Source organism: Vicugna pacos, chromosome 6 (genome assembly GCF_048564905.1).
Source record: "Vicugna pacos chromosome 6, VicPac4, whole genome shotgun sequence".
NCBI classification, from domain to species: domain Eukaryota; kingdom Metazoa; phylum Chordata; class Mammalia; order Artiodactyla; family Camelidae; genus Vicugna; species Vicugna pacos.
Genome location: NC_132992.1, coordinates 26,626,270 through 26,698,358, shown reverse-complemented (window position 1 = coordinate 26,698,358; position 72,089 = coordinate 26,626,270). Strand labels below are relative to the sequence as shown.

Here is a 72,089-nt window from a genome sequence, read left to right as displayed (position 1 = left end):
CACTGAAAAGGATTTGTTCTGTTTGTGTGAAGGGCCTCCGTGCTCTGGGTCTCTAAGATGTTATGCTAAGCTTTTCAGCACATGCACTCTTTCTTGATCTTGGGCCTGACATGACCAAGACCCAGGGCTCAGGCTCTCTGGGACTGACCCACATTGTCACTCGAATCTGGCATCAAGGAGGCTGCTACCCAAATAATTGGCTTCCTGCAATTCACACGTTTATTTTAAAATATGAATTTGGAAAATTGTTTCTGCATATTCTTTTATTTCAAGGGACCATTTTGTTTACTGAATGTTTCCACTTATCAAATTAACTGTTACTGAAAGATCTGAAATCTCCCAGGAGGATGAAGATCTTTAATCACATAATGTGAACTAAACAATCAATTATTAGAGTCATTGACAATATTAACAGCCCTAGGGGGAGTTCCAACCCACAGGGCTGCATTCTCCAGTTACAAGTTGCCAGTCATAGACCTGGGCTCCATTTCTTGATTCCATCACTCCCCAGTGTTCTATGACTGGGAATTCCATACAACTCCATTTCACTATTTGCTATGATGAGTAGACCAAAGGGCTGAGACATATTTCATCAACCTAGAAAGAATGCAACACTGAGAAAATATGTAGGCACATGTACACGTGTGCATGTGTGTATATATTAAACAGGCTAGACTTGATGGGGTACAATAAAGAATTAGTTTTCTTCTTCTCTACTATTTTAAGAAATTCTCTGTTAGATCTCCTTTCTACCCTCTTGGGAAACATCTCAGGAAGCTCCCTTTGGTTTTTGTGGTCACTTTTGGGTATCAGAACAGTATTATTTGCAGGTGTAAAAATATCCAATCCAATCTAAATCAAAACTTGAATCATTTCAAAACTTTCTCCCCTTCCCCAGCACATGCTGGACTTGCAACCTGAGTACAAGAAATGGAAAAGTGAGGGGAGGGAACAGCGTGAGGAGGGGGATAGATGGAAAAGACAAAGATTTTCTTGATCAGTGCTTAAGTAATGTGGTCCTTTCTCTTCCGACTCTATTTCATGGACTGCTTTGGGAAGTCTTTGGAGATCCCCAGACTGGGACATAGGTACTGACCCTGTCACTGTCCAAGCAATACACACTCAGGAGAACTCCTTCTGATGATGCCTCAGCTTTTAATTTCGTTCTACATCCCTATGACTCCTGCTCCTGTGTCTCAGTCATTCGGGCTGCTAAAACAGCATCACAGACTGGGTGGCTTATGAACAACAGAAACATTTCTTACAGCTCTGGAGGCTGAGAAGTCCAAGATCATGGTGCCAGCATGGTTGAGTGAGGGCCCTCTTCTGGGCTGCAGACTTCTCATTGTATCCTAATATGATGAAAGGGGCAAGGGAACTTTCCTGACCTCTTTTACAAGGGGACTAATCTCATCCATGACCAAATCACCTCCCAAAGGCCCTCCTAATACTATCACATTGTGCATTAGGATTTTCAACATATGAGTTTTGGGAAGATAAAATCATTTAGACCATAACATCCTGGAAGGCAACACTCATGTGCACAGTCCTTTCTAAACGGCTCTAACCATTAACAATACAGGTATCCAGGTGGCCTGTAGGAAAACGCAGCCTCAATGCCCCTCAAACTCTGGAAGTAAAAGCCACTGCCATCACAGCTCGCTCGCTCTCTCTCTCTCTCTCCAAGCTCTTTTAGAACTCAGTGGCAGTTCTGGACCTGTAAGTTTCAGAAGCTGGGGAACAATACGTCAGCCTTTTCTTCTGGCAGACACCTCCAATGTCTGTGTATTATTCTTTTGAAACTGTCTCACATGGCTGGGGGAAACTCAAAACAATGCAAACATTATTTTACTACAAAATGACAATTGATTGAAAAATGGGCAAGAAATCTGAATAGACAGTTCTCCAAAGAAGATATATAAATGGCTCATAAGCACATGAAAAGATACTCAACATCATTTGCCATCTTGGAAATGTATATCAAAACCAAAATGAGATATGACTTCATACCCACTAGGATGGCTGTTACCAACAGGGCAGATAATAACAAGTGTTGACAAGGAGATGGAAGAATGAGAACCCTCAAACACTGCTAGTAACAGTATAAAATGGTTCAATCACTTTGGAAAACAGTCTGGCAGTTCCTCAAAAGGTTAAATAGAGAGTTACCATACTAAGCAACAATTCCACTCCTAGGTATATACTGCAGAGAAATAAAAACATATGTGCAAACAAAAATTTACATACAAGTATTTATAACAGCACTAGTCATAGTAACCAAAAGTAAAACCAACCCAAAGGTCCATTAACTAATGAATGGATAAATAAAATGCAATAAATCTATACAATGAAATATTATTAGGCAATAAAAAATGAGACACTGATACATGCTACAACATGGATGAAACTTGAAAACATTATACTAAGTGAATAGTCACAAATGACCACAAATTGTATTGTATGATTCCATTCATATGAAATTTCCAAAACAGGCAAGAGGCAGAAAGTAGGTTAGTGGCTGTCTAGTTTTGGGAGATGCGGAGGAGTGAGGATTGAAGGGTTATTGCTAAAGGGTGAGAAGTTTCTTTGGAGGTAATAAAAATGTTTTAAAATTGATTCTTGTAACGATTTCTCAACTCTGGGAATATATTAAAAGCCACTGAAGTTTGCACTTTACACTGATGAATTGTATGTTATGTGAATTACACTTCAAACATAGAGCTATGATAAAAAACATATTCTCACTCTCTTTCTTCAAAAGTCTATAGAATTCTCTTCAACAGACTAGAAGAGAAAGGTTAGTCCTACACAGACAAGCCTCACACCTTTCTTTAGAATGTGCAACATTGCAGACTGATTTCCTCAGCATTTAGGTCACAACCAAGACACCAAGATAGAAAGAAAATCCCATTTAACAATCTATTAAATTAATAAAAATCTAAAGCATTATGTATAGCATTTCATTTGTCTTTTCTTCATTATTATTATTCAATTTCAGAATAATGATTAAACTTCCAAACTTTGCAGAATGGTACATTTATTTTATAGGCTGCATAGCCCTCCCAAGTGATTCGGTTTCCCACAACTCTGCTGGTTATGTATTTCAATTAAAGGATTAAGTGCTATTCTTACAATAAGCTCAATAAACATTTGAGGACTGCAGACTCTTCTAATAATATAGTATATTGTTTAATGAATTCCTATATTCTAATCCTTAAATAACCCTATAAGGTAAGTGTTATTAATCATTTCACAGATAAGGAAACTGAAGCTCAGAATGGTTAAAAAAATGTATGCAAAACAAAGCAGTTAGCATGACTGAGCCAGGACTCAAATTCACAGCCTCTGTTCCTCACACAAAGCCTTTGATATTCTCTCTCTTTTTGGCTCTCCTGTAAGAGAAACCTTAACATAATTTGTAAAGAAAATGCCTAGTTCCTGCTTCTAAGGATAACACTTGAAAACATCCAAGAGTGTGCACCATAAATCTGAAAACACTTGGCCCTTTGCCATAAGTAATTTATTTTTATGTTTTAGAAATTGGGAAATAGATGGTCATAGGTCAGGCTCTGTCCATTTCTGAGAGTGTTCTTTCTTAGACACCAACGTCTCTTAAATTTTATTTTGGAAATGCCCTCTTACAAATACAGTGGAGAATATGGCAGAGATCAACATTAGAGTAAAAACAGAGACTAATTCTGAGAAAGTGAATGAAGCTATGTGAGAGATGTCAGTGGCCAGGTGAGAGAGCCACATCACCACTCAGAGTGCTTTGTGCCATCGCAGCATTACCTTCCATAAAGACCAAATCAATGTGGTGGCAAAGAAATTTAAAAGGCGCTTCCTTTATAAATGTAATTATTGGTGCAAAAGAAAAATCGTAATTGCTGTTTTTGACAAATCACTTACCCTGCTGCCTAGTCGTCATTTGTAGAATGGAGTGTTCTGGCTGTGGCTCCCCATCTGCTCCAGTCCTAGGAATCTGTGTCTGCTGCAAAGCTTGTCCCTGGAGATGGGCTGCCTTCTCTTTGTATCCTCCGTCCTCCCATTCTGTTTCCTCCTGGACTTTACTAAAGAAAGTACAACCAAATCATAATATTAAATTGTGTTTACACTTTACAACTGCAGAGTAAATGGAATTGAATTAGTTTACATCAATTAAATTAGACTATGATTCACAAATATGAACTGACAGTTAGGGAGCAGTGGCCATTTGGGGAAAGGCAACAGCATGAAAGAGAGAGATGAAAATGAACCAAAAAAATGTGACCTTTGCAGAAACAGGGAAATACTTTTTAAAAATTCTAATTACTCTCCTCAAAGAGACTAAACAAGCCAATATAACCAGAAAATTAGACTAGGCCACCATAAGAACAATATGAGACAGTAAATTTATTATAGACAGCAAGGAGATATTAGAAATATGAATGACGAAATTAAATTGAGTGTATAAACTAAATAATATTAGAAAAGGGATGCAATAACCAAGCTGGTGATCAAGAGTACAGAGTTGAGAGAATTTTCTAGGACTAAGAAAAACAAAAAAGAGTGAGTAAAATATTAAAAGATGCAGCTTTCTAACATCCACCCAGCAAGAAATTGAGAGGCAGAGAAGAGCAAAAGGGTAAAGGAGGTAACTTTGTAGAAAGTGAGACAATTCTATGAACTGAAGCAGACTAAAACAAAAACAAAAACAGGATTAGCACAAAAGAATGATAGTTCAAATTATCTTTGAATGCTGCAAAACAATGGAGCCATTCCTCTAACGGTCTGAGAAGAAATCATTGTGAACCCATAATTTTCTTCTCCAGCTTAAAAGCAGGACAGAAAAACTGTCAGTCAGGCAAGGACTAGGAAAACTTACTTCCCAAGCCAATCCCATAAAAACCATTTACTGAGAAGGCTATCCCAGGAAAATGAAAAAGAATACAAACCAGCTGATGATCGAAGATAAAAAGAAACATGAGCAACGGAGCATGAATGAGAAGTGAAGAAAACTCAAAAACATTAAAAGAGAGTCTGCCATCCCTTGACGTATTATGCTAAGAATATTTTCCTTCACAGGGGTTTAGTGACTTACTGCTCATTGTATTTCTTCCTCTGTGCATCCATTTACACTATTTGATTTTACAATGAGTAACATTCACGTAATCACAATATTAAAAAGGCTATTTTATTCATTTTAAAGTTTTGGTCTCAACTTATATAAACAAATCATGACGTTTTAGTAATAGTTAATTATAGCTATATAAGGGAATGTAAATGTTACAAACCTTGAAAAGGTAAATATAATAATATAGCCCAGAAAATCTACAAAATCACATTTCCTTAGACACTGCCCAAAGTCAGTTAATCACAAAATATTTAAAGTTATAAATACAGCATTATAATGCAAATAAGCTGAAGTCAAGCATAGAGGTAGAATGAACTGATGAATAACTGGGTATTTTTAAAGTCCATAAATCAAAAAAGAAGTTGACGAAATACATGATTTAACATTTGTAGTGGTGACTATCAAAATAACTGAAAAATGGAAACTGTTCAAAATTTATTTTAACTTGGAGGATGAAGAGGATCTGCCCTTCCCATTGTAAACTTTTCTACGTGGGCTGGATTTTTATTAAACAGCCTAGATAGTACTTTAAATTTTTTATAGAGTTTAACATATTTCAGGGCATAAAAAGCATAGCAGAAATACACCAAAATATTGATAGTAACTTTTTTTCTGGATGGGAGAAATTCTGGGTGGTTTTTCATATTATTTTTTCACATTTTGCTAATTTCCAAATGTCCTATGCACAACACATTCCTCTTCAGAAAACATAAACTAAATTTAATTTTTAAGTCTTTGATAAAGCCACCTAAAACATGATTTTGAAAATGCAAAATCATTAACATTTTTTCTTTGAAGGTCATGACAGCATGAAATCAGGATAAACTATACCAAGTTTCTCCAGGAATGTACTTGTTTACCCATTCCCCAACTCTGCAGCAAGACAAAGTGACTCTGTCCACCATAAAAGTAATAGCACTAATCCCCAGTAATAGCCCTGTCCACTCAGGTGTTGCATTAAATGTCTACCCTTGTGGTCCCCACCAGTCCCAAGTTCTTGTCCTTCCCTTTACATATTCAGGAATCCCAGCTCACTCAGGAGCAACAGGATTCTAAGTAGCCAATTCTCATTAGCCTAGCAACAGCAGGCTCGATTATTGAAAACAATAGTACTTTTCAAAAAACGGAACTGCCAAAGTTTCCATCAGCAGTAACGAATATCCTCTCCCTGAACAGCTCTGTAGTAATAAAGGTTAGTGTTTGTTGCGTGCCCCATTTGCCTGAATTCTAGGCATTAGACTTTTCTTTGCCTTTTTTTTAAACTCCACCCTTCATATGCCCTTTCCATCTATTACTTCCCTTCCATTTTATCAGTATTACTTCCTTGACAACATATTTAAATATAATTATCTCATTTATTTTACTTTAGTCCTCATTACAATCAGTGCCTCCTTGCTAGGTCCCAGGGAAGTTGTGGGGGTTTGGGGGAGGTAGGTGGAACACACAAACAATTAAGACTTAAGATCCTTCAGCACCACGGTATACAATGGTGTGTGCTCCTCAAGCAAATCCATAGTCACTTCCATCACACAGAGAAGTAATTTCAAATCTTGCCCTAAGATTCTAAGTGTTCCTTCAACCTAGAGCTCAGAGTGCTCTACACAGGGGCTGGGAAAAACAATCAGTGGATTTCCTGCCCTTGATATCAGAATGGATGTTTGAAAAGTTTAAGTGCTGTCCATCTGCAAAGGTATTCTTGTTATTGTTGTTGTCATGTCCGATAGACTATGATGGGAGAATCTGGTTCATTATTAAAAGCAGAAAAGAATCACATGTGTAACTGCAGATAGATCTGACAGCTGAAAGCAATGTGTAGTAGCCATTTCTTTAGGGAGACTGACAGTAACTTCAGAAACTTACACTCAATTATCTAATCAGGTTTTTCTGCCCTTAAATTCTATGAAAAGACATTAAATATCATTAATTCATTAACGAAATGCCTTGTGGTTTTTTATGAATGCTCATGAATATTTCATAAAGTGATTAAAATTGTTAATCCTGCTCCCAATTAATTTTAAGTAATTCTTAGACCACATATGTAAATAACAGGTAATTATAATGTTTTATTATGTGTCATTTATATAACTTAGGCCATTAAAACTGCATTTCTGACATGATACATTTCTTAGGGACCTATGTCACTTTTTTTTAAAGCAACAATTCATTTTCACTTTATTTGAGCCTGCATTAATTTTGAGGGGACTCTGAGGGGGAAATTTTGAGGGGCTTTAAAAGAAGAAAAATAGGTTCTAAGAATGTAAAAACTAGCCCATCTGTGAAGTACGGTTACCGAAGTTCTAGGATTTTCTCCTCCATCAATCTGCTCAGGAGGAATTCAGCATATCAACTCTAATTGAGAAAGCTATCATCTGTGGAATATGACACAAAGCTGATTCTACTCTTGTTTTTTCTTTATTCCTTTCTTCATGCTTTAGCTTGCCATTATGTTTGGTTACTACATGGGAAGAAAAAGGAACTTAAATCTGGAGGCAATTTAGAATGGTGGAAAGTTCACAGAGTCAAAAAGAGCTAACTGTAAGGGATCATGACTTCCTAACTATGTGGTCTTGGGCAAATTATTTTCCTCTCTGAATTTCAGTTCCTTTACCTGTAATGTTTTGAAGATAATACTTTTCCTACCTGCCTTGTTAAGATTTTTCTGAGAATTAATTAAAACACATATTCAAGGCACTTTGTAAAATGCTCTGCTATTTACCCGAACCAACCAAATAAATAGGTAATTTGAGCAAGTTACTTCACCACTTCCCTTTCTCTAGGCCTCAGTCTCCTAATGTCAAATGAAGGAATTGAAAATTCCTCACTTAAAACAAATTCATTTTTTTAGTAGTTTGTTTCCATGTTACTGACTTTAACTTTCACTTTATGGATAGTTTTTTTTTTTTTTTGCAAGTTCAGATGGTCCCGGACTTTGAGAGATACAGGGGATGAGATGCTCCAAAGGTGGTCCAAGTATCCTGGTGAGTTCTGTGGTCCTTGGGTCTCATGACATCTGGTAGAGATTTGTGTGCTTGGACATCTCCCCAGACACATTCTGAGCTCATACTCTTTATCCTCAGGGCTTACATCCTGAATACCCATCACTTCCAAAGCAATGCTTTTGTCAGTAGCTTGACTTACTCTGGGGCAGATTGTTTCCACCATAAGTAGCCAAGAGAAGTTCTGTTTTGCCTTTGCCTGTTGTGTTCTGTGAGAACTAATTCCAGTCTTTGACACAGGGAGGCATATTTATGACATTTGGCTTCTTCGTTCCAACAGATTTTTCCTTTCAGTGTTTATGAGAGGTAGCATTAAATATTAGTGCTCCATCCTACTGGGCTCCTTTTGTTTAAAAGCATCTGTGTCCTTTGCACTTACTTTGGCCGTTATTATGAGGAGTTAGAAGTGTAGAGGCACAGCTCCAGAGTTGCTTGACTGCTTTTATGTCCTTTTATAAAAGGTTTCCAAATCAAGAGGATCATGTATTTGTTATTTCTGGGTCCATTAAATGCCCAAGTAATTAACATTAGCCATTTTGCCACTAACAAAGCATGGAAACCACACTGTTTTTGTGATGTATAGTCATTTCTATGTCAGCTTACAGTTGCACAAGCCCATCTAATCACCTGAATGGCAATACAATGAGACAGGCGCCAAGATTATATGGCCTGGCAACCAAATGACTCTTAACATTATTTGGAGATGTACAGACTCCAGCCAACCAATACTGTGTTATTTTAAAGTTTTTGAAGTTGTGAAGAGAAACTCTTAAAACAAGGATAACAGTGGTAAGCATCAGAAAAATTGACCTGTACCCAGCGTCAACATAAACACAAAAGAAAGTACGTTTCAGATATATTCATAACATAATCAGAAACCAGGCTCTGACAGTGCATACTCTCCATTTGCAAGCACATTCCTTTCTAAAAAGCTGCAATTAATTACAAACTAGTTTTGATGCCGTTTTTGCTTTCCTTAAATATGGAGTGAATTCACCCCATAAACTAATGAACCAAACTGAAGCCAAATAGAGACCAGCTGGCTGGATGGCTCAGTAATTTTATCCACATGATTGATTTTATGATCCTTTCACTGAAGTAACTAGTCTTTATTCTTGCAATCAGCACCAATGACAATTTGGGAGCGGTGGAGAATTATTAAAATCTGGGGAAAGAAGAGACGCAGTTTGTTTGATGTGGAACAACACATTCTTCCACACACTTCTCTGGTATTATAGGTGCTGAATTCTGAGCCTCTCTGGCTTCCAAAGAAACACACTGATTAGTTGCCACAGAGACATAATAAGCAACCAATGCCTAAATAATCATTACAGATACTCCATTAACAGCATCTAACTGTGTGGCTTTTAACCATACAAATTGTTTTTTGACAGCTTGTAACCTTTTCAAATAGTTTCCTTTGGGCATTATACCACACTCAGATCTAATTTTAACTTTCACTTAGTTTATAATTTATGAGTTTCTTTGGAGATGCATAATGTACTCGAGGAGAAAGGATACATTCAAATAAAAGCTAAAAACAAAATCAATTGCTGTTTTAATCCACGAAACCTTTGCTCACCAGGAGATAACTACAATAGGATGAAACAAAAAGAGAGGAGGGAAGGACCTAAATGATCTAGAATTCCCATAGAACCTGCTTTAAAACAAGTAAGTTTAATGCATTTAAACAGGATCATAGCTGTACAGAAATGAAGCAGTTCACTGGTGCATACAAAAGTTTGTCTTAAGATCCATAAAATTCCACAACATAAAAATTAAAAATTATAAAATGGCTTAAAAGGGCTGTCAGTGAAGAGCTAAAATATATGACACTCCTTTAGCACAGAAAATCCCCAGGTTTACAATTTCCAGACACTGGAATGCATCCACTCAAGGAGGAGGAAGAGTGTCGTTCCAAACTCTGGTCAAAAATGGATTCCACTTAAAAATCATAGATCACAAGTTGTTGGAGCTAAAGAGAATTTTAGAAATCATCTGGTCAGGCTCCAAATGAAGGCGGGTGCCTTCATTTTTAAGACTTTTCCCTTTCCTCACTCCCAATAGCCAGACTATCAGCAAGTCCAGCCAGCTCTATCATGGGAACCATATTCCTCCCACTGCTGCACCTCCAGCTTCTGAGCACCACCTCCTCTCCGTTGGGGTATTGCCAAAAAGCCCTGACCGGGGAGTCAGCAAACTCCAGCTCAGTTTCATTTGCTGCCTCTTTTTGTACATCCTACAAGCTAAGAGTAGTTTTTGACATTCTTAAATGATTATAAAAAATAAAAAGGGTGATAATACTTTATGACATGAAATTACATGAAATTCAAATTCCAGCGTCCATCAATAAAGTTTTATTGGAACACCATCATGCTCATTCTTTTATGTATTGCTTATGGCTGCTTTGGCTTTACAATGGCAGTTACACAACTCTCTCAGAGAGACCATACGGCCCACAAAGCCTAAAATTTTTACTATCTGGCCCCCTTTTACTTTCTAGCCCTTTACAGAAAAAGTTTGCTGACCTCCATGTAATTGGTTCCTTATACCCATGCTTTCTCTGTCACAATCGGTTCTTCACACAGCAACTGGAGTGATCCTTTTAAAGCAAATCAAATCCTGTCACTCCCTGCTTAAAACTCTCGAATGCTGAGCTGTCCAATATGGCAGCCACTGGCCACATGTGTCTATTAATCACTTGTGTCTAGTGCAACTGAAGAACTGAATTTTTAATTTTATGTAAGTTCAATTATTCTAAATTTAAACACTGGTACTTGACTCAGTTATTGGAAAGCATTTAAGTATGTTTGGAACAACTTGGATATGCAAATCTACTATTCCAATTGTAACTTTTATAAAATCTCAACGCAGATCAATTACTTCCAATGAAAATTTCGCATCCAAACTGAGATGTGCTATAAATGTAAAATACATACTGGATTTCAAAGATTTAATCCAAAGAGAGCGTGTAAAGTATCTCATTAATAATTTTTAATATTGACTACATGTTGAAATGATAATCTTTCTTATATATTGTGTTCAATAACATATTATTGAATCTATTTCTTTTTACTTTTTTAATGTGGCTACTAGATAATTTAAAATTACATGCGTCTTGAACCGTATTTCTATTGGACAACACTGCTTCAATGGATTCTGATAAGAATTAATTCAAACCCTTAATAATGCCAAAAAGGCCATTGTGGCCCCTGCCTACCTCTTTAATCCTGCTTCTTGTCACTCTCCATTCTCTTCACACTTGTACTTTGTCAGTCCCTCAAAGACACTAACCTAACTTTTGCCTTCAAGTCTTTCTTTACACCAACTTGCCTGCTCTCTGGGAACTGTTTCCTTATATCATAACTCATTCTCATCATTCAAGTACAGATTAAATGCTGGTCTCTACAGAGACATCTTCCTTAATCCATCCCCAGTCACATCTATCACTCCACCAGTTTTCTTCTCTCCACAGCTACAATCCGTGGCTGAAGTTTTCTTCTGTATCAATCTAGGGGTCTCTTGACTGTCCCCATTCCCTGCATACTCCCCAACCCTGCACACCGAGAGAAGGAATCTTGTCAGTTTGGTTCGCTGCCACATCCCCAGCTTTTAAAACCATGCTTATTGCTCAATAAATATTTTAACGAATGACCATTCATTTTACAGATGAAAAACTAAGATGCAGAGCAGCATAAAGACTTAATGACAGGGCTCAGAATGGAAACCAGGTCTCCTCCCTCCAGCTCAGCGTTTTGCAAAGAGCAGCATAGGTCAGTGTCTCCCCTGATCAGAACATAAAGACTTTCTGTTCAGCTCTGTGACACTTTGTTGGGATGCCAACTTCAGAAGCAAAAGGTCAGCTAAGCCAACCATTTCATTCACCCGTAGGCTCTTAAAACCTTCTCCATAGCTTCATCTGCTCTCTTGAGTGCCCTGCCAGATTGTTAGCAGCTTTTAGGATTGCTTATCAGAAGATTTTTTTCTGCTCTGGGCGTGGAAATAATCACCAAAATTAAAGAAGGAAATCAATGGCATTTAGCTGCTCTCTCACACCAAAGCTATAGTCACAAAGCAGAAAGAACTAGGTCGGAAGGATGCGGGGATAAAAAGCCCAATTAAATAGTCTGAAGTAGCAGTGTGACCACCACCAGTGAAGATGAGCAGAAAAATAAACACTAGGGGTCGGGCTGCCCTTCCCCTTTCATCTTTTACATTTTCCTCTTTCATTAATTAACATTCAAACTACGCTCATGTTCCTGCAAATTAAGCAATAGCCCAAAGGGTGATATTTGAAAGCAACGTGGAAAAAAATTACACACTCTACTCCTCAGTTACAGCCTAAAATGTCACTCTTTGTAACATCATATATTTTAGGCTTAAAATCTTGTATCTCAGGGAGAGACACTGGTACCTGAATTTAAGTGAAAGCATTAGGAGAAAGGAACTGGAGGAGGTGTCTGCCTTGTAGTTTCACTTACAAGTAGACATACTACGGTGAGCATATTGCATTCTTAGGTAGTAAGTGTCCCAATAGAAGCCTTTTATTTAAATTCTCATTTACTACCAGCTGAAGAAATGAATTTCCCTTTTCTTCCTTCATTTTTTCACTCATCACTGGGAGAGGTAATTTTTTTCTTTGACCTTCACATGCATTTATCAAATGCCTTTTGAGAATGAATCGTGTGAACTGTACTATCAGGTGTGTTCAGCAACATTGAGAGGAGACGTAAGAGTTGCGGCTAAGATGAGGCTGTCCATGAGCAAACCATTGTGGCTGATGCGGAGGCTTTATCCTGTCAGAGAGGGGACGGGACTGAATGGATGTGGCGAGCAGACTTTAAATGTCAGGTAGAGGTGTTGGATCTTTATTCTGTCAGCAACATGAAACTACTAGAAATTTTACTGTGTGAATAAAATATTGTCATTTATTGCACAAACTGACATATTTAGGAGAATATTAGTGACTCGCATTTATTGAGCACTACGTGCTAGACAATGTTTCTAAGCACTTTACATGCTTCTGTGTCACGCAGTCCTCACAATGACCCCATAAAGTAAGTAGAACCTTCATTATTCCTATTTTACAGATGAGGAAAAGGAGATACAGAGAGATTAAATAACTTGCCCACCATCACACAGCTAGTGTGTGGCAGAGACAGGATTCAAACCTAGGCAGCCTGCCTCCTGAGCTGTCCAAAAGAACAGCTGACTGATTTGGCAGAGGGGCCAAGAGACTCTTCAACACAGGCAGAGCTGCTGCTAGCCTATATGAGGCCTTGTAGAAAGTTGGGAAAGGTGCTACCTGCAGGTAAGCTCAGTAAGAGTGCTGCTAAGAAGATTGTGTGGCGTTTTGGTGTGTTTTGAAAGGTGACCCTTCCTATGGGCAGGCACAGCCCCGTGTCCGAATGTATGGCTTGGTTCATGGAGCAAAAAGACTAGATTCAACCCTCATTGGTCTCCACAACAGACTTTTGAACATTTCACTTTCAACTGAGTTGCTAAAATATGTTAAAACTTCGTATCCCTAAGCCATAAGTAAAGTTAGCTCTACACCACAAAACCTTGTTTCAAAGATGAATGTACAACTGTGAATGTGTACACATTTGCCTGTGAAGTAAGAGGTGAAGTCCCACATTTGGGCTGATGCCAGAACAAGATGGAAAAGCAGCCACAAAGTCGTGGAGCTGAGAACATGAAACCCTGATGAACTCTCTGAGGAATTCACAAACCCTTCTTCAAAGATGAAGGCCATCAAAGGGCATCAGGAATTCTACTGGGGATTCAAACTAATCTTTCTCAGTCACAGGACTAATAATTCTGATCAGGGAGAGAGGAGTGTGATCTGGAAGACTTCCACCACAGAGAATGTAACATGAGATCATGCTAGAATTTGCCTACTAAGATTGATGAGTTCATTTCGATACATACAGACTATGGAGAGAAATGCTCATGCTTTTCCAAAAGAATTCCCCATGCTTGGGGCCCGCATTAGCACTGCTCTTCTACCTTTACCGGATTTGCAGGCTTCTTCCCACTTGTGAGCTCAATCCAGCCTGCCTTCTGTCCAATTTTAGCGAAAAACACGTGAAAACTGCCTCCCTCCAAAGACCAAGGTTCAAGATCAGGTTGGCCACAGTGCCTTTCGCTTACTCTCTCCCCACCCCCTCCTCTTAATCAATCACTCTCTAAAGCCACCGCCTGGTCCTTCAGTGCCCAGATTCTCAAGACCTCCTCCTCTGGAACCCCCGCCAGATCTTCTGTACATGCAACCCCGCCAGCCTGGATGACAAAGCAATAAATACCCCTGGGTGCACCTCTTATTCCTTCCTGCCTACTTCAAATTTCACTCATAAATCTGGTTGGGAAATGATGGTTTCATAGGTTTCACATAAATATACACTGTGAAATGGTCAACACATTCCAGGTAATTAGCATTCATTACTACACAGAGTCACCTTTTTTTTTTTCTTTTCACCTCCCCCACCCCACCCCTCCTGAAGTCTCTTGGGAAACTGAAGTTCAAGTTGACTGTATTAGTGTAATCCAGACAAGAATGTCACAATGTTTTTAAAGAACAGCAGGTTCTTAGCCTTGGAAAGCGCATGAGTGGACTTCATGGGCTCGATAAACTATCCGAGATAGTATAATATACAAAATTGGGGAGAGGGAAAGAGTGATATTTTCCTAAGGAAGAGTACCAAAGATTTCATCGAAATTTCACAGGAGTGAGTGAGTCACAAAATTTCAAGATACATTCCCTCCAGATAGTCAGTGCCCCTAGCTGCCTATGTTTGCCTATACAGAAAAGCTAAAATACTTGGCAAATTTTCTTAATTTATAATTTGTAATCTTAAAAAGTACTTTAAAATATTAACATATGCCAAATCACCATTGTTGATGGTCTTGACACATTTTCTTAAATATAACTTTGAAAAGCTTGAAAACTATTTTATTTTTGAAAATGCACCTCTAAAAGTCTGATATTATGAATCTATTGTGAAGCTACCATAAGAAAAATATTTAGCTATATTCACACACATAATGAATTAATGACTTTAAAAAAATCAGAAAAAATTTAAATGACCATGTTTTTCAGCAACCTTACAGTTTTACATTAGATTCCACTCATAAACTATACAATGAGACATTGTTATCATACAAGCAAACAGCAAGACAGGACTATCACCTGCAGCAGGATTTTACACTATGCATTTGATATATTTGAATCCAGATGATAACATGCTGGTTTTTTTTTTTTTTCCACAGATCTTCCTTACCATGATGTCAGAAAATCCTGCTGTGCCTTCAAAAATAATTTATTCTGGTATAGATAATGTCAATATGTTAAGCACACATAGAAGCACTATTTATTCTATTAAATTGGAAAGGTTATTGGTCATGCAAACCCAGTCAAATCTCAACTTTATCTGACTTTACTTTCCCACTGGGGTTACCTAAATCACATTCAGTCAGAACAAATACAAGCTTTTTGACAGCAAAACTATTCCTCAACCGATACTGCATAATTGAGTCTTTTTTCACTAAGATTGACTGGATTAGGATATTAATTGACAAATCTTCTGAGAAGTGTTTATTTCTCTTTCCCTCTCCCTCTCTGTCTCTCCCTACCTCTCTCTCTCCCCTCCCCCACTATGTTTACATAGCTAACAATAAAATGAGAACTTGCTGGTCTTGGAAATGAATTGTTTTTACTCGCCCATTAGCCAGCCAAAATGGGACAAAATTGCTTAAAGTTAAAATACAGTTTTTGATAATTCACTTAGTCCCTACCATTTGGTGTAAGTAGAACTACTAAATGTAGTTCCAAAAGCTATTAAGAAATTGGATGTGCAGCTCAATCTTATGAGCATGTAGCTAAAGAACTAGTCACATAAATCTCACAGACATGTTCACCAACTCTGAATGTCCCTGTGCTAAGAATGTGCTGATTACTGGAGGGGTGAAGGTGAACACCAGCATCCTTGCCTTTGGCTAAATCACAATCCACTGATATCACACCTGAGAGAAATGAATCAGCAAAGTCAGTCTGGATATGAGTATAACACCTTGTTTGTGTTTTCTTTTGTCGCAGTAAGAAATTATCCTGAACAATGCATAAAACAACACAAATTTATTATCTTACAGTTCTACAGGTCAGAAGTTTGAAATGGGTCCAAATGGGCTAAACTCTATGTCAGGAGAGCTCTGCTTCTTTCTAGAGGCTCTAGGGGAGAATTCATTTCCTTTAGAGGAGAATCTGTTTCCTTGCTTTTTCCAGCTTCTAGATGCTGCCTGCATTCCTTGGCTTATGGCCCCTTCCTTCACCTTCAAAGCTAGCAATGGTGGGTCAAGTTCTCACATTATGTCGCTATGATCTCCTCTTCTGCCTCCTTTTCTACTTTTAAGGACTGTTTTGATTACATTGGACCCACCTAGATAACTTAGGCAAATTCCCCTCTTTGAAAGCCAGCTGATTAATAACCTTACTTTCATTTGCAACCTTAATTCACCTATGCAGCATAAAGTAACACTTTCACAGTTTGTAGAGATGAGGACAGAAACATCTTTGGGGACCATGACTTTACCTACTACACCTCCTGAGGCATCATCATATATTCCAATATTTCTATTTTCTCTTCAAAAGGAGATAACAAATTTTTGCTTAAACCACACCCCCTAAAAGAAATACATGCTATTTCACCTCAGAACCAATGCCCTGTACAGGGTGACCATAATTATTTCATTTTCCACCTGATTTTTTATTTAAGAATGTTTCAGAATCAAAAGTAGCTTTGGAGAAAGAAGAGAAAGTGATCATCTAGAAGCAGAGTAAGGTATATTTTCATAAAACATAAGGCAGACTTGAAGAATAGTTCCAAATGTACAAGGCCCAAAAGAGGAAATTAATTTGTCATAACTTTCCTTTGCTCCAAAACAAATCCATTGGTGTTGTGAGGACAAGAGAAGTTAGTATTATTGTGGGTTGTATCATATGGTTAGGATGTATATACACACCAAGCACCTACAGAACTAGACTGGACATTTACTTAGCATCTACTTTCTTTCAAGTACATAGGTGATCTTTATGAGTATCATCTCCGGCAGGGTCACCATTTATAGAAGTTTTTTTCTTACAAATTGGAGATAGTCACTGAAGAAATACATCATTGCTCAAATGAGCAAACTAAGTGAAGTGCGGTTGAGTTCCTACAAAAACGTCTACTGGAGCAGAGGCTATACAAGCAGAAGTTCTGTTCAGGAAAGACTTATTGAGGGAGCACAATTTTCCCACAGACTATTTTCCCATTATATAATAATCACAAATGTGTTCTGTTGGAAAAAAAATTTTGGCTCCTCAAAGTAATACAATTATACCTAAGCATGTAGCAAATCTTTTAAAATCACAAATTTAAAGGGAAAATTATGTAACTTTCATTAAACATTAATACCAACCCTCAAGCATTAATCACAACAATTTGCTAAGAAAATCAAAATACTGGAAGTGGAATATACAGTTCTGAATCTTTGGCTACATTATCCACTTGCTTTATTTTTGTTTCCATTAAAGAGGGAGGCTTCCCTAACACTTTATCAATTTCTAAATTTGTCAAAAACATCAAACCATCTCAGTGTTCTACCTTTATTTCTGTGGTGATAGTTTATAATTTTTAAAACTTTCTCTAATCATTAAGTCTAAGAGTCACTTTCCAGACTCATTCACCTCCTAATAACTCTACAGTTAGTTTAAGGTGACTCACTTAATATACCAAATTAAACACTCATACTCAAGGGTGCATGGACATACACACACACGTGTATATATATACACATAGTAACTCCCTTTAGAACATGTGGCTTGGAATGAACCAAGACTGGAATTGTAAAGAGACAGATTTACGGTGGTGATCATTTTGAAATGCAGAGAAATACTGAATCACTACGTTGTGTAACAGAAACTAACATAGGGCTGTAGGTCAATTATACTTCAAAACCAACAAACTCATGGAAAAATATCAGATTTGTGGTTACCAGAGCTGGGCGGTGTGGAGGTGGGGTGAGAATTGGATGAAGGTGGTCAAAATGTACAAACTTCCAGTTACAAGATAAGTAAGTGTTGGGGATGTAATATATAACATGATAAATATAATTAACTAACACTGCTGTTTGTTATATATGAAAGTTGTTAAGAGAATAAATCCTAAGAGGTCTTATCACAAGAAAAAATTTTTTTTCTTTTTTTAAATTTTGAATCTATATGAGATGGTAGAGGTTCATGAAACTCACTGTGATAATCATTTCATAATGCATGTAAGTCAAAACCATTATGCTGTACACCTTAAACTTACACAGTGCTGTATGTCAATTCTATCTCAATGAAACTGGAAGAAAAATAAATAAATAAAGGAAGGAGACAGATGATCTTTGGCATTCAAAATGCTCTACTGTCTGAGTTACTGCCTGCACTCCTTCCTAGAGGGTTCTAAGTCAGAGACAGCATTGAGGTTCTTTTTTCTTCTTCTTCTCCTTCTCCTTCTCCTTCTTCTTCTTTTTTGCAATAAATACATACCTCTCTAGACAGCTATGTAAACTTCTATCAATATATACTTCCGGTAATGGAATGGTTTGAACTTATACGTGTGTGATATTTTTAGAAAAAGTGAAAATTTAAATTATTTTGTTGGGACAAATTCTTAGAAAACTTGAAAAACCGCTACTATAACCACTGCCCAGAAGATTATTAATGTGCATAATAACTCAACAGTAGACATTCAACACAAAGTCGGATGGATTGTGCCCTTGTTGATTTCGTCATTCCCACAGACCTATAGGCTTGGTTATTTTGCTGAGATATTAGCTTAATGACACTGTCCTCAGCAGGGACTTTGAATATATCCAGAGGGTGGGAGTTGAGTTTGGAAAGTGCTGATTGCTCACTTGTGGCTAAAGTGTGTGCAAAGATTAGAAGATGCCTGGTCATCCAGACAATAACACAAAGCAAAGACTGTCCCTAAGTAGTTCAAGTAACCCTAAATGCATTTCATTCAGTGTTCTTCCTTATAGTAAGTAACGCATTGTAAGATTGATCAGAATGCAGTAGATAGTGTCAACTCTTTTTCCAGGTTGTCGTCCCAATGTGGAAATATTTTTGCAATCATGGAACATAAATCAATAAGTTACTTTACTGGTAGCTAAGATGAATTTTTCTCTTAGACTAACACACTGTCTAGAATAATCCTCTTTAACAACCGGTCGTAAATATTTTCAAAAAAGCTAGTCATGACATATGTAGATGTGACCCAAGAACACAGTGAGGTCAACTGGCTTGCATGGGAACTCATATCAAAAAGTATTTTGATTAAGTGTAGAGAAAGAAAACTCTTTCACGTAAAGGGACATAATTCACCCAAGCTAAAGGAGAACACTATCTTTGGGCCACTTTGCTCTGGAATAGAGGAGAGAATCCCTCCAGCAGAGTTCAAAACTCCTTTCTTGACTCAGAGCCACACAGTGGGGCCACTTGTGAACAACTGGAAAGCCGGGAGCAGACTAGGGAGACATTCCTCACACACACAGAAAGCCACCCAAACCAAGTGCGAGCAGATACAGGAGTTGGAAACTAAGTACAATCTATCCAAAAGTGCTCTGATTTGAGTGGCCCCATGGAAATTACAAAATACAGTTGAATTTTATATCAATGTTACATTACTCACAACTTTTAGCTCAATCTCTACCCTTCCCCTTTACCCAAGAACTTGATTTTAAATGACAATTTCAGTTTGGATTTCACTTCTTTCCAGTGGACTTTCCCTTGATGGAAATTAAATGATTAAAAGCAAACAGACTCACAGTCACTAGCCCACGTCCTTCTGATGGCATTTTGTGCTGTAGGTATGTCCATTTTTCTGAAATCAATGAAGAGACCCATAACATCCTGATTTTCTCTTTGCTTTAAAAAAAAAACAAACAAAAAAATCAATGTATGTTTCTCAAACACAAATTACTGATCTTGGAATGTGCAGCTATTAGAAAACTACATACTAACTAAACCTTAGAACTGCCTTTAGTATTTTCTTGACCGACTAATTTAACTGATAAAAGATGACCCTAACCATAACTAGCTAGAGAAAAAAAAAAGTTTTATTGTAAATGAAGTGTACTATTATTTTAAAAATGTATAGAACTTACAATCTTTGATTTAAGGTTTTTCCCAGAAACTGATTTTACCCTGAACATCTGCACTATTGGTCTCTCCTTTCATTTTGTTAAAATCTACTCATTCTTTTATAATCCACAGGAAATTCCTATTCCTTCTTTGCATACACTGACCTAAGTATAATTCTTGCCTTTCCCATCATTTCAAAAACAAAAAAACAAAACCTCACATGCAAAACTATTTAATTGCAACTAAGAGAAGAATATGAAAAAAACCAACTCATATACATAATGAAAAAAGACCTTATACATCTAAAGCAAATTAATAATACCAAATGTTAATCCTTTAGAACTAATGCATTTTGTTAAATTGGGAGCATGTCAAAATGTATGGTATGACTTTAAAGGAAGTAAAATATCCTGATATATGGTGCACACATTTCTAAAACATATTTCTCAAGAGAATTCTTGAAAACTAAGGCTTAATTTCCCTTACAGTGCATTCTGACCCAAGTTTCTTCATAAAAGCAGTCCTCCATACTTTCAGAATGAAATGTAAGATGTTTTCTTTGTTTCAATTCTCCTCTAACCACAGAAAATATAAAGCATTGACTATTCCTTCAAAAGAAAAAAAATGGAAGAAGAATTATGCTTTCGAGCAAGGCAAAATAAATTACAAGCAACTTTCAGAGATTTTCTGTAACTCAGGCCTCAGTCTTACAAAGCGGCACCTAAGGTGAATTTTCTCTGAATGCCTTCATAGGACACCAAAGTTCTAGAAACACAGCCAGGAACAGCATCACTTCTCCTTTTCATAGACTTCCTTCAAAAGACTGCTGAGAGGCCAGACTCCAACCTAGGTCAGGTTCTCCAAACTTGGCTCCACGTCAGTATTATCTGGGGAGATTTTGAAAAAATGCAGATGCTCTGGGCACATCCCCTAGCAACTTTTATTCAATGTAACTAGAAGGAGGTACAGAAATCTGATTTTTTTTTTTTTACACTTCTGAAATCAACAAGGGAAACCATCAACAGTACTAGGTAAGTGCTACTCCACTTACTGACAAACTAGCCATGGCCAGGTTGATACTAATGGATCGTGTCCACATCTTTAGCCTCTCTCTTTGATAATGATCAGTTGATAAGGTTGTAATATGCACTACCTGCTTATATTCATACCTTTTTAGAAAATGTTGTAGTAAAAAAACCAGAAATCAGATGTTTTACAATATTCTCCAGATTTCAAGATAGTGTCTATTTATCTTTTCCAAAGAGAACTTTTGAACTTTTAAATTATCCAATTTTCAAGAGGCTACTTTATAAAAATGAATAGCATGGATCTGATGTTAGTGACCCTTCCCCACAAATCGCCCCTAAATCCTACAGGTCCTCCAAGGTTTTGTTTGGGGTCTGGAGCTAAATTTAAACTTGTTCTATTGCCTTGTCGAAAGATTAGGAAAATAAATCACATTTCCATGTTATTACTTAACATTTAACTTAATGAATTTGAATGTGTAAATCTAAAGTCAAATCCAAAATGTAAACGTAAACAAAATGTTACCTAATTATCCAACAAAGCTGGGTATGTCCAGGCATCCGACTGGTGAGGTAGAAAGAACTGAATTGCAATAATTAGGTTGATTAAGGAATGAACGTTGTCTGTCTTGCTCCACATCTCTCATGTCACTCTTAGTAGGTTTCTGAATTTTTTAAGCTACAATTCCTCTATCTGCACAGTGGGAATGACGATAGCAGCTTTACAGTGTCATTCTGAAGATTAAATAGGGTAATGTGCAGAAACTGCTGTGTACTTAATAAGAGTTCAACAATTATGAAGAGTCAGGCTTTGGTATCAGAGAGATTTGAGCTCTCATTCCAGCTCTATCTCTTGTGGCATTAGGAAATGCCATAAATATTCTAAGTCTCAATTTCATCCCCTATAATCTGAACATATTAATATTACCTACTTCCTTTAACAGTTGCAATGAGCAATACACATAGAGCAGTTCATGCATTCTCCCATGCCGCTGGCACTTAGTAGGCATCACTGAAGGACAGCTATTTATTTTTACTTTCCTCCTCAGCTTGTAATCTGAAGATTCAGGGAGCAGACTGGGTTTGCAGAAATAGAGAGGGTTTCAATTCTCCTTTCTCAGATGAGAACACTGAGGTCAAACACAAGGTGACTTGAGTCACTTCAGTGTTTAAAGTCACACAGCTAGTTAGTGACAGAGCTGTGTCTCTAACCCTTACTCCAGCCCTGTCCTGACTATATGGCATTGTTCTTACTATACTGGCCTCCCTCAACAGAGATGAATGCTATGTATGATAAAACCAAACCACTCAGAAAACTGCTATTTAATTACCCACATAGCTAGAGAGTGAGTTTTGATTGTTTATTAAAATAAAAGCAACCAGATCACTGTTAGTGGTAAAATACTATTATCAAACTACAACAACACCCAACTAACTAATATATATAAAATAGATAAACAACAAGTTTATACTGTATAGCACAGGGAACTATATTCAATATCTTGTAGTAACTTATGGTGAAAAAGAATATGAAAATGAATATATGTGTGTTCCTTTATGACTGAAGCATTGTGCTGTACACCAGAAACTGACACAACGTCGTAAACTGACTTCAATAAAAATATATTTTAAAAAACACAAAAACATAAAATCAAAGTATAATTTTAAAAAAAATACAACAGAACTCAATGGAATCTTTATTACTAAGTAAAAGCCAAAGAATGACTAAATTTGGTCAAGAATCAAAAAGTGGCATTTTTGTATTTTTTGCCTAAATTTATACGAACATGGGCTCTCTGGAGTGGCCTACTCCTTCTTCGGATAGTGGCTGTATAGAAACAGAAAATAAACTCTGCTTGTCTACCAACAACTGGGAAACAAATCCCCAAGGAGCAGAGTGAGCACTCTCAGGGTGATCGATGACAGATGTACAGTCGGGAGCCACTTTCCATGCTCGAAGCAGAGGAAAGGTCCACAGAGATGTGAGCCAAAAAAAGCTATGCATAAAACTTGAAAAGAGGGCCATGCATATTCCAGAGTTCCTTTGGACTTTCTCTTTCACTAACAGAGGATTGCAACCTAAGTAGTTTCTGGCCACAGCAGAAAGCAACAAAAGGCTGCATGGCTGATTTTTCTTAAATGAAAAAAAGAGGGGTTTACGCTATTTAAATGATGGCACGGTCCAGATGGTGTTTTCCATCCTTCGTGCTCTTTTGGTTGTGGCCATGTCTTGCCTACGGCTTTTGTGGCAGGACACACTCACCAGTCAGCAATTTCACCACTGCTTGGGTCCAAATGAGCTATGGAGAAAGAAGTTAGGGTGAGTGGAGAGGCCACAGCTGGGAGAGATCAGCCACACTCAACAGGCCTCTCCCACATACATAAACAGAGCAGACCGAGGGGAGGAGGGCGGAGAAACAAAATACTGAGGTTCAGAGGGTCGTGCTTGAGGCCTGCAAAGTCCACCTAACCACATGACGTGCGCCTACAGGTTCTAACCCAATTGCTGAAAATCCCTGAGCGCCTCTGAAAAGGTGGCTATTAAACTTCTCAGAAGAAACATTCAAATGCTTTTTGATGCCACAAAATATTTTCATGCACTTAAACTGTTCCTTAAATACCTGACTGAAAGGAGAGACTCATTCAGTAAGTTTATTCTTATGTAGGGAAGTGTCTCCTTTAATAATGCACTGTGTTAGCTGGGTTTTGAGTTCCTGCTGTGGTTTTGCATCTCTATCTTCACTGCAGGTCCCAGTTGAAAATGTCTAGGATTCAAAATTCACATGGACCACAATCCTAGCCTGTTTATTAGAAGGAACATTAAAGAATGTAACATGTCTTTCACAGCATATTGCATTTGCACCTGAACTGTAAAAGGAAACTAATGCCTTTAGCAATGGATTATGGCTTTTTAAGTACCACTTTCCTCGCATAATACTGCAATAAAAAAAGAAAACATCCAAATGAGATATCAGTATTTTTTCTACAGAGTGAAGGAAATTTTTTTAACTCCATAGTTGTGGTTTATGTTCAGCTACCTGCTATCGAAACACTAAGTTTTTCTTTTTCTTTTTTCTTTTGCCAAAAGCAAAGGGTCACCCCTCCATTCCTCCTTCTCTTTCCACCGTGTCAAGGAGAATGCATGCCAACTCAGCCTCCTCCCAAAAGGAACAAAATCCCGTGAATAAGAAACCCTTCACCACAATTCTACCAGCCCAGGATGTTTCTGTGATGTGTAGCCTAATTGGCTCCTCCCCAGGAAAGAACATTAAATTCATATTGTGGCCTCCATCAACAGCAAAGGCAAAGAAAAGTAAACTCTGAGCAGTGCTCCCTATGACTGCTTTACAACAGACAGTTCTTGAAAATACTAGGGGTAGCTTCTAAAACCCAATTAATGATGAGGCTCACTTTTTAATCTTTTTCTTCAATGCTATTAAAATGATTTCCTAAAAAAGAAAGCCACTCTATGTTTCTACTTAGAATATGCTGATTTTCTGGAAAACAAAATGTATTGCGAGACAAAGTTGCTCCTATCCTTGGAACCAGTAATCCTATGTCTACGGATTTATTCTAAATCAGAGATTCAAGCAAAGATTTCTGCAGCTTTTTAAGGGAATGGTGACACGTAAGAGACAGGGTCAGTGTCCAAAAGTAGAAAAAGTATTAAATCATGACGGGATAGACTAGTTTGTAGAATATTTATAAATATTGGAAAATATTGTGAGACAATGTTAAGTTTCTCAGAGGATTCAAACTATTTATAAACTCGATCTTAATGTTTTAAGTATATGTTTATACATATGTTTACATATATGTGCTGATTTATATCTATATATAAATAGGATCTAAGAATGGAAGGAAAAATTTTTTTGTTTTCTACTTCCATATTGCCTGTTATTCCCAAATTTTCTACAATGAACACAGATCAATGTTAAAATTAGAAAAAAAATGCAAAAAAGTATATTAAAATTTTCAAAATTGGATATCCTGAAGAATTTAAAAATCATACATCTTGGAACAGAAAAAAATCCCATCTGGCCTAGTTTTTTATTAAAAAGTTAATGTATTTTTCAGATGAAGCCCAGAGAGCTTAATTGATTTATCTAAGCAAATAGTTTAAAGATTCCACCTATTTTTTTTAACTTAAAAAAAATACAATTTACTTATCATAAGAAAGCCTGAACATGCTACTTCAAAGACTCTATTCACCCACCATCAGCTTTTAGGTTTCTTTTGGTCACCAAGGACAAGTCTTAAGAATTGAGATGAATAATAAAAACCCACAAAATGATAGCATTAGAGTTGGGTGGGCCCCAGGGATCTCCATGTTACATTCAATGGAATGACCAGCATTCAATGGAATGGTTCAACCTCGCAGTGGTTCAGAGGCACTTCATCAGGGGAGCAAGGATGCTGGGTGTGCCACTGTCACTTGTTTTCTATAGTGGATGTCAGTTTAAATCCCTCAGAAAGAAAACCAGGATTTGGGTGCAAGTATTGCATTTGAGATTCGAACTCAGGAAGGTGAGGGAAATGGAGGAGAAAAATTGGGAAGAGAAGGAATACTAATAAAGGTGTGTGACTGTGGGGGTTACCGTTGTGGACAAATGGGGCTCCATTTGGCTGGGGACCCTCTGAGAGATTGTGGAACATGCCTTAAAGTTGTTTCACTGCACATGAGAAAGTTGGACTATTTATCCACCAACTTTTGTTGAGCCACACTGATTGAGGGTCTATCCTGGAAGATTAACTCCCTGGCACTTGATGCCTAACCAGACTAAGGACTCTTTAGAAAACTGTCCTCTGTATAGACATACATGTAGTCTTCAGTGAGCGCAGAAGAGTTCACTTAAAGTCACAAAGTTATGGAGAGAACACAAGCTTAGCGGCAGGTTAGACCTGAGGGTGGACCATGGCTCTGCCACCTACGAAACTTTGGGCAAGCTGTTAAATCTACCTGAAACTCGAGCTTTTCATTGAAAAAGGGAACTATATCATAAACATTTAATATGAACACTTTCATTAAGTATTCATTCCCTTCCACCTTGGAATATCAAGCAGTTCTCCCCTGTGCCAGTTTACTAGCCAGGGTTGCTAAAAGCAGTAGTCTATGAATAAAGCACAAAATGAGGATTTTAAGCAATGCCCTATCACTTGCCATTTTGGTATTCCAATCCTGAATACTCAATTTATCTTTTATGATAATTATCCTTTACGATTATTTGGTGGGTTCCTGTACCATTCAGGAATATTTTAGATCAACAATTTCTGTGTTATAATAAAGTAATGAATGAATATTATAACTTTTTAATTCTACAGTAATAATAAACAGCACATTTTTGAGTGCTTAATATACACTAAGCAGTCTTTAGAGCAGATGTCACATGCATTATCTCAATAAAGTTCAACAATCATACTTGCTAGGTGCTTTTACTAACCCTGTGTTACTGACTGGAAAAAGTAAAACTTAGAGAAGGTACGTAACTTGCCCATGATTGTGTAACTAAAATACAACATCACCTGAGCCCCAAACCAGATGTGAATGACTCCAGAACTAGCACTCTTAACAATTGTACTTTACTCCCTTCCACTTCATTGGCAATTGGACGGGCCATGTGCATACAAGTGAACATGGTGTGCCAACCCTCTAGTCACCAAGAGGGCAGCAGTCTGATAATCAAAAGTTGTTTAGTATAAATGATCAACATTCTACCTTAACAGATCACTAATTTATACCATTTCAAACTTATCATGTCTCCTTTATTGGATCTTGGGAGTCAAAGAGATCTGGGTTTAAATTCTGGTCAAGCACTTTATATCTGTATGACATTGGACAAGTGGTTTCACTTCCATATGACTTAGTTTCCAACATGAAGAGATGGCAGAATATAAAAATTAATGAAGATGTATTTCAAGTGTCTGAGATACAGTATGTATTCACAAAAGCTAGCTAGAAACTACTTTCCAATTGTCAGCAAAGGATTCCTTCCATGTCCATTAACTGATTAGAATGCTCTGGACTCCAGACTGGTATGGTAGATGTCCTACTGCTAGAAGTATATGAAAATGGAACTATTGTATTAATTAAACGTCTCCATCGCTGTGAGCAATTGTCATGGCTAAAATGTTGTGCTAGACTTTCCACACTCAGTAAAATTGGTCCTATATCCTTGAATAAGTATTCATTTATATAAATTTAGATAGATTTATATAGAATGCATAGATATATAAGGAGAGAGAATAAATAACTGTACATATATATGTGTATATATGTTTAGGTATTTATATATATATATATAGATAAAATAATTAACTCCCTCCTGCTTTACATAGGTTGTTAAAGAAAACATGCAACTTTACTACCACAATATAATAAATATATTAACTTATCTTGCTGAATGGATGATGTGATAGAAGCAAAGAGTTAAGAGTGAAGAAAGGGGTAGAGGAAATAAAATTAAGAAATGAAATCTATTCTGAAAATCCTATGATTGCCCATAAGTGAAGTCATTTTGGAAAAATAGCCTGTGGGTAAAATTGTAAACACCATATGTTTTTGAATATTGAAGTGTTGTCTAAGAAAATTACTGAAAATAAAAAAATCTTTAATCCCAGGATTGTTTTCAACTGGCAGATTTATCTATAATATTAATAACCCTTTTACTTTAACACCTTGCTGGTTCTGAAAATAGATATTTACGCTAACTAAAATGAATGCTACAAAGAATTTACGTCTTTGTTGAACTTTATACATTCCATACTTACTGAAAAAGAAGGGGCCTTTAGGGGAAAAATAAAATGCTGTTTTGTGTGTGTGTGTGTTTCTGTCATTCACTCACTCTGACCTTTCTGTGTCTGAGATTTCTCACATGAACCTAGGCAAAATGGTGCTATCTGTCCTCTAAGTTCAATTTTAAAAATTGTTAGAAATAGGATTAGAACTTATAAAATAAAAACTATCACACATCCAAAATTAGATCATGTTTTTCATTTTCAGTTTCCTCAATGATTCTTCGAAAGAAATGTAAACAGTATCACAGATGAATGCAAGCTTCAGGATCATTTCGTAGAGCTAGTATTGAGTATTCATAGTGGAATCCTTAATGACCAGATCTAAAGGCAGCAGAAAGGAGATGGCTGTCATGATCCACATCAGTGTCTGATTAGATGGATATATTTGCAGAAAAGCATGTCCTAATACTATATCTGAGGAAGAACCAGAAGAAATAATATGGAATCTAAAAGACATTTTCACACAGTGTTAGCATGTACATCAGACAACCATCACATGGTTTGGGAGTTGTATAAATTTTCATGCAACAGTTTGAGCAAGTTTATCAGTCTTTGAAGCTTTCAGCTGTTGAACAACAGATTTATCAAATTAATTCATGTGCAGTTTAATGAGTATAAAAAAATGCTTAACAAAAAGCAGTTTATCACTAGTCAATACAGACTTACATGAACAGTCATTTCCTGTGAATGCCTATTGACCAGATAAATAGAACTCCAACAAACAGAATTACTGTGTGATTTGGGCAAGTCCTTCAACCACTCTGATCTTCAGTAACTTCACGGGCATGGATTGGTTGATTGCCAGTGCTCTCCTAACATTAAAGCTTTTGAACTATTATTTTGTGTATTTGCTTTCATAAACAAAATTCATTTTAAGAGTAGAATCATGCTGAGCAAGAAAGTTAAAAAATGATGTAATATCTTTTGGAAAGTTTCAGAAATTTCTTTCCTGAATTATTTGCATTTTCATCTCATATTTGCCCACTTACATATTTACCTAACTAGGCAATAAATAAATCCTTTTTGTACTACCACTTAATTTAGGAATGACATACATTTTTGTACTTTTTAACTGTATGTCTTTCATATCTTTCCACTCTATAGAAAGTAAGCCCTTTGAGACAAGATCTATGCCTATTTCTTTTTTGTATTTTTCACTGTATATAGCAAAGTGCTTTGTTTATAAGTTGCACTCATTAAATCTTTTTTAATAAATTCATGTTGCTTGATGGTATCAATTTAGTGCGAGCTCTGTGTCTGCCTCTCCCAGCCACTGCCACAGTTACTAAGGCTGTGCATACGTCATAATCTGAAATCCAGACTGGAGCATTTCTCCACTCGTCTTTATTCCATAGCTGTAAGCCATTTCAGAAATTATCTGCTCTTGCTTTCTACCCTCTTGGCTTTGAGAATTGGTTCACCTCCTTGTTTTGTTCCATTTGGCTTTGGCAACTATTCCCAGACTGTTTACTTTGTGTACTGACCTTGGAAACCCCTAAGATTTGCCTCTGCTAATTGTCTCCGCCTTCTTTGGATCCAAATTCAAACTCATTGCCCAGAGCAGGCCTCTGAGACACCACCTGCTCCATCACATGGAAAGGAGATCACATTTGATTTCTTTGGACAACATCCATCTTATCAGGTTCATCCAAAACTCAGATTTGTTTGTAATGGGCACTTGAAACCCAGACTGCAATAGTGTTTAAAAGTTTCTAGCTATGAAAATGAAGAGAACATTCATTTGTTTCCAATAACAAGTGTCTGCACTGAAATAAAGCAGTAGAGGAATAGATGCACTTCTTAATATGTAAAGAACATGGAAAATAATTAGGAATTAAGGAAGATAAAATATAACTGAATTATGGGATCTTAGGGTTAAAAAGAACTCCAGAGCTTTAAATAAATAGGAGATCTAATAAAAACCTTCACTCAACATAAATCTCCTTCATAAAATATTTCTGATACATGATCATTTAGACATGCTTTAATATTTCCAGGAATAGAGCTAATAAGCTAATATCTTAGTAATTCTATATTGAATGGAAATTTACATTTAGTAATTTCCATCATTTGTCCTAGTTCAGTCCTTTGAAATCATCCAAAACTAAAAGACTTTTCTTTTCCATATAACTCTTTAAAATATTGGAAGATGACCATTGACAGCCCCCACTACCACCCTCACATTTGTGTGTGTGTGTGATGTGTGGATCCAAGTGCACAGCTAATTATAAGCAATTTCTACTTATTAATACTGAGGTAAGTACTTTGCATATACTGTCTCCTTATCATAATTTATGAAGTTGTTATTAATTTCACTGTGGGTTCATGTTCAACTTTTCAGAGCATGATTTCTACCATGTACTATGTAAAGACTACCATGTGGTCTTTAAGCTAGAATTTTAAAATGGGGATGATGATACGTACCTCATGTAATTGTTGTGAAGCTTACATGAATTAAAGTTTGTGGTAAGGACTAAGGGAGGTGGAGTATGGAAAGCACAGGGCTTTCAACAAACTGTGACTGTCATTAGCCATCAGGATTAACTGCTTTCAAGCCAGACATCCTCAATCTACCACTCATGCAACTGATTTTAAAGTGTTCATCTAATTATAAAAAAAAAATACATATTTAGTATAAAAATGGAAACAAATCTTGTGAGAAACCTTGTCTCTTCATAAGTTTCATTTTGATGAATGCATGATAGCTCATTCATCAAGTGAATGTATCATAATTATAGTAACTAATCTCATTTGGACATTTACTTATTTTAAATAGTTCACTATTATAAACAACTATATAATAAACATGTTTATTGATAAATATTGCTCTGTTTTCAATTTTATAGGATGGATATCAGATTTTTTTTAAAAAGAGATAATCTTGATATATATCACTCCAGTTGATATTGTTAACCAAAATGCAAGGTCGCATACATACGTACCTGACATTTTGTGCATTTGACTATTAAACTTCATTGTGCTGATTTCATCCCATATTGATTCGATGGGTCCAGTGTTTTAATATGTATTTCACACTTCTGCATCTTCTACAGATAATGTGTCTAAATCTTCATTCAAAATATTTATATGAATTCTGTGGAGAAAGAATCTAGGATAGATACTTTTGACATGTCACTGGAGATACCACTCCAGATTGGTATTGGCCCATTAATCAAAACTCTGGAAATATTGTTTAAATAGGTAAAAACTTACTAACTATACCATCATTTACTCCACATGTCTCTATACCAACAACAAGATGGTAAAATTCCTCCTAAAATATGCTATCACAAGATATATTCATTTTTCTACATAGTCAAACAATCATGTGGATTTGAGACTATACAGGGTAATTTCAGGTGCAAACCATTTTAAAATAGCTATTAGTAAATAATATGAACTCATCAATCTGTCTCATTTGTATTGCCTAGACATTTATCCATACAGTATACAGACAGTACTTGTTAGGGAACTTGCTCTACGTCCCATGTATATTTCTCAGGAGAAAAAATTAGTAACTTTGCCTGGAAAAGCAGTTTTATGGTTGTAAAAATAAAAGCATAGAAAATTATTATTAGATAATTTGTTTTTTAAATATAAGTGCGTAAGTGGTTGCATGAATGGATAGATAGATAAATGGATAGATGGATGAATGGATGGATGAATGAGAGATAACGTCTAGGATGTTTATAGCATCTTAAAGTTTTTGATCAGTAGTATATTGTCCTGCATTTAATGAGCTTTACTTGTGGGTTGGCAGGCAACCCATGTTATCAAAGCCCCTATTTGTCAAAAGAATCAGCTTTCATCTGTTAGTTCTACTCTCTAACGGCAGTATTGTTTTGTTCCAGTGCTTAATAACTTAAGTATTTCAATGGATAAATTGTATTCTCTGCAAATATAATTCTTCACATAATAAAAATAATTTCAAGTGAAGTTAGATTTTAGATATTAGCTTGTCACTAAAATATTGTGTATTTCCTTTCAAAGCACTACCCAAAAAAAAGAAATTCTGAAAGAATTTCACATCTTTTCTTATGACAGATAAAAAAAGCCTAACAAAATTAAAGAGGCCTTTCCACCTTGCCCAGAAAGGCGTTGCTCTGGGTTCCCATTGTAACTTAGAGGAAAAATTTACAGCGTCCAGAGCCCTTGAGGTCCTGCAAGTGAAGGAGGAGGCTGGCCTCAAATTCCTTGCAGCAGGAACCCACTCAGATGGCACCAACCTTGATTCCTAAACGGCAGAGTCATCTACAGAAAAGCGGTGGCATTACCTCATTCCTCTGAGGAGAACCTGGGAGAAGCTTCTGGGGGCAGCTCCCGCCATTGTTGCTCCTGAGCACCGGCTGAGGTGAGCGTCGCGTCCTCCGGGAATTCCGTCAGGGCAGCTGCGCTGGAGTTCGCTGCTGCCACGGAGCCGCCCCTACCCTGGCTGCTCGGCGCCTGGAACCTTCACGAACCGGATCCAGGCAGCCTCCTGGGAGCCGCGACTTCCGGTGGTTACCGATCCCAGGACGGCCACCAGCCTCTCAGAGAGGCGCCCTCCGTTAACCTGCAGAAGTGTCACACAGACTTCCCTCTGCCCCGTGAGGACACTGCCATCCCCGCCGCAAGGAGGGAGCCCACTGAGCGGGCCTGACGTGCTGCACGCAAGGCCGCGGGCAGGTCTGCACATGTGCAGCCGGGCGTCCGGGAGCTCCTGTGGGAGAGGCCCTGTCGCTCCCGGGCGCCCACGGGGACGGAACCGGGAGAAAACAGGCGCTGCTGAAAAGGCTGTGACCCGGCGGGCCTTCGGGGTGAATGGACGGCTCCAGCTCCCTGTTCACGGTACTCACCCGCGGCTACTGGCCGGTCTGAAGGCGCAGGTGCCGTCTGTGCCCGTGCAGCAGGTCCCTGCGAGGGCTGGACCTCAGCCCGCCACTGGAGACGGCTTCGTCACCTCACCGCTCACGCCGCTGAATGGGTAGGAACAACCACTGTGTGGTCTTCTTAGACGGAGCACGGAAATGAGGTGGATGAAGAATAAATAGGTTAAAAAAAAAAAAAATTAAAGGGGATCTTCCTTACCTTTCCATTTGGAAGCATAGCCTCCTTATCCAGCACGCGAACTATGCAATTTTTCTCATCCCTGTATCTAATTTTTATTTGTCTTTCGTTTTAATTTTGCTTTAGCTTGTTATCTAAAATGTAAGGTTCCTTATAAATTGCCTCCATCACAGTGTATCATGAAAAGTATATTAAAGGGGGAAAAATAATTTGGCCTGAATAATTAATTACAGTTAGAGGTACCACCTCATTTTTTAAAAAGTACATTGAAAGGAGAAAGTAGGGAAAACCACTAGACAACCATTTGAGACTTTATTGACAGGCTCTACCTGGATGACTAGGAGATTGTAAAGTTATGCATAACAAAGGCAGATTATTTAGCTGTCATTTTCTTCAACTGTAACAGTGTCCTTGTTATCCATAACAGACTAAATGAACGTTTACACACGGAGAAGAAACTGTATATGAAGAAAAAGAAGAAAAGTTAAGGTAAGAAACTGAACACCTATCATGTGCCAGTATTTACATAGTGTAGGTGAATGAAAGCAATTTTTAAAATTCCAATTGAACAAACCACTCTTAAATCAAAATTACAACAGCATCTAGACTGAAAAATGCAGATTATTTTTGATCTTCTTTTTCTTCTTTATAATCTTTCCCTACTTCTTGCTTTTCTTTGCCTCTTCTTTTTATTTAATAAATATTTATTGTGCATTTATTTTGTCCCTGGTATTTTGCTGTGACCATTTGCTAATCTCTGGTAAGAGAAACTAGTGAAAATGAAATACTAGTAATATTAGAAAAGAATGTATTATTCAGTAGTTTGTTAAATTCACCAGCCATGCTGAAGAAAACCTCACTGGGAACAAAGACTAGGAAAATAAATTTTTAAATTAAATTTTAAAAAATAATGATAGGTAGATATAGATGTTATACCTAAAAGGGAAACTAAGTTTAGAGGCTTGTCAATTAAACTTAGGAAGAACAACACCAAAATAACATCTGATGTTTTCATTTAACATTATTCTTCAATTTTTTGGCTAATTTCAAGAAGATATAAAGCAGTAATAAGAGATGTTACTATCAGAAAATACAAGATGAAATTTTGATAATTTTCAGTTGATCTGGTTGTATACCTAGAATCTGACCGCAAAAGAGAATCAACACAAAAATGTTAGAATTAATAAGAGAGCTCAATAAACTGACCAATGTAAGTTTTTTTTCAGCTATTTATTTTGGAAACCTTTACACCTACAAAAACATTTGCAAGAATAGTACAGTGAACATCTGCATTTGTTAAACCAAGGTTCATCAATTGTTAAAATGTTTCCATATTTGCATTCTCTATTATTTTATCCATACATCTATATGTTTGTGTTTTTCTCTATGTCTCACTTTCCTTTGTTTTTTTGGTAAGACATTTAAAAGTTAAAATAACCTTTTAACACTTTAAATGTTTGTAATCATTTTTATAAAATAAAAAGTTTGAGACATTGCAATACTTGATCCCTAAAACTTCAACATGTATACGAGAATATTTTTAAAAGTCAGTATCTTCTCACAAATAAGCAATAACTAGTTAGAAAATATAATGAAAAAGATATTATTTGCAATAACAAAAAAACCTTACTGAGAAATATGTTGGGCCTAAATGAAGAAAATTATTTTAAAATTTACTGAGCTATATAAAAGACAAACTATATTCTTGGATAGAAGATAACATATAATAAAATTAGCATTCTTCCCAAATTAATTCATATGTACATATTACAGAAAAATCCAATCAGAATTATATTGTGATATTTTTAAAAACTTAGCAAAATATTTCTAATGTTGATAAGAGTGAGAGATCGGTAAAAATCAAAAATATAGTTTTGACAGAAACAGACTCATAGACATAGAATACAAACTTGTGGCTGCCAGGGGAGAGGGGGATGGGAAGGGACAGACTGGAAATTTGAAATTTGTAGATACTGACAGGTATATAGAGAATAGATAAACAAGATTATCCTGTATAGCACAGGGAAATGTATACAAGATCTTGTGGTAGTTCATGGTGAAAAAGTATGTGACAACAAATATATGTATATTTATGTATTACCGAAAAATTGTGCTCTACACTGGAAATTGACACAACATTGTAAACTGACTATAACTCAATAAAATAAATATATATAGTTTTGAAAAGAAATAAGAAGACTAATCCTACATTGAGGCTTCCTAGTGAACCAGAAACTATAACTACTAGCCTTAGAATAAAATGTGAACCCCATTTTATTACCACAACTTTTTTGTCCTTGGACACGTGATCAGTTTCTCAGAGTTTTGGCTTCCTCATCTATAAAATAAGCATGAAAACGCCTGTTCTGCAGAGTTTTGCAAAGATCCCAAGCAATGCAAACCACCTGAAGAATGTAGCACAATGTCCATCCAATGAAGAAAAAGTCAATATATGTTTTAGCAATTTTGTTTAGCTCTTTGGAGATTATAATCTATAATTTGAATCCAAAACAAATTTTAGCTCTAGTATAAAGATTGAAAAATTTAGGAAAAAAGTACAAAATTTAAAAATTAAAAAATAAGAAAGGAGAGGTGAACCATAAAAAAGAAAACATAATTTAAAATTTATCAAAACTCTGGGATGGAGACTTCTTTATCTTAAAAATGATACAATAAATTATAAAACTTATGCATAGGAAAAATTATGGAAGAAAAATGCTATAAGAAGCATATGTTAACTTTACAATGACAAATATTTTTTGGAAAAAATCAATTAAGATAAAATAACTACAGTACACTGAGGGCAAGAGTGGGCTTTAAAAGAAATGTAAAAAAATAAAAAAATTAACAAACAACTTCAGAAGCAAGATGCACCAAACTCTTCCAAGATGAACAAGGAACCTGAAAAGGCTTCACAGAGGAATGTGCAAAGGACATCTAAGCTAATTAAAAGAAAGTAAGAAAGAGGGATCCAAAAAGGGGAGGAAAGAAGAAAGTCAAGATAAGAAAGAGAAAATGTGTTAGCAAAAAGGAGACGAGAGAAAAACGAGAGAAGAAAAGATGCACAAGAAAGAAACAGGAGGGAAAAATACAGAGGACAGCTAGTATTTTTATGGGTAATGAGAAAAGATGAAAAATTTCTCAGATAGCCATAACTGAAATAGCACCTACTCACATATGATAAATCATCAGAAATTGTTCATTTATGGCTATTTCTATTATTTGTGCTTAATTTGTATTAAGATTACTCCTGCTATTTCAGTTTCTTTTGCTTTTATGAAAGGGATCAGTCAGCAGATGGATTTCCCAAATACAGTCATGCACCACGGCTATTAGTAGACTCATTTAGGCTCAAGGCTTTGTTTAGCCCTTAGCTGCAGTGCTCAAGTTTCCAAGTTGTCCTGAGTCCTGATATAGCAGCAATCCATTTCCCACTCCACCCAAACTGTTTACTATGCTAGTTGAATTCTTATTTTAAATAACACAAATTAATAAATGTATTGAACAACCCAGTCAGTACCAAGGGGCTAACATTGCTATTATTTGCTGAAGGCAATATAATTTGATCTGCTACATTTCCCTTTACTTAACTATAAATCTTCATTAACAGTGCCAAGGGAATAGTTTTGAAGAGGTGATATTTTTATCTATAAGAATAACCAGGGAAGAGAATATAGATCATCTCCTCAAATGAGGAGAGAAAAAAAGAAAAAAACTTTATTTTTCATGAGCTAGGTTGACCACATCATTACTAGTATTGGCAAAGGTACAAAGCCTAATGAATAGAAATAAACTGGTGTTGCTCCTCAAGAGTTTATTTTTTTTTACATGCAGCACATTAGAGGAGTATTGTTTATGACAGCTTGGTAAATATTTTTAAAGACTTATTTTGATGGAAGCTGTGTTTCTTCAAAGAAGGGAGGTTTATAGAGATATTGCAGCAGGCTAGAAGACTCAAATCAGTAGCATTTATGGACTGGAAAAAGATAGACATGAAGTTGTACATGACATACAGTGAAAATATACAACTTTGGTCGTTAAAATTACACATGGATATCTAAGGCAAGTCATTGTTTCTCTTACCACATGCCTTCCTAACTGTGTATCTCATGGGCATGTGTGCTCTCATTCAAGAAGACATTATACACAGAATCCTAAATTTACAGAAGATAGAAATTGGTGGATAATTCTGCACAATCCAGAAGGACTTTTTAACGTAAGTTTTTTTTTAAGAGGTAGCTTGTCTAGTGCAGTTAAACTATTATTAAAATATTATTTCATAGGGGGGTAGGGTATAGCTCAAGTGGTAGAGTGCATACTTAGCATGCACGAGGTCCTGGGTTCAATCCCCAGTACCCCCTGTAAACCTAATTACCTCGCCCCACAAAAAAATTAAAACATTATTTGACATATAGAACTGTGGACTACATGCAATCCATCAAAATCATACCTATTAGGTAAAGGGAGGTATATCTGTAAGTAGAATTTAAAGACTAATCAGAATGTGTCCCACAGAAGTATGAAAATAAATGACACTACCTTAAAACATGTTCATTTTTTTAATTTCAGGAAATACCCTTGGCCAGTATGCAAGAAAGGCAGGTATTAATTTAAATTTATGCATAAAATTCAAGAAGTTTTTTTCTTGCATAATTGAAAGATGATTGGATTGTTAGCCAGATTTCTGACTGTGGGCATGCTGGTGGTGGAGGTCAGCTCTCGCATTTATCCTGAAAGGTGCTTTATTCTATGAGACTGTTTGGGGCATGGAACACTTCAAAAAAAATGTCTTTATGTATACCAGTAGTTCTCAAAGTTAGGTCCCAGACCAGCAGCATTAGCATCCCCTGGGAACCTAGAAATACGAACCAGCTGGCTCCACCCTGGACTTAACTGAATCAGAAACTCTGGGTGGGGCCCAGCAATGTGGTTTAACAAGCCATCCTGGTGATTCTGATGCACCCTGAAGCTTGAGAACCACTGAAGTGAACTAATAGAGTTCTAATATATGCATGCATCTGGTTACTGCTTTATATAGTTATTTTCAAATCCTTTTTCTTGAAGTGCTGGGTCTTTGTCTCGGGGCTCTGATGGAGAATTGTGGGGAGACAAGGAATGTGAGGAGAAAATCTGTTTTGGAAATGTAGTTGAAAATGTCTGCAGGACTTGCAAGTGGAAATGTGTCACAGCTGCAATGCAGATACTAACTACTGTACATAAAATAGGTAAACAACAAGTTCATACCATATAGCACAGGGAACTATATTCAGTATCTTATAGTAACCAATAATGAAAATGAATATATGCATGTATATGTATGACTGAACTATCATGCTGTACCCGAGAAATTGACACAACATTGTAAACTGATTATTCTTCAATGAAAAAAAAAGAAGTTCTGAATATATGAGAGAGAGCAGGACAAACAGGATGGACATGGGAGAGGAGAGATAAGAAGAGGCAGGAAGAGAAGAAGAGGGAAATTATTCAATTTGATATTTTAAAAATCTGAGACATACTATACAGCAGTCAGAATGATGAAGGTATACTGTAGCTGTTCACAGTGCAACAATATGGGTAGTCTTTGTATTAAATTTTGAAAGTCACAGATAACTACATAAAGCATGATCCTTTTTAAAAGTTAGAAATAATTAAAATACAGATATATACTTTTTAGAAATACAGTTAGATGGGATAAAATGATATACAAAAGAAAAGCAAGGAAACAATTAACACAGGACTTGGGATGGTGATTATGTCAGTTAGGGAAAGACAAGGTGAGGGGACTGAGGAGGACAACACAGCCAGACAGAAGTTACTGTCAAGGTCTCAACTTTTGTGTTGACTGTCTAATTTGTTGCATAAATCAGGGAGAGAGGGAGGAAAGGAGGAAGGGAGGAAGTCATGAAAGGACGAATGATGACCAAGGATTATGGATAATCCAATTTTAGGCACCTGGTATCTACTAAAACATTATCAGGATTATAGTTGTGAAATCATAGAATAGGCACTTGAAACCTCTCAGAATCAACCCAAAAAATAAGAATTCTTCTTTATAAATAGGTTATTACAGCAATAGGGCCTTACCTTATACAAAAATGTATTTTACACGCTTTATTTATGAGTTGTTTATATTTAACCAAAAAAAAGGGAAAAAAATGTAACAAATTTCAGCTCTAGGCAAGATTGATAAAAATAAAGTGTGTCTTCAAGACATGCTATGTCACTTTTTTGGTACCACTTTACTCTCCTTTATTATTCCTATACCTAGATTTCCAGGGCCCTGGTATATGGAGAGCAAGGGTTGACTACTCTCAGTAACCCTAACTGCAATTTGTCGGTTCTAACCACTGCCATCAAACCTTAGTCTGTGTGAAATTGCCCAAGGCCCTTCTTCTGCAGTGTAACAATGAGTAGCCATTATTCCTATAGACCAATTAATCCCTGCTACAAACTAGCTACCAGTTAACTCCTCTTAGAGTGATGGCTTAACCTAGTTGAAATATATACCTTCTTGAAAGATCCTTAAGTTTACATGAATATTTTGAATTCGGGATTCTGTGACATGCCTTAGAAGAAGATATTTCTGATCAGAGAGGCTTTTCTTCAAAGCACACCACCAAAATAGCACTCTATCTTACAGGTAAAACTAATAATGTATGTAACTTTAAAGTATGCATATAAGTCCTTGGTGGAGATGGAAGCTGAAATGATTGATTCTAGGCGGTTGAACCATGTTACTACTAAGTCACTGACATTCTGTTAAATAATCACATGCCAGTGGAACCAAGAACATTTTCTCATATTTACCTTTTTTGAAGGATCTTACAAAGATCCTGTTTCTCAAGTGACATGGAAAAGGAAAGATCATACTAAATAAATATGTCTTATCCAAATGTCCAAATTTAGGTGAACTATATTTTAAAATATAGATTGATTTGATTTACATTTTCAGTTTACCCAGTGCAATGAAAAAAGAATTGGACATTATTTTATTATATATACATATGTATAATAGAATATAAGAAAGAGAGAGCAAAGGAGAGAGATACACATGCATACACATATTTCTATTACTTGATAATCCATGAGAAGATTTAATTATGTTTAAGGAATACCATCTATAAATCAACACAACTATTATACTCTTAGCTGTCCAAACTCATATGTGTTTGGTCACTTCAACCATGAGTATCCCTTTCTCCGTTACTCATAAGTAAGAATTCCTTCAGGGTAGGTATTTTTTTCCCCCCACAAATGTAACTCAGAAACACTAAATGGACTTAGTTTAAGACTTTGAAAAAGAGAATTTACCTTTGCACTAAGATCAGATGGTCAAACTTGAGAAAATTATGCACAACCTAAGACTATATTTATAATAGAAATTGCTTAGTAAATAGAATCAAGATTTTGAAGTGAGTTGGTCAGGCATTGCCTTCATTAGAGAGAAAAGAAAGTGTGATCATTTATTCACAGGCACAGATTTGGGCCAGATACCTATAAAAACTTAATGGGAAGATTCAGAACCTCATAAAAAGCTATACAAGAGCATCCTGCCCTACATCAAATCACGATACACATCCGTTGTGTGACATGTACGTTATATCTGAGAAAGATGGAAATTATGTATATACAAGGCTACCAATACGTTAAATCACAGATATTCACTAGCCTGAATATCCACAACACTTAAGGCACCTTAATCTCAGCATTTTTCATGAGAACACTCTCAAACATACCTTGTTACATTAGATAGAGCTTATTGTTAATGCTTTGTTAGATGTAATTTGTGGGAGATACAGATGAAATTGGCCTGGATATTCAAGGAAATTTAGGCTTTCTCTAACATACTTCTCAAAATCCTTCTAACCTCAACCCATTTCCAGATACCAAAATCTGTATTAGTTATCTATGGCTGTGTAGTAGTTTATCCCCAAACTCAAAACATAGTGACTTAAAACAACAAACATTTATTATCTCACTGATTCTGTGGTTAAGAAATCCAGGCTTGGCTTAGCTGGGTCCCGTGGCACAAGGTTTCTCACAGTGTTAACAATGAAATTGTCAGCTGGGGCTGCATCTCAGGGTTGAATTTGGGGGAATGTTTCAAGCCCACTTATGTGGCTGGCGGTAAGCCTCAGCACTTGGCTAGCTGTTGGCCAGAAACATCAGTTCCTTGTGCACATTCTCCTGCCCATAGGATCACTCAGAACCTGGCATCCGGCTTCCCTCAGGGCAAGGGCTCAGAGAGAGACTATGAGAGAGACAGTATGATGAAAGTCACAGTCTTTTTGTAACCTAGTTTCAGAAGAGATATCTCATCACTTTGGCTGAGTTCTGTTTTTTAGAAGTGAGTCACGACGTCCCGCCCACACACAAGGGAGGTGGGGGCGCGTTACACAAGGGCATGAATTCCACAAGGCAGGGATCTTGGGGAGCCAACTTACAGGCTGCCTACCACTGCAATCTTCTGTACTGAAGGGGCTTGTCACACATTTCTGATTGCCTGGGGACTGCACAAAGTTTCTGGATGAATGGCATTGGACCCTACTTTTTTTAACTACACCTAGATTACTAATTAAATCTGAGACACCCTATCTATAGACTATACAAAAGTCAAAGTCTGGAAGGTAAGGAAAAATGTCCCTGACGAAATGATTTTTAAAGTATTTCTCAAAGGATAGTGCAGTTAGCGATGCCTGGATGAAGGTCCAGATGCAGGAAGGAACGATTTAATGCATAAAACAGCAAAGAAAAGGACGAATGACAGTCAGAGCCCCATCTGTTTCTTGGCTACCACTTTTTCTTCCTTGTATTCATCTCTTGTTCCTTGATCTGTTAACCGATGTTGCTAATTTTAGAGTAGATTTATTCACTTTGATGTAAAGAACCTAAAACTTCATGAGTTTGGAACCCCAGTGATTTAAAGAGGAATGAGAGGAAGAAGGTAGGAATGAGGTGAAGGGAGAAAGAGAAAGGGGAAAAGAAGGCGGACCAGGTGGCAAAGGAGTGGTGACATGGAGAAACACATATGAAAACAAAATATGCAAAAAGGGAGCTATTAGGAATCAAAATCAGAACCCCTGGTTGGAATTAAAAACAAGAAAAACCAAAATGAACATGAAAACTACCCAGGACCCAGAATACAGAAACAAAAAAAGGATAAGTGACAATGGTAAAGAAAAAGTTACAGAGGGCAAGAAGTGCCCAGGGACTCCAGCTCCATGAAGATGCAGGGAATGTCTGAGGGTCTTAAACATATTTTTTGCTGCACCAGCTTTTTATATTTTAGGTGTTGGTACATCTGTCTCCACATGAACGTGGTTCACAGGTAAAATCCTTCCATCCCAGGGTACCTGCTTACTCAGAGTTCTGAGATACAGAAAGATATTTCTGTATGGACAAGACTACATAGTTAAAAAAGGAATGTATACACTTGGAAGTCTTTTCATCCCTGCTTACACAAAGGTCATCTTGAAGCATGAAGGCTATGGATATATTTGCTTTATTGCTGTATTCCATTTTCAAAGGTGGAACTAACCAATTTGTGTATATATAGAAAAGATCAACAATTTTAAAAAAGGGTCTTAGCACATTGTGAACTCATTATAGCTGCTCTGTAATTTGTTGTTATAATCACAATTTCTAGGATCATATATTTCTGTCTCTCAGAAACAAGGTCATTTGTCAAAAAACAAAAAGCTATACAACTTTTTGACAAGTGTACATCAGGCTATCAAGCTGAACTATTTAGTAGTCATAATTTTGTTACATGGTTTAAAACATATTCTCAGGATATTCTTAATATACTTATTTTGCCTTTCCTGCTTATAATTGTATTACTTCAGATCACCTTATAAATTGAATATTCATTCATCCACACAAACATTTTTTTGAACTCTTGTCTATTGTGAGCTGGGACTGTTAGATTCTGAGACTACAAAGATAAATTGGACCCAGACCATGTCCTTAACTCAGACCATTTCTTGGTAGTGAAAATAACCAATAATTTATTGTTTGGGAGCCATCTGTCACCTACCAATCTCAATGAAGTTGTGCCCTTGGTTAAAGCAGTTGAATATCTCCAAGAGTCCTGGTATATATATGCTTCAGAAACGTTGTTCCCACTTTATAGAAGTTCATGGATAGCCATTTTGATTATTTTCATTGCTGTTCCTTGATCTATTGAAAGTTTTCTGATTGGCATACTTTGCAAAAGGCCTCCATGCCCCCTTACCATTTCCTAGTATAACTGTGTAGACCAGTAGACTAACATTAGTCTTATTATTTATTCTTTGGAAATTGCAACAGAAGTACCACCAATATTAAGATTCCCAATCACATCATCAAAAAGGTGTTAGAGAACTTCTCAAGGTCATCTAACTTGCTCAGCAGCCACCATAGCCCCAATCTACTCAAAATATAAACTACTAGCAGTATTGATGTGAATGTGCAGACCATGACACTAGTTCCTGTGTCTTCCTTCAGTCTCTGTGCAGTGAAGTTCTGTCAGCTAAGCCCTAAAGATCTTCTCCGCCCGACCCCTGCAATAGACACCACACCAAAAAGGACTTCCAGCACTCTTGCAGTTTGTGAACTACTCCCATTTCTCACACTTAATTCTATGTCCTCTTTCGTACTTCTAGCTTTTCCCACATTTTTCTCTCCCACTGTGACCTTCATCCAGCTCGGCAGATGTAACAATCAGCACAGATATACCAGTGATAGCCCTGGGTTCTCTATTTATTCTGTATCAAGCTAGCTTGATTGGACATACTTCCTAATAATTCCCATTTCCCACTGGGCTGCTCTTGGCCCAGCTGGTAGAGCCAGGAAATACCTACCCCTACATGTAGATCATGAACCACTGTAATTATTTTGCTCCATAGGAACCAGAGTATGTTCTATGGAGCAGAAATTCTAAGCCATGTCAATATTTTACTTGGAATAAATGATTTTCAAAGCTAAAAAAATTTTATTTACAACAGGAGCATTTAATAAGTCAGTGAACATTGTGAATCTCAAAGAAGAAAATATAGAGGCATGGTTTTTCAAAGGGATTGAACATGAGAATGCCCTCTTTTTTTTGGTGGACTAGTATTGAGAGAATACTTCTTTCGGAAATGTTAATCATGTATGACTTTATACTCCATACGCACATTATGGATTTGGTGATGCTTCATTGACAGCATAGGTTCCTAGTGATGCAGAAGGTTACCATGATATTTTGACGAGCAGTGGCAAAGAGAGCAATGCTGTGATAATTACCTAATTAGCTTCCTTTGACCTGGTAAAGGAAGCTTCTCAATCTTGAGAACTTTTTTTATAATTAAGTTGAAGAAGAATTTTTGTGGTCACCTGAGGAACACTTTCTAGTCCTTACTTGGATATCTTAGCAATCCTAGTATCAGGTTCTCTGATCACTGTAGTGCATTTATTTAAAATATATGACGATGAGCATACATGTATGTTTCTAGTGTCTTAAATAACAGTTTCAATGAATCTTATACACAATCCCACATATCATCACTTACACTAAAAACAAAGAACAATGGCTAGTCCTTTACATGTTGCATCGAATCCCTTGACAAACTTCTTGGTTCAGAGCATTTTGATAAAACTTCTTTTTCATACTATGCCATTATGGTGAATAAACAAAGCACACTAGCTCTCTAATTTGAGGACATAAATAAACTCTATACATGGATGGATCCCTAATTTTAGTCAGAGAGAAGATTTTGTTACAACAAAGACCATGACAATAAAGTAAGAAATTTCAAATCCATAAAATGTCTTACATAGACCAGAGGAAAAGCAGATCCTCTCTTTAAGGTCTTCTCCTTCAATGCACTTAACATTATTAAAAATCATTCAGTGTTTATTCTATCGAGCATACTGCTTTCTGGAAAACAAGCAACTCAGAAAGCAGTTCAAAGGTTAGTTACAAGATAAACTAATAGCTATGCTAAGCTATTACTTTGTAGGGCCAATAAAAAAAGAAAAAAAAAAGAAACTATATTATTTCCACAATCTATATGGTCAGCTCCAGCAACAACCAAATCAGTAATAAAATATTTTTCAACTTCCCCCTGCTTTCCCCTCTCTGCTTCTGAAATTTTATCCCAACAGGGAAGTCTCCCTGGAATATACCATAAATATAAAAAAGCAAGATTGGACAATGTAATAAATGTTTTATTTTCGTTTGTTAATAGATGGTGAAGTTCAGCTCACTTGTGGTTTGACCTTATTCTAGTACATGAACAATTTTTCTTAAATACAGCTTTCATATAACACTAGCCATCTCAAACTTCTGCACTTACCCCAGGGAACCAGGTCTGTACACGCACACACAAGTATGAAGCAAACAGTAATTGCAGTATAGTTTTATTTCATGGATTTTTATATACCACAATTTAAATTGTTCAGCCCCAAACATTACAATTACTATATAAGTACCTGATAAAAATGCATGGTCCCACGTATGTAACCTCTAGACCAAGCCATCAGGTACAATCTTTTTTTTAAGTTTCACTGTGTATAGTAATGTTAATAGAAATTGATAGTAATCAATGATAAATATTGAATCTTTATTGCAATGATTTTCATCTGGGCTATACATCAAGATTACACTCAGATATTCAGATTTGATAGGTTTGGAGTGTGTCTCAGGCCACTGTATTTTTTTTTTTTAAGTTCCAGATGTTGCTGATACAAATTTAAGGTTAAAAACTACTGACTTATGAAATGCTTTCTGTATGCAAAGACCCATGCTAAGTGATTTACATTTATTAATTCATTTAATCCTCATAACTACATTGGGTAAGTTTTATTATTTCTGTTTCACAAGTGGAGATACTGACACATGGAGAGGTTAAATAACTTGTTCAAGGTCTCCCAGAGAGACCTTGTACACATATATGTGTACAAAAGCAAATTCGTAATTCTCTATTTTTATCATATAATGCTTCAAATAAATAAAAATAAGGAAGGCTAAGACAAAACTAAAATGGGTCAATGAAAATTCAAGTAGAAATAGCACATGGTCTCCCCAAATAGTCTCCTTCTACAAGATCTGCCATAAACCACTGTGACCCTCCCCGATCTATTCTCCATTCAGCAATGTGATCATTTCGAAAAGCAGACTGAGCTACCAAGGTACTGAACTCTAAATTACCTGGGATCATGTCTGGTTTTACTTCTCAGGGTCTTTCCCTATCCCTGTCATAGTGCCTTGGGCATGATGAGGGTTCAACACATATCTAGTAAACAAATACATGTCACAGATTTAGCCCCCTGCATTCTCCACATGCCCCACCTTCCTGTCTCCCATTTCCTTCCAGGTACTTCCTGGTTCCTAACTCTAGCTCCTTCCTCCCCTCCAGCTCTCAGAACCTCCCTACTAGGCTCTCGGGCTCCTAGTGAGCACTGGTATCAGGCTTGATTCTTCGATCACAGGTTGAACCCACCACTCTGCTCTCCCCCCTGAGAGCTCCAGATTGTTCTCTGAGCAGACATTTGAGGCACCAGGTAGCACAGTGAGTGAACAACACAATGGAACAGAAGCCCACCACCCCTGTTACTCCTACCTGGTCTTTGAGACTACGGACAGGACTGCACCTGGGGGCTTCTCTCCCCAGGTGTGTTGGGCTGATACAATTCTTATATAAGGTTATTCTGTCTCTCCTCACTGAGTGACCTCCAGAAATGGGATGACAGAAAGCAAAAGCCATTTATTTCCATAGTTCTGCATAAGAACTTGGCTGGAGAGAATGATGTGATTTCAGAGATCTTTTTTTCAGCCTGCTTTAAATACAACTACTCCAACCACTGAAAATGGATTCCTGGAGATAGGACATGTGAACTTGAGTTCATGGGGCATGCTAAAGAATTCATCCTCTGTGACTTGCCTACCTTTCAAAAGAAACAATAGCTTATCCTCAGAACGTGGAGAGAGACACACCTGAACAGAGGTCTCACAATTAATTCATGAGTGCCTAATGTTTTAGGCCAAAACAAACATTTAATTCAAGCAAGATATTTAAAAATTAGGACTTACTCTAGTGAAGAGAGATTTTGATAGTGATGGACAATATTAGTTGGTCCCTCCACAAAGACTTTTGCTTCTTGCATACTATTATGATTGCATGGTAATCTTACCCAGCTAGTGTTTTCTTAATGTCCTGGGGAGCCTGATCATTGTAAATTACCTGTGACATCTCATTAATCCTCTTTTTCCTCACAAACGCATAATTAATGGTAACATTGACAATAATACACAAATTAGCTAAGTGACGCTTTATGGTGTTGGTTTTGATTAACGTCAGGAACCCAAAAATGACATTAATGTAATGCAGATCCCAAAAGGCAGTCTGCACTTTGACCTCAGACATACATTTTGTTTGCACCATCACCAAGATTAATCCTCCTCTGGATGAAGACGAGACAAAACTCTGGCCACTGGCAGTGTATGCCGGGCTGTTGGAAAACAAACCGTCTCAATTGCATTTGTTTAAGAAGAAAATCTTAATGCATAGAAAACAACAGCATCGTGTCATTTCCTATTGTCTAGTTAGGACAAAGATAAATGAGCAACTGTCATCATTTAGATCAGCTGCTTCTCTGCTAACTTCTATTATTTGCTTATTTATGGAGCAGTGTTTAATTAAAAGTATACCTAGATGATATGAACCACAGGATAAAATGATTGAAGTTCCTTCTGCTTTCACTGTAAATGGTTTTTGGAAATCAAAACTGATTTTTATATGCATTTCAACCTGCAGGACTTCTAAATGATAAACTCTTACTAACCACAAGAGAGTGAAAAAAAAAATCAATGCCTGAGAAAATACTCTTTGCCTCTGACTAGAGTAACAAAGTGAAAGCACTAGAAGGAATTTGGATAAAGTAAACTTCTTTGCTTCAAAAGTGAGGCGTGTTTGCAGAGAGTGAGGAGGCTGATTTAGAAACACTTTTTTCCAAATTATAAAAGAGAGAGACAGACACTCTACATTAGTCACAGTATTGTCTACTGCTGCATCATCAGCTTCTAAATTCAGGGTTAATCATATGACTTAGTTATGATCATGAACAGTTCCTTAATCACGATCTTCACAAATCCAAGTTGAGTACTGAATCTCTTTAACACTCTAAAGAGGTATAGTATGCTAACTTTTAAAGATGCAATCTTCTGTTTTCTTCGTAACAGTTATTTATAGCTGAAAATTCATAAGATTTATCATTTTTTTGAAAATAATAATAATAGTCCTTTCTTGATTAATTTGACATCTATTCATTTAGGCTATTTTTCAAAATGTTATAAACCACAGCCCTGGCTCATGATCATATTCCATTTCAAGAATGAAATAGGGAAAAAAGCCATATTTTCATGCTTTTTTTCTATTATTCACATAAATAACTACCATTTGGAGAATGCTTTATGAGCAAAAATACATAACATATAAGGTGATGATGTAAAATTTGAAATAAATCCACCAAAATTGGAAAGTAAAGATCACCAAAATTATTTTAAAAAAAAACTTGTGTGTATATTAGATTAAAAAAAAGAGGAATCTGACTATCCTAAAAGATGATTTTAGTTGCTATGGGTATACATTTCCAATTATAATACTCCTAATCTCCAACCACCCCACCAAAAAAAGTAAAAAAGCAGACTTCCTTACAACTGCTTGTCATAGCAGTTTAATTTTGAAAAATGCCTCATCTGTCTCCACTTCAAATATATTTATCGTATGACTTGGTTTATCCTTTTTTTTTTTGGTTATTTAAAGTTACAAAATAATCTATTTGAAGAGGCTCAGGTTTTTCTTTTTCTCTTCTCATTATTTTAAAATCAAAAGCAGCTTATTTTTAAATAGACATATTAAGTGTTTGTTAGTTGCACCAACTATTACCAGCACACAAACCCACTGGAAAGCAAACTGGAATTTAAGGGGCAACGGGGATTCCTATAGAAGTCATATTTTCAGTCAACCTAACTAAACACTAAATTGAGATTACAACAATAAATTTTTTTTTTATTATTTTGGCAGGAATAAGTACAGCACTGAATTTTGAGAGATTTGGGCTTAATTCATATGTTAAATAGGTCAGGACAAACCAGTGCTAGAAAAAATTGAAATTGTCCCTATATTATATAGAAACCCAAATTAGGCACTCACCACCAAACTAATTAGTAATTAATAAATTTATTATAGAAATGCAGTTCCTTTACACTGCAAAGTCTAACGAATAGGATGATTGAAAGCTTCAAATTAAAAAAAAAAACCATCGGTGACAATCTTTTAATCAGCGGCATTGTTTACAACATGGTTTTAAGGTAGCTATAGGAACATCTTTAACTAGTTAAAAACACTTATCAAGCAATAAAACTACTTTCTTAGATGAGTCCTCTGTAGCAAACTGTTTGAAACCTCCCAGAGTGCCTTAATTTGTATTTTTTCAGCAGTTACGAGGAATATTACTATTAGTCCAAATGTATCACTTTCACTTTTCAATTTTATTCAGGTTCATAGGGAGCAATCTGTCAAGCCATAATTTTATAGAAATCTCTTTTTCAGATTTAAATGTGGTACACTGAATTTCAATAAGCTCCAACAGTTGTGCCAAGTTACTTTTTTTGTTGTCCTAAGGAATTATTTCATGCAAATAAAGAGGCTGCTGTGTGGGAAAGCATGTTTTCTTAAGTGTTTAATCAGACATTTCCATCCCACAAGACTTGGTAGACATGTTTTTGCTTTGAAAACATATCTTATCAGGGTGGTTGGTGTAAAATTCTTGTCTGTTTTCTTACCTTTGAATTTGAGCTCTATTTATAAGGCTCAGCTGAATGATGTCTACAGCTAAGGAATTTCCTTACTAGGGAGTTTTACAGGAACACGATTAATGAGAAAGCACCACGAGGCATGGAGCAGGGTGTCAATTTAGGTTTCCTGTACAGGCTAACCTTATCAAAATGTTCCCCTTTACAAAGGAGAAAAAGACATGACAAAGTGGTTAACTGAGTATCTGGTTTTATCTTTCTAATATTTTCCTTTTGATGGAATATCTTTTCAGAATAAACAAAAGGAGATGAATTCTTCATTCCTTTTTTGTATATGCAAGTGAAACGGGGTCCCTTTCACTGTGGAAGGCACTGGACTTTCTCACATGGAACAAACTGCTAGAGAAACTTGGTTCAGATGAAATGCAAATATTTAATCCTCAAATCTATATTTTGAAATATAACATGGTATTTTCCATAAATCTATGTGTGATGACATATTTCATAACATTACATACGGTTTTCCAGGCATTTTTTATTCACGGAAGAACAGTTTGCAGAAAATCACAACATTGTACTCTACATATCCAGCAAGTTAATTTTCACTTTAATGTGAATATACAATTTATGGAAAAATAATAGTTATTTCGGCACAGCAGAACTTACCTGTTGCTCTGTGAAAATTCCTACCCTCCAAATGTGCTTTTACTTCAGTTATTAGTAGCAGGCTCTACCAGTGCCTAAAGATTTTTATAAACAGAACCTCAAATCTGCATTTTGATTGAGGGCTTCACTTTTTTAGACAACTGAAAATGAAGCAGCATGACATAAAGCCAAATCCAAAGAACAGTCTTATACATGCCTCGACTTTGGTTTTTTTGGTAACTGCCCTATGGAGACTGTCCTTTATTAAGACTCTTAATGAGAGTTCTGCCTGTATTTTTCTACCAAGAATGTCAAATAAGGTTTGAAAGCAAATGTAAACTGTAATGTAAGTGACACACACTAAAAATAGCCCTATAAATCTGTTCATTTTGTTTAGATAGTCTCTGGAGTTGTAAAAAGTAGGACTGCTCAGCTTTATTATTTGTTTTGGAAAAACTAATTCTGTAGAGAATAGGCCACTGATAATGCTACGTTACATTAAAGAAGATTTATTAAGACTGTCTCTAGATTTAATTTTTAAAAAAAAGATTTTTCCCATCCTTATTTTCCAAATAATCTACAAGATAATTAACTGAATAGAATCTACAATGACAAGGAAATTCGCCCATTTAGTCATTAGAACTAAGATTTTGAAAGAGTCACATTTATCTAAAATGAAATTAATTAAAATTTCTAATGGAATTCTCATTCCTATTAACCTGTCAAATATGTTGTTTCCAGTGTTTCCAGTGACAGAGTAACAATATTTATTATCTAACATACCATGAGTTTTTAAAAATAACTCTGGGAGAACATTTTTAGAACATTTACAAGCTGAACAGACAACTAAAAATAAGAAAGAAAATCAGACATTTCTCCATGAAAAATAGCTATTGTAATTTACAGTGTCTAATGGAGGATATATTTTTAGAAAATCACGTAATTTGAATTTGAGATACCGAGTGGCAGGGTAAAATTGAAGGAGGGGGCATGAGTTTTCTCATATGTTAAGGAGATTTTTAAAAGTGGCTTATCTTTTCTCTTGAGAAAAAAGTTTAGGAGTTTAAACTCTTCCTTCTTCCTTTCCACATGATAGTCAATAGGATTTCTTGGATTGGTTGGATGGCTTTGCACTTAAGCCAAGATTGATTGCAATCTAAGGCTTTGTTTTTGGATATCTTATCCCAATGGAGGCATGTATAAACAGACAAAATGACTAAATTGGGCAGCAATCTGACCTTTCAGAAGAGAGGCAGTTCAAAAATGACACCAACTTTTCTTTGAAGAAACAAGAATATTATCATTTAACGGAGCCTTACAGTTTAGTTATTTTTCTTCCACATGGACAAATTGTACCCTGAATTACTAAGAAATACGAGTTTCCAGGGCTTTGGGCCTCCTTTCCTCCAACCCCCACCACCAAGTTTAAAAAGAAAAAAGTGTTGCTATTCATGTGATAATTGTCAAAACCATGATAAGTGCCAAACAAGACAGTGCCAAGAAATCATTAGTTCAGTATACATCTCAGATTTCTGTAATGTTCAGTTAATGGGCCAGATTTCATCAGACCTTTCTTCTTGTAAATTCTTCTTGGTTTGTTTTAAGCCATCTTTTAAAAGAATTGTGTAAGCTAGGCTTACAGTGATTCTGCATGAATTAAATATTTAAAAACCTGAAATATTGTTTTTGACAAATTTTTACATTCCATTTTTATTACATATATTTTGAAATGACTAATTCAGAAAGCCAAATGCTGCACTGAAAAATTTACCAGCCCTATATTTCAGCTGAACATTATATTTCAAGCACATAAAACATAGGAGGAAGATAAAATAACCAAACCATCTTTAAATCTTAAAAATAATTCTGATTCATGTAAAAAGAAAGTTAACATCCAGAAAAATTTAAGAACATGTTCTTTTTTTTTTAAAGCATCAAGGTATATTCTGATGCAAAATCTTTTCCATAAGTGAATTACATCTAATGCTTCAAATACGTGTAGTTTTATTGTATCTTTCTAAATAGTTCATAAAATGTAATCAGGAAAATAGCAAATATTACAATGATAATAACCAACCAGGATTTTAAAAAGCAAAGGAATAGTACAATTTTTGTTTGTAAACCTATTGACATAAATAGTCTGACCTGTCACAAATTACCTTTCAGCTACCGTATGTTACGTATAGACCAGTCAAAACTGATAACATTTTGCTTTCATCAGTTTTGTGTTAAATTCTGAAAACCTGAAATGTTGATTGTGGTGAGGTAACACAATGAGTCTAGAGCGCACGCATCCCCCCTGTACGTGTTTACTCGGGTAAGAATTCATAAATGGAAAACTGTTTGGACTAAACAACAGGGTTATTGCTTCTAAAAGGCAGCTCATGGGTTGTTTAATAGTATTTTAAATGTCTGCTAATGAGAGTCACAAGAAAAGCACAGAAGAGTAGAGAATTGGTTCCAGAGGCGATCACACAGTAGTCAAGAAGATTAACATGCCACTAGGGGACAGCAGAAAGTCACAGAATGAGGTAGTGCCGGAGAGACCAGAACAAAAGGCTTTTCTTTGTCGAGAGTGAGAGAGAGAGGGAGAGAGGAGAAAGAGAGAAAGAAACTAAGATGTATTTCCAAACCAAAATCTTGTACAAGTGAAGTGTTTGTAACTACATTTTTAAAAAGTAGTAAAAAATATTTGCAGGGAACTATTTTTAGATTGCTAAGCTCTGTGTACCAGAATGTTATAAAATATACATAACTATCATCTTGGCAAAATAAATTCAAATATGGACTATTCTATTTTCTGCATTTGAAAGTGAAGGAAAGTTTTAAACATTAGGAAAAAAATCGTGAATTGCAAAACACATTAGACTGAACCTCTCAATGACAAAATATATCTGTGAAATATTGAAAATGTGTTCAACAAAGCTAAACATAAGCAGAATCCATTCCATTTTGAAAAAGTGACTATCTGAAGAAATAAAAGTAACTAGAAAATTGATCAAACTAACCAAATATTCTAGAAATCAACTTGCTTATCCAGACCCACAATATATTTGTAATCTTTAAGCAAAATTTTGATTATTGGTTTGAGTTGCAGTCATAATTCCAGGGGACTGGAAATTCTAACCTCTGCAATTTTAAAAGCTAATACACATCCTTTAACAATTCAACTTGCTGAAATCGTCATTTAAACTTCTATATTTATGCACCTAAGCATCCTTTTAAGTGCAACGGATTCTGCAATCTCAGGTGATTTACTTAAAGAAACATTTTTATCAAGTGGCAGCCAATCTTAGACTCTAAATTTCTTAAATTCATATGTCACATTCCTTTGTTTGATCTGCTTAAAACCTGGACCACTGAATAAACAGTTAATGTATCCTGCGATGAGGATGTTGATACTTTTGCAATCATTTTTCTGGGTTACAGTGTTGCTTCTTGAATTCTATCTACCCTTTATTCTTGTTTTGTGTGGTAGTTATTATATATATATATTATATATATGTGTGTGTGTGTGCGTGTATATATATACATATATATACACCACACTTAAATATAAAACACTTCTTTCCATACAACACAATTTTCTCATATATCATAAGATCAAAAGGCCAGAAACAATTTGAAAAATTATTTAGTTCATTTCCTCATTAACTTTTTTTTTTTGTTTTTTTTAAACTGGGCATAAAATATGGCAAATCTGTTTGTTGGTCCAGTTTTTAATATTCAAGTATGCCAAGCAGAGAATTTTTTTAAATTACTGGTAGTAATTGGTATTTATTGTACACGTGAATACTAAGAATTCTTTTCCCGCCACCAAAACAAAATTTTGATTAAAATTGTACATTTTTTCCAAATATATGCCTGTTTTATCTTTACCTGTTTTAGTCTCTTTCTTTTTTCTATTGTGTGCTCTCCCTTCTGGTCAAGTATTCTGACTCTCACATGCTTTCAGAATTTAGTGTTTCTTTTATCCCAGATGGCCTTTATCCCTAGATCACAAATATTCATTCTCTGTCTCCTTTCCTCCATAGGTTCCTGTTTTATAGATTGTATTCTCTTTTTTTATTCTGCAATTTGGACTTACTCCAAAAGATAATAATAATAATAATTCCCTCAACACATTCCAAATCCTGAGGATCCTCTCTCTGCACTCCCCCCAAGGGGAAGATCTTCCTAACATCTTGCCTAAATCTCATCTCCTGCATTTAAGACCCTGCTGTCTTAGTACTATCCTCAGAGGAAAGAGACCAGCTGTTCACCTCTACCTGCAAAGGACTGTGTTCCTTCATGAACTTGAAGACTGCTATTACTTCTCTCCAAGTCTTTTCTTCTCCAGACTAAACAAGGCCAGTCCCTCTACCCTTGTTTCATTGGGACTCTTTCCCAAGCCTTTAGTTATTTTGCTGCTTCCTCTGGACCTACTCCAAATTCTGCACATTCAGCTGAAGTGGTAGCATCCTGAAGACACAGTATGATAACAAGGAACTTATTAATAATACATATAATGTGGATTATTATTTATGTTCCCTAAATTCTTCAGTGACGATCTATCAGTATTTTGTACTTGAACAGCAGGGCTCTGTTTTTAACCCATAATTAGCTTGTGACTCACTATGGCCTCCTGTATCTTTTTTCTTATTTATGATTGAACAAACCTTTCCTTTATTATACTTGAACTTCATTTTTTTCCTTGCCACGAGCTAATTGCTTTTACTTTTTACCAATCACGCTCAGTATTTTTTCTACTTGCTTCTCTAACTATTCTCTTAACTTTGGTTGTTTTCTCCTGTTTACATTCTGATCACAATCTCTTGGATAGCCATCAAATTCTCAATGATTTATTTATAATGCAAAAATAATGGAAATAATTCTGTATGTATTTGATTTTCTTAAGCAGACTTAATGAATAAGATTACTGATTTATGAAGAAAGAACAATATCTGGAACAAATTACTGTTATTCTAAAAGCTAGATAATTGTTTTTATCAAACAGGAAGACTTGGTTAATGCAGCAAGTGTGAAAGAAAGAGAGAAGAGAAGGTGGTTGGGTGTGTATGCAAGTAAGCATAAGTTTACTTCCAGAACGCTAGAATTGTTGGCCTTCACCCTTTCTTACCTCAGAAAGACCTGAGATTTGTGATTTCCCTCACAACTGCACACTCTGTCATGTCTAATACTTTGTCTGTCTACACAGAGAGACAGAGAAGATAGATAGGAATAAAATTATATCTAATCTCTCCCATCCCTAACACATGCGAATTACAGTTATCTCTCAGGATGTTCACCTTGTAGAGCAGGTTATAACACTTAGAAACTATATTAAGTTTTTAGTCCGAAGAGAAAAAACTATGGAATAATTCTGTAAATTCTGAGTAGTTCCCATTGTGGGCCATGATGACTAAAATGATCAGTGAGAGAAAAAAGTAAAAATTACTATGAATTCTGTTATTACCCAAATATTGTACTGTAAAGGGAAAAGAAAAACTGCAAAATTATATAGGTTTAGTAGATAAGTATGATTTCATAAGCTAATTTTCAATCCTAGGCATCTAACATAAAAGAACAAAGCTTCTTTTGCAAAACAGTCATTTTTTTAATGTGTGCTGTATCACAAAGTTTTTTTAAAAAAGAAGATCACAAGAAATATGAAACTACTTGGATTGTATTACCCCTTCATCTCCAAACTAACCTTTACCCTCCCCACCAAAAAAAAGGAGGAGGGGGAGAGAAGGAAATAAAATGAAAAAATATAACCTTCAAAATTTTATTCTCACCCAGATGTTAGCCTATAAAAAGAAGTCACTCCAGCATAGACAGTCCAGGACTCTATTGTTTCCAGCACCTGCATTCAAGTTGCTGAAATTGCAAAGAAAAGTTAACTCTATTTAACACATATCTAGTGCATGCAAGCCCTTTTATTGTTTCTTAAACCTTTTAGTTACTTTCATGAAGAAAATACTCCCTTCGAGTAAGAAGACAAGAGAAAAGTAAGGGTTCACCTATGCTTATATAATTTCAGTTTATAAAAAAATGAAAAGTAAAATAAATAACACCCTTGGAACAGTACTATAACTGTCACTTGGCACCCCGTGAATTTAGCCAGACTGTTTACTTACATAGGAGTCTTATCTGCAGGTCAGAAATGCAATCAAAAACTAACTAAATACAAAGGGAAACCAGTGAAAGGGGAAATAATCCAATCTCTAAATGTGCTGCTTAAACCATTTACAGTTTTTGTTTGAGGACTTGTAAAATTATTATTTATCTGGAAATAATTAGAGCTTGAAAAAAAAAACTCAATATAAAAATCTCCATAATGAACTCTATCGAATATTTAAAAGTGAAAAGAAACGTACACATAGGAGCAATGTTGTTGAGGCACTGCCAGGGCGGGCACAGAGCTTTCTAACAGGTGCGTTTAAGGGAGGCATGTGCGGGGCAAGGCCAGGTGGAGCCTTGACTCCTCGTCCTTGGAGAGGACCTTGGCTGGAAAACATGGGAGACTGCTGTTTGTTTCTTTTCCCTCTGCCTAGGACTTTCTCTTCTGATCAGCTTTCTGAACATTATCCTTTTCTCTCTCAGTCTCTGCAGTCTCCCTGTTCTTTTTCTCTCTCTTTACGTTCAGTAACTCTCACTTTTCCTAGATAACAATTATATATGTTATGTTAAATTCTCTTTATATTTTACCTTTGGAATGCCCCATCTTTATTCCCCTCCCGAAACCATCTCCATCTCTCTATCTCTTCCTCCTTCAAGCCCTCTCTGTCCCCTCCAGCCTTTCTTCTTATTCTGTCACCTCAGGTATGGCTGGGTTTTCTGCTCTTTTTCCTGTCACTCTAGAATCCTCTGTAGCAGATCTCTTTTTCACCTCTTTCCCTGTGGTCCGTGCGTGCATTCAGGAAGGATGACTTATGCATTGGGTCAGCGTTAGGGCAAGAGGTCATAAGACCAAAGAAAATGCAGAAAGTCTCAGGAAGAGTAGATTTTTCAAAATATTTTATTTTAATGTAGAGTACCAGCAGATGCAAAAATTAAAAAGTAATACCCATAAAATACAATCCCCCTGTTTCAAACACACTGCCTTTATATCCTGCAGGTGTTCTTCAAGACCAAGTTGAAGCATATTCATTTAAAAGAGCTCTTCCTATTTTATTTTTACTTTTCAATTCCCAAAAGGTTTTAAGTGATTTCTTCAGCACGATTTAGTAAAAGGAAGATGGATAGATTTGTCTGCTGAATCTAAATACTCTGGTTTGGCTCCAACAAAATGTATTTTAACAAGTCTATTCTTAGTAGAGACACAGTTTAAGTAACCTACTGTGCATTTCATTTGTAAATAATTTATTATTGAATACAAATGGCCACACTTTCTAACATGTCAGATCAACAGGAGGCAGGGCTTGGGATAAGGGTTCACTATTAGCCAACTAAATTTTTGTCAAGATTGTATGCAGGGCTTAGTTAATATTTAATTTACCTTACAACACTGAAAGGCTGTGGCATAGACCTCATTGCCATGATACACAACGCTGAATTGTGTCTTCCTCTTTCAGTGAAATGAAAAATGTTCAAATTTCCCACCAGTGAAGCAATCTGAGAAACTGGGTAACTTTTAATATGTTTTTTAATCTCACCTTTAAAAGAAACAATGAGTGTTTATGTGTATTCAGCAATGACTGCGATACCACCCACTTCAAAAAAAATTGATGGGTTTTCATTCTTTGGGTCCCTTCCCCACCCCCCGTCACACTCTAGGAGACTGGAGGACAGTCGGTGGGTTTCACATAGCACCTGATTGATATTTCCAGGGTGTGAAAGCCTCCGCTGGCGGATTAGCCTGATTATTGCATATTCAAACACATACAATGATATATTTGTCATTGCTATTGACCTTTATCTCTCCAGTTTCCTGACAACCTTCTACAGTTATTGACATTACAAATACCAGCAACAACGTGCAGGGCAAAGTATAACCTTTCATTTACCTTCATGTCCCTCAAATGACTCGTGTAGGTAGTTTCAACAAAAGCGGCAAACAATGATACTGTTGATTTTTTTTCCCCTTAACTTGCTAAAATGTTTTCCATTTTCCTCTTGTTCTCAGAAAATCATGCCAATAACTCTCTACAAAGGAAACGATTTCAAATGAATACAGGTAATTAGAAGTGTCAAGAAATCAGCAAAGTAGGGTGTCTGCCATCATTTCTTGGAAAGAATGCCAGATTCCCTTTGAAAAAGGTCTTTGTCGTTTTTTAATAGAAGGTAATTAATGTAGACTACAGTAAAATGTACAGGGTCCCACTCGCTGTCTTTCTTGCCATAGAAATGGGACCATAAAGATGTTTTGATATCTAGAAACAATCTTCTGAGGTTATTTGAAAATGACTTTTAATTACAAAAGTAGTCCTTTTAGTCTTTTCATTTTAAAAAGAAAAGGGATTTCAAAAGGGCATATTTATTAGGAGACAAAAGAAAGAAAGTTTTACAAGGAAAAATTATCTGGAGACTGAAACAACAGGATTTTATAAAGCTGACAAGAGTTAAGGATGCGGTAAATTAGCCTATATCCCAAATGTTTCCAACAGTAAGAGAAATAATACATAACTCCTTAGTGAAGATAACTATACACTTTTGGTACTATGATATCTTGGACACAATTAGACTTTTTTTCCCTCTCTAAGGCTATACCAAATTGACTGTTTAGCTCTATTAAAGCTACCTTTCCATGAGATCAGTGACAAATGGCACTTAGGTATTTATTAAACATGAGAATTTTTAGAACTATTCCAATTCTTTTGGGGCCGAGGGTGAAATTTAAGCCAATTTTGAGATTATCTAAAGGTCATAATTTCCTGTTATAAACTCTTCGAGTGGAAGAATCCTTCCAAGATTAAGTTTTACATGTATTTACATATGAAATTATTCTCCTCTTATTTCTTGGTTTCCAAGAAACAGTAATATTCCTCATTTAAGGTTTCATTATCTTGCAAGAGCAAAAAAAAGTCTCAATAACAACAAATATATCCTAAAACCTTGCTATCTAAAATTAAAGTTATGAAGCTATTTCAGTATTGATGACTTTAATATTGAAACATTAATTAATTGGGGATTATGATAAAAGTGCATACAAGCACTCAGTAAGTATGACCATTATTATCTGTTATTGGCAATAAAATGGACTAGAGAAAAAATATAGCCAAGCTGTTATAACAAATTTCTATCAATGCAACAAGTAGAATAAATCTTGTTTTTTCTTTAACTTCTATCCTGAGGTTGTTCTCCTCCATGGAATTCACACTGCTCATCAAACAAACAAATAAACACTAAAGAGGGGAGGGTATAGCTCAAGTGGCAGAGTCCATGCTTAGCATTCTTGAGGTCCTGGGTTCAATCCCCAGTACCTCCTCTAAAAATAAATAAACCTCATTACCTCCCCCCCACCAAGATAAAATAAAATGATGCAATAGTAAATAAATAAATAAAATAGTTTAAAAAAGAAAAGAAAAGGAAAGAAAAGAAAAACACTACACTCTAATTGGTGTGATAATCCTGTGCTATTCCATTTGCCAATATATGCTCTGGGAATCATGAGTTAGTGTGTTTTTGTTTATAAACCAGTCAAATCAAATTTTCAGAGTGGATGAATCTGGCCATTTTAAAGAAGAAGAAACTACACTGCATACAAACATGAACTTTAAAGTCTGGCATTGAACTAGTGTATAAAAGTAGTACAAAGCATCACGGAATCATTTGTAATAGATATTACCCCAAAGGTAGGAGAAGCAGTAATGTCGTAATTAAGATGGAGTCTAGGAAAAGTGACTTGTTTGACATACTCAGGTTGGTGAAGTCCCAATCACGTTTTACAAGTGAGGGACCCAATCTTTAATCACCATCTAGGAGAAATAATCAGAGGCTATTTTAATTACTAAAGATAAATAAAGTGCAGAAGCTGAGATGAATTCCCAATATTATGCAAGAAACACAGTGAGAAGTACAGAGCACAGTCAGAAAGATGGACAGAGAAAGTGGAAAACGATGCGAGGTCCAATGAACACAGTAGCATCAAGGAAGAGAAAGCTGGACTCCCTGGAGTACCTGAATTCAGCTGATACTTCTTTCTCACTTACATGACTCTTGTTGTTTTAGCCCCAGGATGGTGGGTGGTCAGGAAAGTAAGCCATCTATGGTAGGATCATTTCAAGCTGTGTTCCCTCATCCTCCAAATCATATAATCTCAGCTAAGAGGGCTGACTCAATGTTTTCTCAGAGCCTGTATCATAAAACCCTTCCCAGAATCAAAGGAGGTTGGAAGGGTCATTCGAAACACCATATCCCAAGTGTAATGGTGTACAACTCCTCCCCTCCTTCCTTACTTGTAAATAAGAAATTCCATCAGGATGTAGCCCCTCTGCCAGACAATGGAGATGAGTCATTTCTTCTGTTACTGATGGAGTAGTTGATTATGGATGGCTTTAAAAAGCAGGTGAAACTATTGGTTAATCACTGTCAAAAATAACAGCAAAATATTAACCATGCTTAAATCAAAGCTTACTGGTTTCATCTTTCCTTGTTGCATAATTCTAGGCAGGGCTGGTGTTCAGCCAGGAGGTAATAGAACAGGCCATGTTGGTTGTTAAGATAATGAAAACTGTGCTTCATAGTCACAGACCACTATCTGCTCTTACACCTCCCTCCCTCCTCGAGAACTAACTGTACTCCTCCTACACTGGCTCCGCATTCCCAGAATACCCGCCCTCAAGCTAGTGCAAGCAATGCCTTCGTAGTAACAGGTTCTCCAGAGCACCCCTCCAGCAATAGGACTGATATCTTGTCTTAATGGCTTGTGCCCTTACCATACCAGTTCTTATATATTTTTATAATTACCCCTGATTCCAGCCCCTCCCTCCACCCAATGGGTTAATTTGTTAAACCTCTTGAGCATCAATTTTGCAGATGGTAAACTTATTCTATAAAAGCCACATTTGTATTTTCATAGCTAATTTAGTCAATTGAGAAAATCTACACTTAAATTTTCTAGTCAAGTTATATCCTCCACACTATATCTGTCCATGTATCTGAGCAGAATCAAAGATATTTTAGAGATTAGCTCTAGCACAGCTCAGGTGCACCTCTGCAGCCCTTCTCTGCATAGACAGGATGACACTATGAGTGAGAAGTCTTATCAGGCTCATTAATTTTCATAATAGAATACCAGTTTTACCACCTGCAAGTCTGATACCTAAAATATACAGCTCTCACTACAGTAATCAGCAATTTAAATATTACTCTGGGTCTATGATGGACTAGGCAATTGGCAACATATAATGTCTATGTTTAAGGTACATGAAATTCAGTGTTTAAATGAGTTCTGTCTGACTTCTGCCAAAGCATGGTCAAGACAACCTGTATTTGAGAAAGTCTAAAAAATATATTGACTAGCCATTTCTCTCTGATTGTCTAAAATCTATTCCAGAATCTACTTTAAACAATAGAAACTAATGGAGCTGGACTGTATTAATTTGGCACTCTATAAAAATGCTTTTATTAAGTTAGCAAGTGTTATTGGAATTCAATAAAGAGTACATTGAAAATCTTTTTTTTTTGCATTTTCCTAACTTATCCAACATGTTACGCATCTCACTCCCAAATTTATACCTCCAGTCTAGACCAGTCTGAATCCACCTTTCTAACAACCTCTGATGGCTCCACTGACTCAAAGGCACCTGAAATTCAGCATTTCCAACACATAACTGATTGTTTCCCATCCAAGTCTGGTTGTCTTTCAGGGATTCTCTGTTTCACCACCTTTATCCATCCAGAAGGGTCAAGTTTGAAACTTGGGAGTAATCCTTTACCCCTTACTCTCCTTCACCCTCACATTAAATCTATTACCAAAGCCAGTTAATTTAACTGCCTAAATATGTCTCAAGCCTTTCTCCTTCTCACCATCTCCACACTGTCATCTTTCACCTGGACACCACACTGGCCACCAAAATGTTGCTTTGCTTCCACCCCGAGTGCCCTCTGCTCTCTGCACTGCAGAGTGTTTTCTAAATACAAACCCTCTGCTTAGAAATCTTCAAAGATTCCTGCACCTCTCAGGCCTACAAATCCCAGCTTAAGTGGTCTCAGCATGTGTAGGTCTCTATCACCTTCTCATGCTGGATTCCTCTTCCTCTTACTACAAAGACTTCAGCCACATTGCCTGAGTTTCAGTTCCTCATTCTTCTTCCTGCCACAGAACCTTTGAACACACTGTTCCCTTTGTCCCTCCCACCCCTTCTCCTAGATCAGTGCCTCTCAAACTTTAATGTTCAAAGGAATTCCTGTGTCTCTTGTTAAAACAGAAGCAGGCTCTTATTCAATAGGTCCAAGCTGGAGCCTAAGATTCTGCATCTCTAGAAAGCTCCCGGCTGGTGCCAGAGCTGTTGGTCTACAGGCAGCACTTTGAAAGCAAGGACCTGATAGCTTCTTCTTATCCTTAAGATTTCAGCTATAGCATCACTTCTTTAAGGAAGCCTCTCCTAAACCCCATGTCTAGTTCTTATAGTTTTGTTAAATGCTGTCCTAGAACTGTGCTCCTTTCCGCAAAGCAATCATGTCACTTTGTAGTTATTTTGTGTCATTCTTTAGTATCAGAATAAAGTTTGAAGTTTGCCCCTTCTGAGGAATAGGTAAATATTTCCTTTTATTAAGTGACAGCCATATTCCTTTTTTGCTTTGTAGGGACTGTTCCTAAATTTACTGTTATACTGCAGTAATCAGTTTAGCACAGGTTTAATTTTTTAATTATAACAATTTCACCTCCATTTTTCTATCTTTATGACCTTTTGTTTTATCCTAATTTTTAACTATCTTATATGTTGATGTTTGATGGTAAGCTGCATCAAATGCTTTTTTGAAATAGTGAATTAAACATTACTTTAAAAATTGTAAATGAATATATGCACTTGATACATTATTAGTTACAGACTACAGATAAAGAACTTGGACTCTGGAGTCCAACAGTTGGTATTTGAATCCTGACTTCCTGACTTGGAGCAGTATAGCTTGGATAAGTTACTTACACTTAGTTATTTATTAGTTAATATTTCTATCATTTTTAAGAAGCACAGTCAGCAGATGAGAAACATTCCCAAATTGACTTGCCACTAATTTTAGATTATGAAATTAGAGTACTCCGTTGGCTAAAACTTTGAAAACTTATAGTAGGCATACAGTTGGGGCAGGCACAGTGAGAATCTGTAAAGGTGGTTATGGTCCTAAGGAAAGGCTTGAGGTCTCTATGAGGATAGAATAATATTGCCTCATGTTCAAATAATATTAGACACAGTGTGATTAATTGATCTGAACAAAGTCATAAAGCCAGCCAGTGGTAAAGGTGCACATCTGTCAACACAGAACCCAGAACTAATTCCTATTCCATAGTTTTGATTCCTCAATGATAGAATGATATCAGCATTAAATGCCTACATATCAAGAAGAGCATTTTAAATGTTGAAAGTAAACTTTATAGCATAATAAATAAAGTTGGACAAATCATATTGAATACACTTGTCCACGCACGGAAAATGCCATAAAAGACTCATATGATATACTGTAACTGAATAGAAATGTTGCCCTCAGGGAAGCTTCCCTTTTAAAAAAAAATTCAGTGTGTGTAGGGTATCCCCTGTGTGTAAAAAGTACTTAAGCTTAACTGCAACTTAAAAGTTAATTGATAATCAATATAAAATGTAACATCAAGGGCAAAACTCAGCTTCTAAGTGAATATATAGAGAGAGCTTATTATCTTCAAATAGAGGCCCAGGTGAGTGCTGCTGGGAATAAAAGTGACTTTGGGTGTGAGGACAGCGTTTCAGAAAGGCCCTACACGAGGCTGTAAGTGGATCCATTCTAAACAGCACATTGTGGATCCAAGAGGAGAAGTCTGAAAGTATGCAAGAAAGAAGAAGGGTGAGAAAATATGCCTCTCCAATCTATTAACAAATGCTAATTTAGCAGCAGTGCAGCCGGGTTTTTGTGTGCGTTTTCATTTCAGTGGTACCATATGAAAAGAAGCAAGTTCTTTACCATAAAATCTGAAAGTAGTCCAAAAGTCTCTTGGGGTATTAAGGAGCTGTCTCTTCTTTTTCAGTGTTACATCTGTAATTCATGAGCCTCCAAATAATATGCAAAAGAGACTTTTTAGGAAAGAGAAAATATTGATTTTAATCTGAGAATGTATCAAACCCCAAACCTGAAATTAAAATCCAGAGTAATTTATGCTCATAAGTAAAGAGCTAAGAAAGCCCCCTATGGAATGAAATCAACAAAGTTTCACTTACCTCCCATAAATGCAGGACAACTCGATCGGTTTTTAACTGAATTCAAGTGTTTTTTTGTCTTATCTTTCATTCCCCAGTTGAGCCTCTTCGGGAAAAATTTGGTAGGATAAGCAAGACTTTCCTTTCATTCTGTGTTTTGAGATTCCCAAGTTGTATGGTACGGACCTGTTCTTTCAAAGTTCAATTCCATTCAAATCAGTAGAAGAGACAAGTTCTCTCATGTGTGATGGAACTTTTAAAACCAGGTATACTGCTTTTACAAAAATAAACACCCTTTCAAACCAGAATTCCATAGGAAAGAAATATTTCCCGTGGAAAGAGAAAAAAAATATGGTCAATTTCTGGCTTTAAAAAAATGACTTTCCACCTTCCAAAAAAAAGTGCATAGCTGTGGAAAAATAAAATGCAACATTTTAAGGGCTGAAGTGTAAGAAAACCCTCTGTCATGAAGACATCCAAATATCTTTTGAACTATTTACACCATATGTGTCCCAATAAGGCTCTTTTCTGATTAAATAATGACAAGTAAGTGGAACCAAAGATGGCTTCAAAGACCCTTGAATCTTTACACAGCTTTTTGTAATTTTGCAAGTGTGAAATTTAGCTATCATTATACAAATGTTCCCAAGCATAATTTTCTTGGTCTGTGAAATATGTCTAGGAACAAGATGTGGTGCCCATAGTAGGCACTCAAAAAATACGGACAAATTAATAGCAAATGAATGCTTAGGGAAGCAATTCTTATCAAATACACATATCTTTTTTTTTTAATTCTGAGCACAAATTTAATTACTTGAAAACAGTAATTGTGAACTTAAGGTGGACAACCACCTCTTAGAGAAAATTGGTTAAGAGCTAACAATGTACGACAATGGGGTAATGGCCAAAAACATGTGGAACACACAAAGAAGGGGAAATTGTACAGCCATTAAAAATCTGAATAGCTTGTAGTAATGTGGGGGAATATTTATAATAAAATGTTATGTGGAAAAAAGCAAAAAGAAAATACATGTGCAGTAAAATATGAATGCTTTCATACTCAAAGAAAACAAGATTGGTAGTAAAATGTGCAAAAAAATAGTGGGTATCTCTAGTTAATTGGATAATAAATGCTTAGTTTTAATTTTTGATGAAAATGCCTTTCAAGGAACATATAAGACTTTCAAATTCAGAATAAAAAGGCACTCTTTTTGAATGGCAAATAAGGGTGCCGTAATGTTCTAACACCCTTTAAGATCTAAAATTCTTTCTAAGGACATGTGACTGGTTTCGCAGTGTTACAAAACCCATGGGCTGTTCATGGATTCAGCCACACCACCCGTCTCAGAGAGCCCAAGAGTGGTAAGAGTCAACATCTAGATGAGATTGTGATGGCTTGAACACCCCAGGTGAAAAGGAGGAAGGATACCAAAAGAAGAACTTCCTCATTGTTGGACTAAAACTAGAGGAAACAAATCCAAAACTCCAGAGACACTTCAGATACCACAAACTTCAGGTTTCTACTCCATAATAACATTCAAAGCCAATCACCCAGATACTTTACTGTAACAGTCTAATAAACCCTGATATCATGGATTTTCAGGGATTGATGGGAGCTTAGAAGGGCTAACTGATCTGGCAATTGATCTGATGCTTGCCATCTGAGGGTCAGCATCACAGCATCAAACAAATGCCCAAATCTAGACAAACTTCTAGAAAATTTGCTGCCTCCTATGGTAAAGTTGACACCTGGAATGTATTTTCTCCTTCAGTATCCTTAGCTTGATTAAAAAAGGAATACATTAGCCAGGACTCTTTGGGTTACTCTTTGTGGGTGGTAGGGGTCAGCAGGCAGGATTCAGACTGGCTTAACTGAAAAACAAAACAGAGACATAAAGTGGGCTCAGGTGCAGTTGGATCCAGGACCTTAAATGATAAAATCATAACTTATGTTCACACTATCACTTGGCTCTATCTCTTTCTATTTTGGCTTCATCCTCAGGCAATTCAGCTCTGCAGCTGTGGTGACAAGATAGCCTCAGCAGCTCCCATGCCCCAATTCTCTCCTCTCAGCAATCCTTTTAACACACACACACCGTTTTTTCCCCAACCGTTTTTAAGCAATAAAAAATCCAGGCCTGACCATTATTGCTTGAATTGAGCTTTGCAGCTAGCTTGAACGAGTCCTGTGGTCAAGGGTATGAAACCCATTGATTCCTTTAGACCATGAACCCACTCTTATAACTGAGCACAGGGTCAGTTCCAGGCAAACCATATGAAGTAAGAAACAAGAGGATGCGGTTACTCTAAGTGAATGTCAGGAAAAAAGAAAGCAGAAGAGACAACAGATGATAGATCAATCAGTCGATAGATAAATAGATCAATTGATAGATAGGCAGGCAGATAGACAGACATCCATTCATCTGTTACAAGATAACTCCTTTGCAGTAAGAGGGGGAAAAAAGGTGGAGTATGAATTGTACCAGTGAAAATGAAGGAAAGAGTTGTTGCTCTATGTCAGCATCAAAGAGTTTTACCGATTTTAAAATAAAGAGACAGAAAAATGAGCATAATGGTGAACCATTTCACAAATATGATGGTGATACTAGCAGACAATAAAACAGAATCAGAGATAAATTTTATGATGACCCATGCCATCTGCTGCCTGGTATGGTCTAATGTAAAACTGAAAATTCTGTCACCAAACACCACATGCCTCAGCCTCTCAACAGAAGCAGCATCCAGTCACTCAAGGTGTTGGGTACAAAATGACTAGTCAGAGATTTACTTACTAGAGTGACTATCTCTGATAATCCCACACAGCTTGTGGTAGGAGCAAATGTGTTAGAAGCAGTAAATTGGATTTAAGAAGTGTACTAAGGGGTGAAAGATGAGGACAGTCGTGTTTTGTGATGACTGGCATAGACAGAACTTCTGTTGGAAGATGTTTTAGGAAACTGTGAAACAATAACTGATGGGAAAACCTTGATGAGACGGCTCCAATGTAAGGGATAAAGCTAAGTGAAGACACTAAGATATGTGCAGATTCTTATACCAATGAAAAATCCTGAAACTTTCTACTTAAATCCTTAATTTCAATCAGAAAAATAAAAAGTCTTTAAGATACAGAAACAATTTTTAGAAATGTAAGAAAGGTGATTCCAGGGAAGAAAATAAGAGATATAAATCTTTTAGAGGGAAAATCGCTCTTTTTATCTATAGGATTGAAGCAACTATGACAGACAAAGATAATCCTGGGCAAAGCTCTTTCATTCTCTCAGTAAGTGTTTATTAAGCAACTATTATGTGCCAGTCACCCTATTCTATTCTTCCTGGAAATAAAATACATGAGCCAAATAGATATGGTGTCTGTCATCGAAGAATTTACAGTGTAGAGACACTGTATCTAGATCAGGATATCACAAAGACTTCCATGGGAAAGTGTTATTTAAACAGGGGTGTTTAAAGAGAGTAGGAGATATTTAGGCAAACAGTGAGTTGGAAGCAAAGGGAATCCTATATACAAGACCATTCTAAAGCAGGTGGAAGAATGGAACTTCTCAAGTATACAAAAGACAGTGTGAGTTGTGTGTAATAAGAAAGGAAGCAAGTGCCACAAGGCTAGGCTATAAGGAGAGATTATCTCCAGATCACTCAGGGCCTTATAAACCCTGGTAAGGTTGTTAGTCTTTACCCCAAGAACAGGGAACAGCCATTGAACAGTTCTGAGCAGAGTGGGAATCCTGAGAAGATCTGTATTCAAAAAGGTCGTTCTGGCTATAATGTTGAAAAATAATTATTATTACATGTAAGATTTGAGGGTGGGAAAGCAGTCCGGCAGTGTACATACCAGAACTCTCAGAGGGGTTGACAATAGAGCAGGGAAGAGGTCAGGGATCGGAGAAGTATTGGGGAGGTCTCATTGACAGAACTCAAGGATGAACCGGGTACGGAGGGCACAGGAAATTGAGGTGTGAAAGATGAACTCTGTTTTTTTATGCCCACTGGTTAGAGGTTCACTGAAATGGAAAACACTGTAGAAGGAATAGGTCTGGGGAAGGGCTGGACTCTGAATTTTCTTGAGTGTCTTGCGTCTATGGTGCTTTTGATATATCCACTTAGGATAGTGGAGTAGACAGTTTGATACATGAATATTGAACCCAAAAGAGGGGTCTGACCTGGAAATATGAATATGGAAGACATGTGATTATAGCAAAGCATTTGGTGCCATAGGGATGGACAAGATCATCAGGAAGAAATACAGAAAAGAGAAGGGTAATTGTAGAGCCAGTTTTGAGGAACTTCAAAACCTAATGGCCAGTAAAAAGAACATAGGCTTGAAAGATGTCCACGACACAATGTCCTGCATGGGAAGAGGAAAATCAGGTTTGTGGGTTATGGAAGTCCAGAAAAAAAGAAAGTTGTAAGAAGGAAGGACTGCTTGATATGAAGTAACCTAGTACTGATGAGGTTTTGCAAATTCAGAAGAACCAACCCCCTAAACCATCTCCCCTAACCCCAACAACAAAAATGATTTCTTCAAGCCACTGACATATTTTCTTAAAATAACAGCAGTGCTTTAATCTCCTACTAAGGGCTGGTCTACATTGGGTACAAGTGTAGATTGACTGGCAAATAGGAACTCCATACTTAAGATTGTCCCTTACTAAACACAGAATTGTCACGGGCCATCTTTTACTCCCTTTCCTGTAAGGGTGGGAGGTAGCGAGAGAGGAAGCTTCCTTAATGCCAGGAAAATCAAGGTGAGACAAAATGCCTCCCCACAACCAGCACTAGAGGCCCATGAGAAGGGAGATGGGTTCTTTTATCATCGCTGCCCCACTTAGGTGGTGAAGAACTCAGGGCAGAAACATAAGAAATGATCATTAACCTGGGTTACAGGCCAAATCAGTTTTATCTGGATCAGCTACGACGGAAATCACCCTTTAAATCTTTTCTTCTCCCTGGGAAAATGTGTTCTAAATTTGCCTTCACTTAGGGCAAATTTTTTTAGAAGCCTCTGATTCTGCTTGCAGTTAGTATCCTTGGACCTAAGGCAGCCCAAGTGCTCCCAAGAGCATAAAACAAGGAGGGGAGAAAGCAGTCTTATGTTGCAGGGACCCCCGCTGATGCTCCGAGAAGATACTAGAGCCAAGAAAACATAGCAGTCATTTCTCACAGAGTTCATAGGGTGTTCAAATGCCATCTTAGCTCAAGGCCATGAAGATAACATGGCTTTGATTTCAGATGGATCTTAGGTGTTCCCGAATTAATGAAAATGCAATTTCTTCCTCTTGAATCTGCTTCCTTAACAGAACTGGGCACTTAAACAACTAACAGGTTTGTGCTTTAAGAGTGGACCTAACCAGAGAAGACCAGGGATAAATGGAAAGTACTCGTTTCCTGCCTTGCAAGGATTGTAAGAACCCCGGGAGCTCTCCCCGGTGCTACTAACACCGTGACCCTACCTTGTTTACTTCATCCAATCTTTGCTCTTACTTCCTTGTGCCAATCTCCTGCCAGAAATCCAACCTGGCGTGACCTTATTTAGCTATTTTTGTCTCTGGTGAGCAGCGCTAGGCTACCATCATGTCCATCCCCACCCCCATCTCCACCCAATTTGTCTGCTACTTCTGAAGCGGAACCGTCCCTGGATGCAGCTTTGATGATGCTTCTGCCTAGTACCCCCCCCCACACACACACACACTTCAAACTCTCAAACCTCACTGTAATTCTTAAAAGTATTACATCAAAAAATTACAGAACTTGAAGGGAGCTTAATGGTGATTTACTAAACACGAATCCTTACTGTCTGAAGTGCAAGGTACTATCCTAGAATTCATTTAACTTTCACAACATCCTTAAGAGTGAGGTAGCTGTATAAGCCCACTTTTCTGAATGAAGACATGAGATCCAGAGAGGTTAAGTAGTGTGCTCTGTTGATACCTGCATCTTTTTCCAATTGCCTTTCCCCTACTCTACATTGGACCTGTGACCACTCCTCCTTCGTGCTGGCCTGGGTTATCCCACTGGACTTAATCACCTGCCCAGGTAGTCCTACAACATCTGCCAGACTCAGTCTGCTTCTCTGGGCAAGTCTTGGCCTCAGAAGCATCAATATTCATTCAACAGCTTTTATCGCATAGCGGTTATAAGTACAGACTTTGGATTTCAGTTGACAGAATTTGAATCTTGGTTCTGCTACTTCGTAGCTCCAGCACTGTGTGCAGTTACTATCACAGCTCACATCTTCATCTGTAAGACGGAAGTGCTCATATCTACTCTGTCAGGATGCTTGGAGGCTTACGTGAGAGAATATACCTAAAGTGATTTGCACACAAGAGCTGCTCAATAAAAGAGAGTTGTTATTTTGGGGCTTCTTCTCACGTGCCAATCTTTATTATCTGTCATGGTCTGGCACGCCAAGGACAAACTTTTGGAACAGGGCTTATGTATGAATTGGGGATCAATTTTATACAGTTTTCTATGTAGTCACACATACATACATATACAGACCACAGATTATGCATTGTTGCTTTATCACATTTTAGAAGTCTTATATCACTATAAGATTAGTATTGCAAATAATCTGCTAAAGGTTTATATTTTTACCGTTACTTAATGGCTCATGAGGTTAATAGGTGTACCCAACACTTACTTGGTGGATGTTAATGTGCATTAATACTCCTAATTACAAGACCACCTTCCATGGAGGTGACTGAACCTCAGCAGTTTGTGCCTGATACCAAAACCCACCCAGAGCCAGCCATCTGGTACCATCACCATACTGTGAGGACAAGGCTGCATATGTGAAAATGGAAAGAACTGCTCTGCTTAAGACCTATAACACTGAGTCCTCTGCAGTGAGAACTTCTGGCTTCTGGATCTTAACTTTTCACAAAGGTTTTCCCTGAGAGAGTCCATTGTCCTTTCTGAAATACAGTCTTGACTTGAGTCTCCCCAGTTCATGAGATGTGTTTAAAATAATCTTGGGGCTTAGCTGGAGATTGAGAATAAAAGGCTCGGATCCAAGATCCTTTTTCATTCAAAAGACTGCCCTACTGCTATGTAATTCATGGATGCAGCTATGTAGATGCGTCAGAAAAGGGATATTACCTCGTGCAGGGACCATTGCTGTCCACTAAAATCCATTTTCTTTTTCTTCAAGCATATAGTTAGACAACATTTCATAGCCTCCCTGAAGTTACGGT

The 72,089-nt window shown here is 36.6% G+C and overlaps 1 protein-coding gene across 1 annotated transcript; it reads left to right on the top strand.

Annotated features, from left to right (window-relative positions):
* Positions 1–23,087: 23,087 nt before the first annotated feature.
* LOC140697034 (small ribosomal subunit protein uS2B-like) lies at positions 23,088–37,743 on the top strand. The gene is made up of 4 exons (XM_072963888.1): positions 23,088–23,130; positions 32,479–33,058; positions 33,569–33,630; positions 37,711–37,743. Exons 1-3 carry the CDS (start codon positions 23,088–23,090, stop codon positions 33,627–33,629), a joined length of 684 nt encoding a protein of 227 aa, XP_072819989.1. The 3' UTR covers position 33,630; positions 37,711–37,743.
* The last annotated feature ends 34,346 nt before the right edge of the window (positions 37,744–72,089 follow it).

Bases quoted from the DNA above. Each gene is read 5' to 3' on its own strand.
- LOC140697034 (XM_072963888.1), top strand. From the start codon at position 23,088: ATGGGCTCTCTGGAGTGGCCTACTCCTTCTTCGGATAGTGGCT. The intron at 23,131-32,478 runs GTATAGAAACAG...GAATTCCGTCAG, and splicing joins TCCTTCTTCGGATAGTGGCT to GGCAGCTGCGCTGGAGTTCG. The intron at 33,059-33,568 runs GTAGGAACAACC...TATCCATAACAG, and splicing joins CCGCTCACGCCGCTGAATGG to ACTAAATGAACGTTTACACA.